The 70,834-nt window shown below is 50.8% G+C and overlaps 2 protein-coding genes across 2 annotated transcripts; both read right to left on the bottom strand.

The window, feature by feature from the left end:
- Positions 1 to 30,647: 30,647 nt before the first annotated feature.
- On the bottom strand, positions 30,648 to 65,825 carry LOC132593487 (sarcalumenin). The gene is made up of 6 exons (XM_060285033.2): positions 65,743 to 65,825; positions 40,555 to 40,656; positions 39,340 to 39,435; positions 36,806 to 36,922; positions 35,585 to 35,818; positions 30,648 to 33,693 (listed from the first exon to the last, which is right to left on the bottom strand). Exons 1-6 carry the CDS (start codon positions 65,801 to 65,803, stop codon positions 32,882 to 32,884), a joined length of 1,422 nt encoding a protein of 473 aa, XP_060141016.1. The 5' UTR covers positions 65,804 to 65,825; the 3' UTR covers positions 30,648 to 32,881.
- LOC138842325 (golgin subfamily A member 6-like protein 2) lies at positions 42,220 to 65,648 on the bottom strand. Its single transcript, XM_070043553.1, has 2 exons — positions 65,570 to 65,648; positions 42,220 to 43,316 (listed from the first exon to the last, which is right to left on the bottom strand). Exons 1-2 carry the CDS (start codon positions 65,646 to 65,648, stop codon positions 42,220 to 42,222), a joined length of 1,176 nt encoding a protein of 391 aa, XP_069899654.1.
- Positions 65,826 to 70,834: the final 5,009 nt, after the last annotated feature.

Below are 70,834 nucleotides of genomic sequence, written 5' to 3'. Positions count from 1 at the left end.
CTTGTATATTCCAGGGATATGGAAACCACAATCATGGTTGTACAGCTCCCATAAAGTTCTTTACCTTAAGCCGAAATATTTTCCTATAGCTTCTTCTCCTCCTCATATGGCATTGGGAACAAATGTGCTTCTTCAAGGCAGTCTTGCAAGCCCCCAAGTACCTCTCCTGAGAACCCCAGTTCTCCCAGCTCTTCCTTGTGGCGTAACTTTCAGGGTACCCCCTTTCCAGGACGCCTCCAATGGGCCCACTCCAAATTAGCAATAAGACCCCCGCCTGTGTGTGTAGAACTGCAGAGACAAAGTGTAGAATCCCAGTTATTTGTATACACACACACGTACACATACACACACTTACACAACCAAGGGAAAAGCAAAAGGCTCCAAATGGAGGTAACCCAATAGACCCCTGGGAAGCATCAGATGTGTTAGTTACTCCTGGATGCAAGAAGCAGCAACTCTCTCAAGTTAGTTCATGCAATACTGTTAGGACACTTGTAGAAATAAGGAATAGAGAAACCTTAGCAACAGACCCTTGGAGAAATCAAACACCTGAGCCTTGTGGGAAGAGCAGGAATCTCCAGGAGAGCAAGGCCGGCCAGGCATTGGAACTGGAAGGCCATTGGAAATCCAAGGCAGCTTGGGAAAGCAGGCCATCTCGTAGACCCGCAAGCAGTAGGCATTCTGAGGCTCATTCCAGTGCTCCGCCACTAGTCATTCAGCTCCCCTCTCACTCTGCTTCCTCTCATCCATCTCTTTTTTCTTCTCCTCTACCAAGTGTGTGGTTGATCCTGCCCCATTTCCCAGTTCACTAAGGCACAGCTCTCCGGGCCCCCACAGAGATCACTGGCCACTGCTGCTCAGGAACGAGCAGAGGAGGCTCATCAAGAGCTGGAGGCATCCCAGCTTCTCTCAAGAGGAGGACGGTGAGCAGGACCAGCCTGTGACTGACCTTTGTAGTACATCTGGTGCCCAGAAGGGAAGACTAAGAAGGTGTTCATTTCAGGGCACACAGGAAATAAGCAAACACAGACTTCTTGGTTATCAGGTCCCCAGAGAGAGAATCGACTTGATTCTGACATACAGATGGAAGGAACTCAGGAGAATCACCCCACGTGACCAGCTGCTTCTTGTTGATGATCATTTGGGGCTCTGAATAGTTCCCAAGCCCAAACATCAGGCCCATCATCTGTCCATGTACCACTTCACTTTCAACCCTCTGTGGCTTCCACGTTCCTCTATTAAAATAAAAATGCAGGACTTCCTTGGTGGCACAGTGGTTAAGAATCCACCTGCCAATGCAGGGGACACGGGTTCGAACCCTGGTCTGGGAAGATCCCACATGCCACAGAGCAACTAAGCCTGTACACCACAACTACTGAGCCTGTGCTCTAGAGCCTATAAGCCACAACCACTGAGCCCATGTGCCACAACTACTGAAGGCCGCGCGTCTAGACCCAGTGCTCCACAACAAGAGAAGCCACCACAATGAGAAGCCCGCGCCCCACAAGGAAGAGTAGCCCCCGCTCACCGCAACTAGAGAAAGCCCACGCGCAGCAATAAAGACCCAACGCAGCTAAAAATAAATAAATATAAATAAATAAATAAATTTATTTTTTAAACTATTAAAAAATAAAATAAAAATGCTGCTTAGGAATAAATTTAATGAAAGATGTGCAAGGTTTTTATATTGAAGACTACCAAACACTGTTGAGAGAAATGAAAGACCTAAATGAAGAAAGACATGTACCATGTTCATGGATTAGAACAGTGGTCCCCAACCTTTTTGGCACCAGGGACTGGTTTCATGGAAGACAATTTTTCCACAGACGGTGGGGGGCGGGGGGTAGGGGGATCATTCAGGCGGTAATACAAACAATGGGGAGCAATGTGGACCAGCAGATGAAGCTTCACTCTCTTGCCTGCCACTCACCTCCTGCTGTGCGGCCCAGTTCCTTACAGTCTGTAGACTGGTACTGGTCCATGGCCCGGGGGTTGGGGACCCCTAGGTTAGAAAACTCAATATTGCTAAGATGTCAATTCTCCCCAAATTTATCTACAGATTCAATATAAACCCAATCAAAATTCCAGAAGGCTTTTTTTTTAGAAATTGACAAGCAGATTCTAAAATTTAAGTGGAAATGAGGACCTAGAATAGTCAAAATAATTTTAATAAAGAATGAAGTTGGTGGACTTACAGTAGCTGATTTTAAGACTTACTATAAACGACAGTAATTAAGACGCTTGGTATTAGAGGATACACAAATAGATCAATGGAACAGAAAACAGAGTCCAGAAATAGACCTACATATATATGGCCAATTGATTTTCAGCAAAAGTACCAAGATAATTCAATGGGGAAAGAAAAATATTTTCAACAAGTGGGCTAGAGGGCTTCCCTAGTGGCGCAGTAGTTAAGAATCCGCATGCCAATGCAGGGGACACGGGTTCCAGCCCCGGTCTGGGAAGAGCTCACACGCCGTGGAGCAACTAAGCCCGTGAGCCACAACTACTGAGCCTACGCTCTAGAGCCCGCAAGCCACAACTACTGAAGCCCGTGTGCCACAACTACTGAAGCCTGCGCGCCTAGAGCCTGTGCTCCACAACAAGAGAAGCCACTGCAGTGAGAAGCCCTTGCACCACAAGGAAGAGTAGCCCCTGCTCGCCACAACTAGAGAAAGCTCACACACAGCAACGGAAGACCCAACACAGCCAATAAATAAATATAAATAAATAAATAAAATATATTTAAAGAAAAAAAAAACAAGTGGGCTAGAATAACTGTTGGGAAAAAAGAAATGAACCACAACTTATTACATTACACCAAAAAATTACGTTGAAATAAATCCTAGACCTAAATGAAAAACTAAAACCATACAGCATCTAAGAGAAAACATAAGAATATCTTCATGACCTTGAAGTAGGCAAATATTTCTTGGGCAAAACACAAAAAGCACTAGCCACAAAAAAATGAGTAAACTGGAATTCATAAAAATGTTTAATTTCCAACACACCAACCCAAATTGCTACAATTAAACAGACTGACAGCACCAAATATTAGTGAGGATATGGAGCAACCAAAACTCTAAAATGTTGTTGATAGGAGTGTAAAACGGTAAAACCACTTTGGAAAAAAGTCTTCCAGTTTCTTATAAAACGAAAAATAGGGCTTCCCTGGTGGCGCAGTGTTTGGGGGTCCGCCTGCTGATGCAGGGGACGCGGGTTCATGCCCGGTCCGAGAGGATCCCGCATGCCGCGGAGCGGCTGGGCCCGTGAGCCATGGCTGCTGGGCCTGCGCGTCCGGAGCCTGTGCTCCGCAACGGGAGAGGCCACAACAGTGAGAGGCCCACGTACAGCAAAAAAAAAAAAAAAGAAAAAGAAAACCATAGACTCAGCAACTCCATTTCTAGGTATTTACCTAAGAAAGAGGTAAACATGTGTCCATGAGAAGACTTTTACAAGAATATCCATAGCAGTTTTATCCATAATGCCCAAACTTGGAAATGTCCCAGATGTCCATCTATAAGAAACTATGGGGACTTCCCTGGTGGTGCAGTGATTAAGAATCTGCCTGCCAATGCAGGGGACACGGGTTCAAGCCCTGGTCCAGGAAGATCTCACATGCCACGGAGCAACTAAGCCCATATGCCACAACTACTGAGCCTGTGCTCTAGAGCCCGTGCGCCACAACTACTGAGCCTGCGTGCCACAACTACTAAAGGCCACGCACCTAGAGCCTGTGCTCCACAAGAGAAGCCACCGCAATGAGAAGCCTGCACACCACAATAAAGAGTAACCCCCGCTCGCTGCAACTAGAGAAAGCCCACACGCAGCAACGAAGACCCAACACAGCCAAAAATAAATAAATAAATATATTTTAAAAAAGAAAAGAAAAAAGAAACTATGGTAAAGTTGCACTACTCAGGAAAAAAAAAAGGCATAATGCACAGCCACAACAATATGGGCAAATCTCAGAAACATTATGCTGAGTGAAAGAAATGGGTACCTAATATATGATTCCAATTATATGAAGTTCTAGAACAGACACAATTAATCTATGTTAGAGAAAAACACAACTGTGGTTGCTTCTGGGGGGCTAATGTAGGAATTAACCAGGAAGTGGCATGAAGATACTTTCTGAGGTGATGGGAATGTTCCATATCTTTTTTTTTAATAACAGCTTTATTGACATATATTTCATATGCTATATAGCTTACCTTTTTAAAGTGTACAATGCAGTAGTTTTCAGCATATTCACAGTTATGCAACTGTCACTACTAACTCCAGAAGAAACCTGATATCCATTAGCACCCCTCCACCCCTAGCCCACCCCTGAACAATGCATCTACTTTCTCTCTCCATGATTTGCCTATTCTAGACATTTTGTATAAATGGAATCTTACAATACGTGGCCTTTTGACCTTCCTTCCTTCACTCAGCATCACATTTTTAAAGTTCATCCACATTGCAGCATGAATCAGAACGTCCTTCCTTTTCATGGCTGAGTAATATTCTGTTGTGCGGATGGGCAACATTGTGCTTATCCACTCCTTTATCGTTTCAGGTGATGGACATTTGGGGAAGAGCTTGACTGGAAAAGGCACAAGGGAACTTTCCAGGGTGACATAGTACTTACCTGAGTATATATATTTGTCAAAACTTATTGAACTGCGCACTTAAAATACGTGCATTTTATTGTAAATAAACTATAATTCAAAGAAGAAGGCCCCAGAGAGAAAAGAATAAAGAAAGACAGAAAGAAAGAAAACTGGGAAGGAAGGAGGCAGGAAGAGAGGGAGGAAGAAAGGAAAAAGAAAATATATTCTGGGAGGTAATTCCTCCTTGTTTTAGCCACGACCCTCATGGGTTATTTGAAGGGTGGGAAATCACTGATGTCAACCCCCACTCCCTGCCAGCTTCCCCAGTAGGCTGTAGCAAACTGTGTTCAGTGGGAATCAAGCTGTGCTTGGGATCCCCCCAACGACCCTGTGATTATCTGAGCGTGCTCACCAATCAACTCTTGTTGCCTTCACGGGGCACATTCTACTGCAGAGAAAACCCGCCTTTACTGCACCCAATTTGCAGAGTCTGCTTTGGGCTGGCCCACCCCCGCACAGGCCCCCGCACCCTCTCAATCCCTATTGAGATCATCTGAGTTCTCTGCTCACCAGGCAACTTTGTGAAGCCAAGTCGTCCTCCCAGGGAGATTTTCCTGCTGCAACGGGGAGATGTAACTGGTTAGCCCGGCAGTTCTAGCTCTAATTTAAGTCAATAAATTGACATGAATTTGACATTTTTTAAATATTTTTTTTACACCTGAAAGAAAGCCTGGCAGGCAGGGAAGGTGCCAAGGACTTAGTCACAAATTGCATCAGGACACCCGGGGCAATGAATATTTTGTCTCCTCGTCAAAGGACACTTAGGATTCCGCAGGTTAAAAAAACAGTCAAGCAGTGGGATTTTCTTTAGCTCAACCTGTAGAGCATCTAGCGGTTGCAATGAGACAGGCTGGGACCTGGGACCCTTTGCTGCAGTGCTTGCACCTGGACAAATGTCTCCTGGAGCAACAAAATACAAAGAAACCATAAGACTAAAAATAACTGCGTGCTTGGCAGTTAGGGCAAATTATGGACAAAAGATACACAGAGAAAAAGCCCAACTGCCACTTCTGAAGAGCCAGGAGCAAAAGCAGGGAGTTGGGAGAGAAAGCAGGGTCCTGCACACGCCCCCTGCACACATCACCAAAGGGGTGGGCAAATCACCTAAGCCTCCCCTCCAGCGGGACCCCTGGACACACCCCACCTTCACTCCATATAAAGAACCAGCTCACGCCACCTCAGGGAGGGAGGGAGCAAGGAAACTTGTTTTTGTTCTTGCTCCCCCGCACGTGCCCCCCCAGCCCCCTGCAGCAGGGGCCCCAATAAAGCCTTGCCTGAATTTCTTGTCTGGCCTCTGATCAACTTCTGTTGATTAAGGAGCCAAGAACCCTGGTCAGTAATAGCAAGACTCTGCCTGCAGGGCTGGACACCTCTGTCCTAATTGTGTTTGGGGGTGCAGGGGTGGGCAGCAGTGTATATGCAGGAAAAAACAACTAGTAAGATGATGCCAAGTGCTGTACCAGTGCAGTGCCGTGAAGTTCAAGTAGCAGAGAGGCCACTTCACACTGTTCTGTCGGCACATGCCATGCACCCAGGCTTGGGATGCGATGGCTAATCAGTGTAGCCCCACCTCCAAGATACTCCCTCCCGTGTTGTCTAGGGGCATAGACTGCCTGGCAAACAAAGAGTTGGGATGCTCTGTGGGAGTCATTACAACAGAGTTATACAATGGAGTTCATCTAGGGCTTCTGCCTGAGAGTGGGGTGACATTAATGGAAGACAGGCTGGGTCCACGGAGGACGTTCCAGAGAAGCAAGGCTCTTGGAGTAAAGGCGCAGAGGTGGAAACACACAGAGACTGCAGGATGCATTGCTTCCCGGTTACACCCTGCATCAAGAGGCCACAAAATCTCCCCAGGGCTTACCTCCAGGAGTGAAACAGAAAGGAAGAGATTCCCGCCCTGAAAACAGCCTGGCTTCTCAAACTGGTTTCTGGCCTGAGCCATTCCCCGATGGTTGATATCACAAATGACAATGAATGAGCCAACCACACTATCATATCCATATGCAAAAACAGCCACATCACTGAGACAGCACTACACACCAGTAGTAACTGGATGACGTTTGGTCCCAAGGGTGAGAAAGTCTGGAGATGAAAAGAAGACAAAGAAGAGAGAAAGGGAAGGAGAGAGGGATGAAGGAAGAAAGAGAGGGGAAAAGGAGACAGAGCTGGAGCAGAGGAGGAATGGGCATCCCCGCTTTGCCCAAGGAGTGCAGGCCAGACTTTCCAAGACACGGAGAGCTTCCTAGGACTCCTGACCCCAGAGAACATGATCTGGGCCACAGCAGTGGAACAGGCTGTGAGGCCTAGGGGATGGAATAGCCCTTCCTGGCCTGGGTATCTAACCCCTCTAAGCCACAGACCTTATCCTGGATACATATCAGAGCAGGAGAGCATGAGGAACTATAATAAACACCAAGGGGAAGATTTTGCAAATAATTGTTTTCAATTGTCACTACTTAAGGCCTAAGACTCTGAAGTCTGAGAAGCAACATTTTATTCTCCCTAAGCAATCAGAAACAAATAAGAGGAGAACTCTCTGTACTTGGTAAATCCACGTGGGTGTGGGCCCACAGGCAGCAGAACATGGCAGAGGGGGTGGGCAAAGGTGCGGGGATCCTCAGCAGAGCTGCAATTCCAGATGGTCCAGGCGTGGGGACTGAGGGGGGCTGCAGCAGAGAAGGCAGAAGGCAAACCAGGAGAGGATCCCGCTCCAAAGAAAGCCACCGGGGCCACACATGGGAAGGGGCACACATATGCAGCCCAGGTGGACAGAAGCCCTTGGGAGAGGCTCCTCCTTAGCAATGAACACCCCGGCTCTTGGCTAGGCTAGATCAGCCATGTGGCGTGTGAGTGGACTGCACAGGCTGGGGAGCTGGGGCCTCTGGCTCTGCTATGAACTGGCCAGGCAACCCTAGGCCAGGCATTTCCTCTCTCAGGACCCGTTTCCTCATTCTGAACAGAATGGCAGGTGGAGGGGTAACAGGCTTTTCTGCTGATGTCTAAGACCTACAGAAGCATCACTGTAGGAAGAGAGAGGCTCGACAGCCCTCTACCCCAAACTCTACCAAAATATGTCTCTAGCACTTTCCTCCTTCAACTATTTGCCATTCTCCTCCAGCTTTCTTAGTCCCTTATCTTTCTTCCTGGGCAAGAAAGTAAGCTTGCAAGGGGGCACCCTCCACATTTACCAGGGAAGACCTGTGGAGTTGGATACATGCAGAGCCATGCCTAGAAAGCTCCTCGTACACATGCAGGTCTGTGACTCATGCCCAAAGGCACTCAGCCTGAGAAAGCCAGGGTCTTGGTGGGCTTTGCTGGCTGCCTGGGGGCTGGCCTCATGCCACGGTGACATGCCCAGGGCTGCCCACCACTTCGGGTGTCTTCTCCTCCAAGGCACCTAAACCTTGACTCTTACCCTCAAAGCCTTGCTCCAGTTAGACTTGCAGGACAAATAGGACGAACCAATGGCATGACTTCAGGCCTCTGAAGACATGTGGGAATCAGGAGGGCACTTTTCCAGGCCCTGTGTAACACAGCTGAGGCCTCTGCCTACCCCATTCTTAAAGAGACTCTCCCCCTCAAACCAGGACATTCTCCCGGGCTGGGGTGTGAGACCCAGAGATATCCCAGGCTGGCTGACTTCTCCCTAACTTTCTATTTCTGCCAGACGTGCAGGCCTGTTTGCCCCTGCAGATGAAATGAAGACGTTTCCCAGGTTGTTGGGTCTTCCTTGGCGGTCCAGTCGTTAAGACTCTGTGCGTGTACTGCAGGGGGCACAAGTTCAATCCCTGGTTAGGGAACTAAGATCCCGCACCACGCGGTGCTGCCAAAAAAATAAAAAGGAAGTTTCCTGGGTTAGAAAAACCTAAGGAAGACTCATAAGACAGAATCAGAAGGAAGGAAGGAAAGGAACTGATTTGGGAAAGTGGAGGGAGGGAGAGGGTGACTGAAATTCTGGGTAGGAATGTAAATTCACCCAAAATTTGTAACATTCACTCTCACTCAGTAGAGTGATGAAGTAGTGACATTTGTTATTATCACCATTACTGTTTTTTTTCCTTTTTTTAATTGAAGTACAGTTGATTTACAACATTGTGTTAATTTCTGCTGTACAGCAAAGTGATTCAGTTATACATCCATTCTTTTTTATATTTTTTTCTATTATGGTTTATCACAGGATATTGAATATAGTTCCCTGCGCTATAGAGTAGGAGCTTGTTGTTTACCCAACCTATATATAATAGTTTGCATCTGCTAACCCCAAACTCCCACTCCATCCCTCCCCCACACACTCCCCTCACTGTTACTGCTTTAGTTCTACTTTCAAAAGGCAACTTTTTAAAAACAGCTTTATTGAGATATACTAGTATGCACAAGATTCACCCATTTAAATTGCACAATTCCATGGTTTTTAGTAGGGTCACAGAGTTGTGAAACCATTACCACTATCTAATTTTAGAATATTTCATCACCCCAAAAAAGAAACCCCATACCCATCACCAGTCACTCCCCATTCTGCCCCTCCCCACTTCCTAGGTTCAGGCAACCACTAATCTACTTTCTGTCTCTGTAGATTTAAAAGCTTGCATTTTGCCCCCTTAGGTACTTTTCCTACAGTCAGGATATGGCATACAACAGATGGCAGTGTTGTCTTAATCAAGATCTCATGACTCATAAAAATGGCCAACAAAGAAAAGATGCTTAAAATCACTGATCGTTAGGGAAATGCAAATCAAAACCACGATGAGATATTACCTCACACCCATTAGGATGGCTACTACCAAAAAAACAGAAAATAACAAATGAGAATGTGGAAAAATTGGAACTCTTGTGCATTGCTGGTGGGAATGTAAAATGGGGCAGCCACTATGAAAAACAGTAAGGCAGTTCCTCAAAAACTTAAAAATAGAATTACCATACTATCCAGAAATTTCACTTCTGGATATATACTCAAAAAACTAAAAGTAGGGTCTTGGAGAGATAATTGCACACCCATGTTCCTAGCAGCATTATTCACAACAGCCAAGAGGTGGAGGCCAACCAAGCGTCCATTGACAGATGAATGGATAAGCAAGTGTGGTATATACATACAATGGAATACTAGTCAGCCTTAAAAAGGAAGGAAATTTTGGCATACACTACAACATGGATAAACCTTGAGGACATAATGCTCAGTGAAATAAGCCACTCACAAAAAGACAAATATATTGTATGATTCCACTTATATGACGTACCTAAAGGAGTCAAATTCATAGAGACAGAAAGAAGAAGGGTGGTTGCCAGGGGCTGGGCGAGGGGGAATGGGAGTTAGTATTTAATGGGGACAGAGTTTCAGTTTGGGAGGATGAAATCGTTCTGGGGATGGATAGTGGTGGTGGTTGCACAACAGTATGAATGTACTTGTTAACACTGAACTATACACTTAAAAATGGTTAAGATGGTAAATTTTATGTCATATATATTTTACAATTAAAAACAAAAAGATCTTATGACTATATTACTCAGCCATAAAAAAGAATGAAATAATGCCATTTGCAGCAACATGGCTGCACCTAGAGATGAACATACTAAGTAAGTCAGACAGAAAAAGACAAATACCATATATCACTTATATGTGGAATCTAAAATATGATACAAATGAACTTATTTACAAAACAGAAACAGACTCACAGGGCTTCCCTGGTGGCGCAGTGGTTAAGAATCTGCCTGCCAATGCAGGGGACACGGGTTCTAGCCCTGGTCTGGGAAGATCCCACATGCCACGGAGCAACTAAGCCCATGTGCCCCAACTACTGAGCCTGTGCTCTAGAGCCTGTGAGGCACAACTACTGAGCCCACAGGCCACAACTACTGAAGCCCGTGCGCCTAGAGCCCGTGCTCCGCAACAAGAGAGGCCACTGCAATGAGAAGCCCGCACACTGCAACTAAAGAGAGCCCACATGCAGCAAGAAGACCCAAAATGCAGCCAAAAATAAATAAAACAACAACAACAAAAAAAAACCCAATACAAAAAAAAAATAGACTCACAGACATAGAAAACAAACTTATGGTTACCAAAGGGGAAAGGTTGGGGGAGGGATAAATTGGGAATTTGGCATTAACAGACACACTACTATGTATGAAATAGATAAACAACAAGGACCTACTGTATATCACAGGGAACTATATTCAATATCCTGTAATAACCTATAATGGAAAAGAATCTGAAAAAATATATATATGGGGCTTGCCTGGTGGCGCAGTGGTTGAGAGTCCGCCTGCCAATGCAGGGGACACAGGTTCGTGCCCCGGTCCGGGAAGATCCCACATGCCGTGGAGCGGCTGGGCCCGTGAGCCATGGCCGCTGAGCCTGCGCGTCCGGAGCCTGTGCTCCGCATCGGGAGAGGCCACAACAGTGAGAGGCCCGCATACAGCAATAAATAAATAAATAAATAAAAACTCGCATGACTGATACCAAAAGCCTTAGGCCAGGGATGCCTTTCTTGTGACACACAAAAGCCTACTTTTCTTCCTTTTAAAAATAAAATATAACGTTTTATTACACAGCTAAACATAGGCAACGTTAGCAAACATTTTTAAAATGTTATTCACAGAGTGTGCTTTTTAAAAAACACTCAAGCACAATTTGTTCCTTTCTCATTAATCCTAAACTATTAGCACAGGCTTAATAATTTTGTAAGATTGCATTGACTGAATCCTTGTATACAAAGAAGGATGACAAGCACACACCACGCGTTAATTCATGTACGCTTCTTTCTGATACTAAGAAGCAGATCTGACTACTGATCCCATTTCACAGTAGCAAAACTGAGGCTCAGAGATACTAAAGAACTTGCCCAGAGACCCAATCGAGTCTTCTGTACCCAAGACGAGTACTAAGTGTTATTTCTATTAAAGGACAATCGTTCACAAGAAGCATGAAAACATCTACTCTCTCATCAGTTAGGAGCCTGTTTAAACAAATCCACCCCAAAAACCTTTTTCTTAGCAATTGTCTACCAATAGCTTACCAATTACCTTCCAAGAATATTTTTTTAAAAGCCTGCCTCCCTTACAAGAAAAACCTTCAAAACATTCAGTCAAGCATTCTTTTTTTTTTTAAATGGAATGAGGTTTGGGAGCAAATGCGTATGATGATGTCTTTGCTAAGTCCCACATCTTTCAAGTCCTCTACTGGGAAGTTGGCAGCCCATGAAGAGCTGAGGACTGAAAACAAGCCAGATTCAGGTCTTTTATGCAGTTCCTTCCGTCACTCAGTCTCCATCACCTCCACCGTCTCTACACAATGTCTCTAGTTCATTGTGAAACATGAAAACCATTCCGGTAAAAACGAAATGTTGACCATCTGTCTGGTTTGGCAGGAGAGACATTCGGAGGAAGCCCCTTTTGATGAAGCTGGCCCCTTCCATAGGCCAGGCTTCCAACATCAGGGGTTTGTGTACTGTGAACCCAACTGGTCTCTGTTGTTTGGACTAAGGGCGGTTCTCCAGAACGTATTTGGAATTAGGAGGAACAGATCCTCATTGAGTCTTGGCTGGCCTCTTGAGTGGAGGGAACTATATTTGAACAGATCGGGATGGCCCTTTTCTGCCTCACGCATGGGTTGGAGGCAGGGACAGCCAACCTGCCACCTTGCACACCGAGATGCTGCCTCGCTTCTTGATGGCCAGCCAGCCCCTGGGTCAAGTCCCTTCCTGAGACCCAGTCTGCTCCTGTCCTTCAATCTCATGTGATATCTCTGAATCTTTCAAAGAAATTCTACTCTTTGCTGTAAACTAACTCCAGCTGATTTCCGTGCATGTGATAACAGAAACCTAATATGATAGTAGACTCATTTCCTCACAATTTGTATCATCACTGGGCTTAGTTTTTCCTACATTGTCAGATTCAAAGAAGAGAAAGGCATCTCCAGCCCAGAGTTACTTACCTGCCTGAAGAGGAAAGCTCTGCACACCATGAGGACCAAAAACAGGCCCCCATCTTCCTAGGCGCCGCTAGAAAACATGCAATAACTGAACATGAAACAGAGTCGTGGTTGCCAGAAAGAGGTAAAATAATGTTAGATAAACTACACAATGACATTTAAATGCATTCAACTTTAATACTGCGGTTATCTGCAAAAACGAAAACAAAGCAAGTCAAGTTCCTTGGTAAAAAAACAAAAACAGGACTTTTTAAAGAAAAGTTAGGGTGGGGCCAAGGAAAGGACACCAACTGGGAGGCAGAAGAAACCTAAGGGGAAAACTATCCTGCACACATGCCCCTGAGACTGGGCAGGAAGGGACGGCCCCTATCCATCCATCCATACGCCTAGGGCAGGGAAGGAAAGCTAAAAAATCCTTAGTCTTGGGACTTCCCTGGTGGCGCAGTGGTTAAGAATCCGCCTGCCAGGGCTTCCCTGGTGGCGCAGTGGTTGAGAGTCCGCCTGCCGATGCAGGGGACATGGGTTCGTGCCCCGGTCCGGGAAGATCCCACATGCCACAGAGCAACTAAGCTGGTGCGCCACAACTACTGAGCCCGCGTGCCTAGAGCCTGTGCTCCACAACAAAGAGAAGCCACCTCAATGAGAAGCCTGCACATCACAATGAAGAATAGCCCCCGCTCACTATCAACTAGAGAAAGCCCGTACACAGCAATGAAGACTATCAACTAGAGAAAGCCTGTGCACAGCAATGAAGACCCAACGCAGCCAAAAATAAATTTTTTTTTAATCCTTAGTCTTTTTTTTAATTGAAGTATAGTTGATTTACAGTGTTGTGTTAGTTTCAGGTGTACAGCAAAGTGACTCAGTTATACTATGTAACTTTTTTCAGATTCTTTTCCATTATTGGTTATTACAAGATATTGAATATAGTTCCCTGTGCTATACAGTAGGTCCTTGTTGTTTATCTATTTTATATATAGTAGTACCTGTTAATCCCAAAGTCCTAATTTATCCCTCCCCCACCCCCTTTATACTTTGGTAACTGTAAGTTCGTTTTCTCTGTCTGTGAGTCTGTTTCTATTTTGTAAATAAGTTCATTTGTATCACTATTTTAGGTTCCACATATAAGTGATAACCTGTGATATTTGTCTTTCTCTGTCTGACTTACTTCACATAGGATGATCACCTCATAGTCTTAATTAGAGAGGGAAGAGGACAGAGAGTCATGCTCTCAGATGAAGGTAGCACTCCCTCCCTCGGTTCAGACCAGAGGGCTCACGTCCATGAACAAACCAGGCTCGTTCAGACCTCCACATCTGTGCTTAGCTCTCTCCCTGCCCAGGAGGCCTTCCCTTCTCCTGTCTACTTAACCCAACCCTGGTCATCCTCGAATGCCCTGAAGTAGAGGCCCCTCCTCCCCGTCACCTGCCGTGTCACCGCCAGCCCTTCCAGATGTCCCCCTTGACCAAACTCCCAGGGCACAGAACCATGGCTGGCACAGCCCTCAGAGAAAACATCCGACTTAGTCACACCTTCCATTAAAGTTCTTAATTACAAGCATTTCTTTGAGTGTGTTAGTACTGTTGAGATTGTAAGTCTCCCAAAACAGGGCAAGGACAAAACCACAGAGAAGTCTCATCCTGCTGTGAGTGGTAGAGTCCCAGCAGTGTGGAGAAAGCCGGGTGAAGAGGCAACTCAGCAGCACTGACATATGCACGACCTAATACTCCAGGCCACGTTCACAGAGAGGGGTCTTACACAGATCCCGTATTTTCCATCAAAGTGCCTTTGTAATCATCTTCCATTGGAAACAGAATGGGGAAAGAAAGACAGGGAAGCAAAAATATGAGTTACCATGATCTAATTTATCAGAAATGGTCCAGAGGAGTACCAGGGGCAGGCACTGTGATTTCCCCCAGTCAGTGTACCAATTTCACAGCAGGACCCATCTGTGTGATCTCTGCGTCAGAGCCCAAAAGAGTCAGGCCAGCCTGAACACCAAGGCTGCCCAGACACTTGGCAAAGAAGGGTTCCTGTAATCAGCACTGATGTTACCATTGGCTGGTGGTGATTCCTACCCCCTCTCCCTCCCCTGCTTGAACCTCACACCTGCAGGGTTCTCAGCTATTTATAGGCCTTAAAACAGTTACCACGCATCAAGACTGGTGGCCCTGCACCCTCCTTATTGAAAGAACCAGCTTCTCTGAAGGCAAGTGGTATGGATTTACAGAGCCTGGGGATCCTGAATATTTGAAATCCACACAGAAATCAGTGTCGTTCCTCCACACCACTGAATTAGCCCTTAGGTATACTTCTATTAATGATGCCACCATCCTCCCCACTCCCCTAAACTCAGATTCTTCTCTTTCTTTTGCCCCACAGCAAATCAGATGCCAAGAGCTTTGCACTTTATCTCCCCAAAATCTGTTGCATTACCCTCCTCCTCTTTCTCAAGATGGTAGAGTGGGAAGAGGAGGCTTTGGAATTAGACGGAGCTGCCATTGAGTAGCTGTGCCTTTTTTTTTTTTTTTTAAGCTTCAGCGTTCCCACTAATAAAATGAGGATAATGGTAACAATGCCTACTATACAGCTGTGATATGAGGAGGGGGATGACACTTGTGACAATGCCTGGTACACCATTTGCCAAAGAACAAGTTCTTCCCACACCTTAGCTTCCTTCATCTCTTCCATCACTACCACCAAGGCCTGAGGTCAGCCCCTCAGTACTTCCTTTCTACTAACATATCTGTGGTTGGCAGAATCTTAAAATCCCCTGCTCCCACATTATTTCCCACATTAATCCTCAGGATGGTGATTATGTTAGCACATGACAAGGGGCATTCTGCAGATGTAATTACGGTTACTAATCAGTTGACTTTGAACTAATCCAAAGGAAACTATCCAAGTGGGCCTGACCCAATCACATGAGTCCTTTAAAAGCACAGGGTTTTCTCCAGCTGGTAGCAGAAGAGGAAGTCACAGATTCCTAACACCAGGGGGATTTGAGGCACTGCTGCTAGACTGAAGACGGGAGGGAGAGGGTCACATGGAAGAGGTAAGAGGGTGGCCTCTAGGAGCTGAGAGTGACCCCCAGCTGACAGCCAGCAAGTCCTGCCTGGACTTGTAGGCACTGTTTTAAGTTGCGACGTTTGTGGTTTTTTTGTTAGGCAGAAACAGAAAACTTATACAATCACCTAATTGGAGCCAGAAAAGGAGAGAAGACATTTTGAGGGGAGAAATGAATCTCAGTGATCGACTTTGTCGTCTTTGAGGACCCCCCACTCTGCCCTCCCATGTCAGAGACTGTCCACCACACCCTGGCCCCGGGCACACACTGCCTGCCAGTGGGGAGCCTCTGCTCCTCTCAGGCTATCTCATCTTCTCAACTGTAGGCTGAGTGCTTCCAACACAGAAGCCACAACCAGACCTTTTTCATATTCCCCGAAGCACCCAGTACAGGGCCAAGCATACAATAAATACTCACAAATATGTTTGGATTAAGCCGATTTCTTTCAGCTCCAGTGACCAGCAGGGCCGACGAAGGGATCCAAAACCTAGCCAGCCACAGGTACCCAGAGAGTCCCTCCCAGGAGACTCTGGTCTCACAGCCTCCTGGGATTAACAAAGCGCCAAGATGGGGATACCCGTTTCTGCACCTTGACCTTTCAGTATCACTGGCCAGTCACATTTTCAGGCATGAGTCAGGCTACCATTTCTCTGAATCATAGTCTGGTGTGTGTGTTTGTGTGTGTGTGTGTGTGTGTGTGTGTGTGTGTGTGTGTGTGTGTGTGTGTGTGTGTGTGTGTGTGTGTGTGTGTGTGTGTGTTTTCATGTTTACCTACACCTGGAATTTGCAAACACAAAGGAAGTGAGAATAAAGAGGGTGAGAGATCTCACAAAATGCACTGCCTGTATCTTGTTCAACAACAGGTTTATTCTAGATGCCCACCATGTCTGGGCAAAACGGTGCACCTCAGATCGGGACTTGAACCCACGGTCTTTTAATCAGAATCACTCATCTGGTATCTGGACTTACTGAGGCTCAGGTTCTTTGTGTCTCAGCGCAGAGGGAATTCAGCAAGAGGCAAAGTGATAAGCAAGAAGTAGATCTATTAATATAGGACGCTTGTAAGAGATGCAAGTGGGGAGGTGAGGGAGCTCTGCCCTGAGGATTCAGTGGGCTACAATTTTATAGTCAAGGGAAAGAGGGTGGAGAAAAGACCACCTTCCTTTGGGTAGACATGAGGCTTACATCACTAGTTCCTCCTCTGTATCAGGCAGGAGGGTGTCTGATCCTATAAGGTCAAACTAGGATTATTATTATTATAGCACTTATTCAAATCAGTAGAAGGATGGTGACATTTTTCTTCCACTTAATGGCCTAGGACAATCTCGTGCTTTTATTTATGGCTTTATAGTTAAGCAAGCCTGCCTGTTCCACGATGTTCCAATAGCTTTCTTGAGTGATCATTAACTTACAGTGGTCTTCCAAAGTTTCCTAGGTTCCCCTCTCTATCTATAGTCCCCTACTGGGACTTCTACAACTACCTGTAAACTCTCCTATTCTATCCTTATCACTGGTACCAAGCTAAGAAAGACCCTGGAGACAGAGAACCAAATCAGAGTGGCCCCAACCCTTGAACTTGAATCCAAGTCTCCCCTGAACACAGTGGTCACGGCAGAGTCTTTGACAGTTTGGAAACCAGGAGACTGAATTTCTTCACGTCATTAAAACGAGTGACAGCAGACTCGACTCAGGTCTTCTCCAGGCAGGCAGTGGGTGGGGTCCCTGCTGCATTCTACCCGCCCCTGTGACTCTGGGCCCGCCTTCTCTGCCCCACCCTGGACTCCAATCACAGGCCAGTATGATGTCACTGTCTAAACTTACAACCGTCTTGGCAAATTTTATCTAGGGCCCTCAAGCACAGATTAAAAAGTAAATCCATAGCATTTGAACAGACCTTTACAGTTTACAAGGCACTGTCATGTTCATTGTCTCATTTGACCCTCCCAGGAGCCCTAGAAAGTGGGTGGGGTAAAGATTATTATCTCCACTTTATAGATGAGGAAACCGAGGCTCAGAGAGTTGAAGTAATTTACCCAAGGTCACCTGGTTTAGAAGACAAAAAAACATGTTCTTCCCTCTCTCCCACCTTGGATCTAGTCTTTGGGCCTAAATGGGAACTCAAAGGGAGACTGCCTAAGCTCTTCCCAGCTGGCCTTAGTGGCTGCTGATTTGAGAATTTTGTTACCGAAAGAATGAAAGAGAAGTTAGGGTCAGGAGTAAGAGGAGAATACAAGGATGCCTGATATTCCAGTAGCACTTTATATTTTTCAAAGAACTCACATATTTCTTACCTCACTTGGATCAAAGAAAAATCCCATAAAGGTTAATAAAACAAGTATATTGTCACCAGAGGTTGGCTCAGAACTAATCCCTAACACTTCTGATTCCAAGACTCTTTCCATAACCTAAGGGAGGGCATTCTTGACACTCATACCCTGCTTTTGTCCCTTTGGTCCTGAGGGTCAAGACTGAGAGACAATTGGACACCCTTCTCTTGTATATCCACACAAGTCCAACCTATAATGACCTTTCTTTCTTTCTCTTTTTTTTTTTTTTTTTGGCCATGCCCACACATTTTGCGGGATCTTAGTTCCCTGACCAGGGATCAAACCCAGGCCCGCTGCAGTGGAAGCATGGAGTCCTAACCACTGGGAATTCCCTATAATGACCTTCCATCTCGCTGTTCCTCTGCCAGAAGTTGTCCTCGGAAAGCAGGCACCTCCCCATACTGGTTTTAGGATGACTTTTACACAACTGATTTTATATAACTGATACACCAGGAAGAACGTTACCTATCAAACTGCTGTCCATTCATTGAACAGATGTTTTTGAGCAGGGCACCACTCTGGGCTAGTCCCTGGCAGTTAAGAGAAATGAACCAGACATGTACCCTGCTAATGAGAAGCTCACAACCTAGTGGAAGTGAAGAAAACACAAATATGTGACCAGATACGTGACATTCACAAACATATAAAAAGACGGAGTAAATGTCACAACAGAATTATCAGCAAAGGGCTGTGGAGGATCAGCGACAATTCCGACTGTTAAGAAGGAAAGTGTCTTGGGACTTCCCTGGTGCCACAGTGGATAAGACTCCATGCTCCCAACGCAGGGGGCCCGGGTTCAATCCCTGGGCAGAGAACTACATCCTACATGCACGCCACAACGAAGAGTTCGCATGCCACCACTAAGGAGCCCAGGTGCTGCAACTAAGGAGCCCGCCTGCCGCAACTAAGACCCGGTGCAACCAAATAAATAAATTTTTTTTTTTAAAAAAAGGAAAGTGTCTTCCTGAAAAAGAAAAAAAAAAAAAACAGCATTTGGGCTGGGCCTTGAAGGGTCAATGGAGAATGTGGAGAAGCAGACAGGTGCAGACTACAGAAACATTGTAAACATTTGGAAAACAGGGACGAAGCCCGTGTAAGAGCACCTTGAAGTCTGCTCGGCCCCCAATCTTACCCTGAGGCTGGTTGCGATCCAGCTTAGGCCTTCAGCTAGATCTAGGCTGGATCTTGCCCCCAATTTGAGAGAACCCAAGAGACCCAGACCATCCGCTTCTTACTTTCTCAGGTTCTATGGTATCTGTGGCACGTCCCACCCAATCTTAACCGCCCTCTTAACCACTCATCTTTTCTGTCTGTTTTGTCTGTTTTGCTTTCCCAACTCGACTAAAACACCAGATTCCTTGGGAACACAGTCAGGGGGCGTCTGTATCCTATCCCAGCCAGCGTGAGGCTGGGCACACAGTAAGTACCAGAAACCTCTTTGTTGACTGGTTGCTGTAGGCCCAAGAATCATGAGATGACAGTTTCACAGATAAGGCGAACAAGAAAGGGTAGCAATGTGTAACCCTCCCCTGGGATAACAGTGAAGCAATTAGGAGAAGACATGTACCTCTGGTTTTAGGGTTACCTTTTATAGAACTGAGCTGAATTTAAATCAAGGGGTTCAGACTTGCTGGGTCATTCTGTGGGACTGCCCTGCATTTCCTGTATTTCACTTCTGCTCTCTGACCAAGTCCCAAGGTTCCTTTAATCTGTTTTTCTAGTTCCTGCTTGTCAACATCTTCCAATGAGACATTGTGTCTCATCCTTCCTCTTGGAAAGAATAATGGGAAGGACAGCAGAGTTGTCACTGCCAGTCTGGAGACCCATGGTCCAAAGCCAGAGGAGAGAGCACAGTCAGGGCCGGATGGAGGTGGGAGTGGAAAGGACCCCAAGACAGAGTACAGCTTTCTACTGGGTGGACAAAACTGACAAGCAGGCACACTGGATAGGGTCAAAATCCAAACAGGTCCCCATGGGGGAATGGGGCAGCTCATGCTCCAACTCCCTAGGAGATGGTCAATCAAGGTAACCAAGTAGGAACAGGGTGGGAGGGGCAGGTGCAAAAAGGACCAAAGGCCCAGGTGGTGAGTTTAGGGATTATCTAGTCCAACCTTCTTCTCTAATCCCACAGTTGAGGTCCTCAAACATTCCCTCCTGTGACAGTCTAACCCATTTCCACCCAGTGTCTCTCTTCATCTTTGATGCTTCCAATCCATCCTCCACATTGCTGCCAGAGTGGTCTTTCTGCAACACAGTCGGTTCAAGTTGTCCCTCTATCTTCAGAATAAGGTCCAAAGTCCGTACAGCCTAAGAAGGCCCTTCTCTGCTAAACACAGACCTTCACGTATAATCTCCTGTCTTTATCCTACTCCTCTCCACCTTCCACTGACCTCATTCCACAGACAAAATACTGCACGACATTCCCCAAAGATGCAGTAGACTTACTCCCATCTGCCAGGAGAATTCCAATTTCAAGTGTCACCTCTTCAGTTAAATCTCCCCTCATGTCCCCTAGGAAGGATGAGTAAGTTTCTCTTCTGTGCTCCAAAAACACCTCTGTATAGCATTTATTACCGTGATTTGTACTGATTTACAGAGACAGAGACCATCCGGGTAGGGATGGGTTTTGACTTCTCACAGCCCTCCTTGCCCTTAGTTAGCATGATAGGAGCAGGTGGTCAAAAAAATGTTGACTTATAAAGAATGAACCCCTTTCCTTTATAAACACACAGTGAGCTCCTGGCAGAGCCCAATTAAAATCTAGGTTGTTGATGCCTAGATCAGGCCTCTCCTTCCTAGGTTGCCTCTTCTACCTGTTTTCCATGCCTATCTCATTGGATGCTCCTCACTGACCTGGACTTTGAAGCACTGGGACAGTGACAGACATTGGCAGAAGCAGGGACCCAAGCTGTCATCTTAAGGAGAGCCTTCTGTGCTCCTCCTAGGGAACTGTTTTGATGCCGAGGGGCTTTGAACCAAGCTGTAGGTGGTGACAGAGCAGGTTAGTCATCCCAGCCCATGCCCGTTCTCTGCTCAAGGGCCCCAGCACCTGTCACTTGTCTGTCTTGGGTGATACGGGAAATGGTGCTCTGAGCCAACTCTGGTCCCAGGGAGGGAGGGCTGTCACTGTGGCCAAGGTCTCCCCCACCCCTGGTGGTGAAAGCGGGAGTGATGGCCTCTACCTATCGGAGCAAACATAAAGGGACTCAGGGAGCACAGGGAATGGCCTCAGAAAAGCTGCAACCCGTGATAAAGGTCAAGGGACTCAGTTCACCACTCTTTGGGCCCCATCTGGAGAGACAGATGTGTAGGGCTTTCCACCTAAGCAGCTTGTCCTCCACTGCCTGCCCTCATTGGTGTGTCTTCATTTCCCCAAATTCAAGGCTCCCCGAGGAAAACACAAGGCATCCTCCACCACCCATCCCCCAGACTCATTTATTTTATAGCTGAATCTTGTTTCAAGCAAACTTAGCATGTAAAGTAGTGGGATAAACCTTCACTTAACTCTTTTCACCACAAAAAGCTCCTCAGATGCATTCGTTCACTGGTGGCTTACTGCATATAAGGATAATCTCTGCCCCCAGCAAAGAAAATAAATTGCATATCCAAATTAGGGCACATACAGGAAACAATGCGATAAATCCTCTAGGGGAGGCTCACCAAGGTGAGTTTGGGAATCTGGAGGTGAATGAGTTTGAAGGAGTGGCATATGAGCTGGGCTTTAGAGAACAGGTTGGATGTGCCATTCAGAAATAGGTAGAACGGCCCTCCAGACGGAGGAGGTATCATCAGCAAAGGACTGGAGGGGGATCCACGGACTATGGATGGAATCAAATGTGAGGCAGATCCACGCGGAAACCCACAAGGGTGGGCTGAAACAGTGCATTCAACATGCCCAAGCCCCAGGGTCGCAGGCTATGGCACCCAGAGAAGGCTCTGGACAGCCAAAGTGCAAGAGGAACGCAAATACTGCAGCAGCAGGGTTTATCCTGGGTGAGGAGTGGGCCAGGATGAGCCTGGGAATTAGACCACAGTTCAAATGCCAGCTCTACCCTTAAGAGCTGTGTGTTCTTGGACACGTTACCTAACCAAAGTCTTGCTTTTGTGCAAGGTCCCTCCTTAATACTTCCTACCGAGTAGATCACGGTGAAATAAAATGAGATCATGGCTAGGAAGCACCTGGCAGCGTCAGGCACACAGCAGGTGCTCAATATAGGTCAGGTTCCGTCTCCATGCTTGAGGTGTTGGGAAGATGAACAGCAAATGAAAGACTCTGGGGGACCCTTGAGGAAGGAAGAGGCCAATAAAAGAGGATTCTGAAGGAAGGGGGTGCTGAAGGAAGAGGAAGCAGGGAGGAAAGAGCCCAGTGCCTCTGAGCTGAGGTTTCTGCTCCATAGCAGGCCATTTTAGGGGTGCGGTAAAATGCTCCCGGCCACACTGGTCTTTGGTTCATCCCCAAAGAACCCTGTGTTCCAGGAACAGCACAGCGATGCAGTGAGCAGAACGGAGCTTGTGGGTGGAGCGCAGGAGTTGAGCAGGGAAGAGAGGCAGCACCTGGGCCCCTGCCCAGATGGTGGGGGGACCAGAAATCAGGAGGTGGGGAAGGCTGGCTGCAGAAAGAGAAATGTTTTTAACTCCAAAGATATCCTCTACTAGGAAAGGCAAAATGTCCAAGGTTTTGGGGTGGTTTTTTTTTCAGATCTATATACCTACTCTTTTAACTTGAATAACCTGGCTTATCACAAAGCGGCAGGAGAGACACCAACAGGCTCGGGACTCACCTCTGCAGACAGCCTCCAGTCCCTCCAGCTGCACCCCAGCCCCAGAGAGGAGAGGCACAGCTAAGGATCTTCAGGGTGATTCTCCATAGAATCCAGTCTCTATGTGCTCCTCTTTCATCTATTCATCCCACCAACATCCACAGAGGGACTACTATACACAAGATAAGATCCTGGAGAGGCAGATGTCAGCTTAGTTGTCCACATCTCCATCCCTCGAGTTGTTTCTCTAGTCAGTTTCTTTATCTGTCAAATGGAGAAAATGGATTTATGGCAAGATGCAATGAGATAATGAACATACCTGGCATAGAGTAAGTGCTCAAGAAATGTAAACTATTGTTATACTGGTAGAAGCAAGATTGCATGTTATGCTGGTTATCTTTCATTTGTTTCCCCCCACCTCAGCCCTGTACATTCTACATCTTTTTCCACCCTGTGCAGTGCCCTAGAATTGCTCTGTATGGACTAATCAAGACTCCCTTGCCCCTGACTTCCCATTGGGTTTGGTGCATGGGGAGCGAGATTAGAGGGAGGGAGAAATTGAAGACAAGGCTTTTATTCCCCCAACTCCCTTCCTGAGCCCCTTGACCCAAAGTCCCAGCTCTAGGAAAATGACCTTCCACACAGCCTCCCTGCCTCCAGGCATACAGGTGGTAAGATCCCACTGTGACTAGCCCCAGAATATTTCACTCTCCATAGTTGTTTCCCTACACTCTGCCTCAAATTATGCAATTGAAATATGCCGTCTGTTTCCTACTGGCCCCTGACATACAGGGTGAAGGAGTGTGGGAAAAGGCCTGGGGATCAGGAGACCTAGATTTGAGTCCCATCTCTCCTCCTCACTGGCTCTGTGACCCTAAGCCAGTTTCTCCTTCCCTAGGCCTCAGCTTCCTTATTTGTAAAAAGAATAGCTCTTTTGTCCTACAGTTCCCCGCCACCACTGGGCATTCTGTGAAGTTAAACCCAGGAAAGGGATGCATATAAGGAAGTAGAGCTGCCTTGGGCAGAGGGCAGGTGAGGCAGCTAAGCCACACACCAACGCATTCTTCCCCAGGAATCACCTAACCCCTTTCCAAGGACTTTCCTTTTCCTCTCAGGCCACCAGGGTACCAGATACCCAGATGATCTCCGCTCCAAAGCAACAGCAAAGAAAACTCAGGGAATTAAAAGAAATTCCCTTTACTTTCAGTAAGCAGCTGGCCAACCCTGGTTTAGCCACAGAGGTCCCTTCCCAATTTCTAGTGTGCACAGGGGTCCAAGCACAGAAGCCAGTAAACACTTGATGCCTACAGGGCTGCAAAAGAAGGGGCATCTGGGGCAGAGGGACCTAAATCAGCATCCTGTCTGAAGACCCTAGATAGAGATCCCTGTCGCTGGGCATGCATCAAGTAAAGGCTAATGACCACTTGATGAGGTATTACAGAATCTCTGAAGTCCTTTTTAGCTCCTGAAATTAGTGACTCAGGAAAACCCAGGAGCCACAAGAAAGACATTCTAATAATATCACCCTCCATGGCCCCCTAATCTGAAGTTTCATTTGCCCTAAGTGCTTTCCCACCTGCGGTCACCCAGAAATAGAAGAAAGTGAGCAAGGTAAGGCTGGGTTTCTGTCCTAAAGGACAGGAAGAGAGGGCAATGTGGATTCTAGCTTTACAAGCTTCTCTGAATTTCTGGCGGGGGGAGGGAAGTGGAATAACCTCCTAAAATTATCAGTTCCTGTTTTACCTGAGGTTTGACCGCAGGTGAAAACCACAACATAGTAACTGCCAGCACCAATTTGCCTTTGACGTTCTTCACGTCCCCCAAATGCCTCCAGAAATCTGTGGCTTCACCCCATAACTCTGAGCAAGTTCAAGGCCTTTCCCGACCCCAAATGAAAACTTCTGAGCCCCTCTGGGCTTCCAGCGGTCGGACCGCGCAGAGACGGCTGGGTGGACGAGCCTACACCGCAGCCAGGCCCAAGGTCGGCCTCCGCTCAAAAGACAGTAAAGGCCGACAGAGCGAAGCTCCTGCGCCCCGCGGGGAGGAGACCCCGCTGCCCACCCCGCTCCGCCACCGGCGCTGAGTCACCGCCCGCCCCGACTCAGCCGAGCCCGCGTCCCCAGGAAGCGCCGCCGAGCGCCTGCGCATGCGTGATCCCGGGAGCGTTATCGGGAGCTCGCAGCCCTGGAGGAGGCGGGGCCCGACCGCGGGCACGAGCGGAGGCGCGTGCGCAGGGCGCGCTCCCGTGAGCGAGGCTCAGCCGGAGCGAGGTTCAGCCGGAGCCGGGCTTCGTGGCCGGGGGTAGTACTTCCGTAGGGTCGCGGTGAGGAGCCTTTCGGGGATAACAATTTGCGAGTCAAGAGCCGGGCTTGAGGGGCGAGGCCAAGTTCTGGCTCCGGGAAACGGATTCCCCCACCCTCACGACCCTGGTCCAGAAATGCCCTGCTCTGGGCCTCGGTTTCCCCTGGAAGGCGGGGGTGGGGGTCGTGCACCGACGAAGGTTGAGGCCCTGCGGCCGCGGCGTTCACCTCGGACTGGACCGGGCCGCGGTGAGGATTCGGACCACAGCGCCCGAGGCCCCCAAACGCGTTGGTCGCTGGTCGGGGAGACCCGTCCCCGCGCAGGAAGCCGCCCCCGACCCCCTCAGGAGCCCGTCTCGCTGGATGATCTGAGACCAGAGGCCGCGGGCCAGGAGCACCCATGTCCTCGTCTGGCCCGGGTCACACAGACCTGCGTGTCCTCTTGTCTGCTGGCCCTGGTCACCTGGGCTGGAGTGACCGAAACGTCACGAGGTCCAGAGAAGGAACACAGATTTGCTTCTGCCCCGGGGCTGGTAGGGGCCCAGGGCCCAACAGGGGCTCCTAAGTAGGGCCAGAATGTTGGGGTGGGCTCCTTCCCGCCGCCTCCTTACCAGGCTCCAGCTCCTAGTTCCCAGATCCTAGGAGTGGGTCAGCGTCGAGGGAGGACAGAAACCTGGTACCCCCCACCCATCAGGCCATGGATCACTGTCAGAGGAGCATTGCCCGTGGGACACTATCTGAGTAGCTGAAACAGGCTCCTTGGTGCTAAGCTCTCTCACCTCTCCAGTCAGCCCCAGTGCTGCTGCCTGCAGAGACTTCCCTGCTTCTTTTGGCCTTCTCTGTTCAGAAATGGAGTGGCCTCGAACCCAGGTTCCTTGGGCTTCCATTTAAGTGCTAGTTTTCCCTAATTCACCTCATTTCACCTTGATTCCTCACTGGCCACACAGATGTCTTCCTTTTTGTGGGTTTGGGCCCTTGATGTTCCCCCAGAATCCACCCCGCTGGCCTCTGACCTTCCAAACCCACCCATCCCTCAAAGTGTAGCTAGGGGCTTCCCTGGTGGCGCAGTGGTTGAGAGTCCGCCTGCCGATGCAGGGGACACGGGTTCGTGCCCTGGTCCGGGAAGATCCCACATGCCGCGGAGCGGCTGGGCCCGTGAGCCATGGCCGCTGAGCCTGCGCGTCCGGAGCCTGTGTTCCGCAATGGGAGAGGCCACAACAGTGAGAGGCCAGCGTACCAGGAAAAAAAAAAAAAGTGTAACTAGCGTTCTACTCCCTTCCCAAGCTCCATAACCCACTGGCTGTCTCAGTATTCTCAGGAGATGAATTCTCAACAAAGGAAATCTATTAAATGCTTAAGTAAATTACACAGTCTATATGTATTGGTCAGACTTTTCAAATAATTACATTTGCAAATGAAAAAAAAAAATCCTCTGCCAGACCATGTATCCCCATGTATGATTTAGAAATTGTGGTCACTTCATCCCAGAGGTCTTCCCTGGTCACTTGGGTTCCATGACTGTATCCCTAATTGGATTGTTAGCTCCCCAGGGCAGAGACTATGCCTGAATAAATATGTAAGAATTCCTAGGCTTTTGAAGTTGCGGTGGAAAAAAATCCAGAAGTCTGGAGAAAATGGAAGTAGAACAAATAAAATTTTTTGCACTCTTCACAAAGACAAAATCACTCTTTTTAACGTGTCAAAAAAATGTACTATCATAACTTGGCCTATGCTCCAGATTAGCACAAGTCAGTGTGATAGAATATAGTAGAAAGAATAATGGGACGGACAGAAAACTGGCCTTTTAGTTTGGTTTGTCATGTTTTAACAGGGTGAACTTGGACTTAACTTCTCTGGATATGCAGTTTCCCCATGCTGGATTTGGATTTAAGGATAAAAAATATACCTGCCCCATCTACTTTACAAGATGATCATGGTAGAGATCAAATTGAAATGGAATTAAGGGTTTGGTTTTTTTCTTTTAATATTTTTTTGTTGTTGCTCAGGAAATAATCCTCAATAATCTTTTTAATGAAAATTACTTTTAAATGATAATTTTTTTGTTGTTGTTGTTATTAACAAGCTTCAAGGTACTGACCGAACATTAAAAAAATCAGACAATGCTCAGTTTTTGCCAGTTTGTAAAGAGGAGGGAAAGGGATCAGAAAGAACAGTGTCACCAAATGTGACCCTGGGCAAGTAACCTAACATGACCTGTAGGGTAAGTCAGACTTCAGATAGAATTCTGGCCCTCCCAAATACACAGGGCCATCATCCCAACCGCTCTGACCATCAGTCTCCTCATTAGTAAAGTATGATTAATAATAGTAATAACATTTACTGAATGCTTTCTGTGGGCTCTGTACTATTTCAAACATGTTGCATTATTAAGTCATTTAATCCCCTCAACAGCCCCATGAGAGAGGGACTATTAATATCTCCATTTTGTGGGTGAGGAAACTGAAGCACAGAGAAGTTAAGTCATTTGCCTAGGGCTGCCCAGCTACTAAGTGGTGGAGCCCAAGACGAATCCCAAGCACTCTGACTCCAGAGCCTGTGCTCGTGTCTGTGCTGGACGGCTCCTTCCCTGTGGGGTTATTTTGAGGATTAAATGAAATAAGGCAGGGAGTTCCCTGGCAGTCCAGTGGTTAGAACTTGGCACTGTCACTGCCGTGGCCTGGGTTGGGGAACTAAGATCCCGCAAGCCGAAGAGCTGGCCAAAAAAAAAAAAAAAAGGAAACAAATGAAGTACATACAGCATTCAGTGTGGCCTGGCACACAGCTGTTAGAATTACTGCATTATCTTAAGGTATAAGAGTGGTAATGTCTATAGGTCTATAGACCAGTTCCTGGCGCAAAGGAGTGCTCTAGAAGTTGTTTCCCTTCCCCACTGACTTTATGGGAAAACAGAGAACAGTTTCCAAAGTGCAAGCACACACAGAATATGCTCATTTATGCATGTCATTTTTGTATGCTTTGGATAAGAGGTTGGCGCAGGGGATACCTCAGAACCTGTTGAATCCACCTTCGCTGCATTGCTCTACTCTCATTTTTTTGTCTTTCTTATGGTTCTTTTTTATTGCCTTTATGGTCTTCTAAGGAAAAATTCAAGTTTCCCTGGATTGGGAAAAGATTGAGCCGAATGTCACAGAAAGTGGAATTGGCTTGTAATGTTGTCTGAAGGCTCAGACTTTGGGGGACACATGAAAAGCCCAGGGACCATTGGGATGTCCTCCTCGGGTGAAATCTTCCTGGGTCTCCACCCTGGGCTGGGCACCCCCTACACACATCTGCCTGCACACATGCTCCCATGATCTGAAATCCACACACTGTTCATACAGTTACTTCACAGCCATGCCCACCTCCCCACCTCAGACGTCCCCATTGCCCATGGACCTTCTCTACACAACACACAATGCACACGCTCTCGACATCTGCATCTGCTGCCCGACACACACCCACACACAGACTTTACACGCATGCGTTTGCATGCTCCTTACAGATCCCCCTGTAACCCCCAGATCTTCAGGGGACACATACACATAGCTGTAGACTCTCCATCCACGACATCCCTCATATCATCAGGCTATGTTTAGAATGGTCTTTGATTTTGCTTTCTGCATTTTGCCCTTCTGTTTCTCTATCATCCTAATGACAGACTTAACATAAATGTAGTAGGATGAGGCTTGTGAAACAGCACAATTTTGAACATGTCAGCAGGGTCTGTTGTGTTTTATTTATCTTCAGAACAGACCTCACCTACCTTGCCTTTTCCTGGGAAAAGCTCCATGTTCTTCCATTCGTGGGAAAACGATGGTTGCAGTTACGGGCAGGGCCAGTGACTTTGTGGGGTGGGTGGCAGCAGCAGCCTTAGTTAGAGCAGCTTGCTCAGCTGATCAGTCTGTGGAATGTGGGCCCCCTAATCGGAAGGAGGCCAAGGGGAGGAGGGCATTGCCTTAAGATCAGCCCCCACCTCAGGAGAAGCCAGAGCAGACGGCCTCGCGCTGAATTCGCTGAGTCCAGCATCCTCTCCGGTGTGAGCCCATCAGTGCTGGCGTGGGTTAGCTCTCACACTCCCCTTTTGCTTATCCCCAACCTCCCACCAACACCCCAGGGCCCGGTTCTTTTCCTTTTGGGAACATGCTCACGCCAGGACAGTAAGGTGTGGCGGGAAGGGCACAGCCCGGGGAGGCAAGGACCGGCTTGGGTTTCCGTAAAGGCAGGTACCAGCAGGAGTGTGACATGCTGTGGGGGAGGCACCATCCTTACGTTCAGGCCTGACCTCTAGCATCTCCACCTGAGCCTCAGGTGCCAGGTGGGCAGCCACGTGGTTGAGGGCATGGACCAAATGCTGTGACCGCCTGGGCCAGCTCTGTGGGACAGAAGCTTCAATAACTCCTATTAATGGGCTACTGCTACAGAGGCCAGGGAAAATGACAAATTCAAGGTGATGAGGAGAGAGTATTACTTCAAGTTTCCAATTGTACAACAGCCTTAGTTTCAGAGCCAGCTGAAGGAACGAGTCACCTTTGACACCAGGAGGCTAGAAGCAGGAGGGAGGTTCCAGAAAATGCTGGGAGGGCGTCCCAATCAAGGGTGGGCAACTTATACATTTTCAGTCTATCCCCAAGAAACTTAGAAATTAGTATACAGGGGACTTCCCTGGTGGCTCAGTGGTTAAGAATCCGCCTGCCAACGCAGGTGACATGGGTTTGAGCCCTGGTCTGGGAAGATCCCACATGCCGCGGAGCAACTAAGCCCACGCAACGCAACTACTGAACCTGGCATGCTCTAGGGCCCACGTGCCGCAACTACTGAAGCCTGTGTGCTAGAGCCCACGCTCCGCTACAAGAGAAGCCACCGCAATAAGAAGCCCGCGCACCGCAACGAAGAGTAGCCCCCACTCGCCACAACTAGAGAAAGCGCACGTGCAGTAATGAAGACCCAATGTAGCCAAAAATTAAATTAAATTTTTTAAAAAAACGAAATTAGTACAAGGGGTGAGAGGCGACGGGAGGAACGAATAGGTGGAGCACAGAGGATTTCTAGGGCAGTGAAACTACTCCGTAGGATGCTACAGAGATGGACACATATTGTACATTTGTCCAAACCCATAGAAGGTACAACACCAAGAGGGACCCTAATGTCAACTCTGGACTCGGGGTCACTATGACGTGTCAATGTAGGTTCATCAGTTGTAACAAATGTACCCTCTGGTGGGGCGTTGATATTGGGGGAGGCTGTGTGGAGAGGGGGTATGTAGGAAATCTCTGCCTTCCTCTCAATTTTGCCGTGAATCTAAAACTGCTCTTTAAAAAACTTAAAGTCAATAAAAATCAGTACACTCCACTAGATAAAAGGAATAAAAAGAGATTACACTGGTTGGAGGCAACGAGAAAGCACGAGGCATTAAAGAGAGATTGGAACTTTATTATTGAGACTTTCTCCCTGATGAACTCAGAACGGAAAGAGCACTGGAAAGGTTCTGCTTCGGAGAGAAACAGCAACTGTTCAGGCACAAACGTTCATAGATACTCCTCCTGGGGGAATCTCTGGATTCCGAATCCCCCCCAGTTCCCCACTACCCCCCACCCTCACCCAAAGAGTCAGAATTCTGCTCGACATCCACCTCCACAGAGCAGGGCACAAAACAGCACTTAAAGCCCCAGCTGGTTGACAAGCCTGCGGGAAGTCAGAAAGAAGGGAAGTCAAGGGGTGAACAGAGGAACAGAAGGAGTAAGAAAAGTTAGCTGGATGGAGAAAAGAAAAGGGAGGAAAGATCGCTGATGATGTCGCCCTCCCCCCCAGAAAATATAAATATTGTATGAATGTGTTCGTCTCATTTCAGCTGCTTCCCCCAAAGCAGTGGTGACCGCAGCAGCTATGACAATGCCCAGTTCTCCACTTTTTATTCCCCTTCTTCACTGGGAAAAACAGATATGCCAAGAGTAGCCGAGGGCAGGAAGGGGCATTAAGGAGCAAAGTGGGAGGGCAGCCCCTTGAGAGTGCAAAGGATGGGAGATGAAGCCAGGGCTGTTTGTTAATGAGAAGGAAGCAGCTCCCCAGGTGCTGGTCACCAGGCTCCTTGGATGCCCCTGGCAGACTTTGCTTCTCTGGTTGCCTCTGTCCTTAGAGACAACATCCTGATGGCGGTGGGGCCTCTGGTCTTCTTGTGGGAGGTCCCGGGTCCTCCAAAAAGCCAAAAGAGGCAGCCTCTGATGCAGCACTCGCTGGAGTGCTAATCATTCTGAGAAACAGGAATTCTGGGATTGCAGTTCTCCATGTGGGCCTAATCTGATCACCAATTTGCCAATTTGCCTCCACTGCCTAATCCTCAGGGCGCCTCTCCCTCTGCTTCGTCTTCACTGTCCTTCTGGTCCTGGTGACCCCCTGGTGCTGGTGGGTCCTCCTGGTGAAGACAGGTCACTCCCAGGAGGGGCCGGCTCAGTTGTCACTCGGCAGGAGGAGGCCCTCGGGGCAGCCGGGCCGGGCCGGGCCGGGTCTCCTGGACTTAGACTCTTCACCCACCCACTTCCCATCAAGAGGCTTGTCCCCTCCAGGCTCTTCCTTCCGTCCCCCATCCCCATTGCCCTCCGTCAGGCAGGCATGACTCTCATAGCTAGCTCCTCCTCTGTGCCCTCAGGCATCTGTTATCTCCCTAATCTCTCTTGGACAACATAATACACACACATTCACACTCATTGGTATTTGAAGGCCAGGCTCCCCTACCATGTGCGCTCGGTGGGTATCGGCATCAAGTTCAGGTGGGAAACTGAAGGTCAGGCCTAGGTTGCCACCAGCACCAAGCGGCTGGTGCTGGTTCTGACTCCTGGGAAATTGCTCCGAGTTTTGAGTGTCAGCGCATCAGGGAATGGAGAAGAAGGGAAAGGAAAAGCCATGTGATGAAAACCAGGAAGGAACGAATCTTCTGCCAAGTGTCTCCACGGAGAAGCTGTGGCAACAGCAAGAAGCTCTCCACTGTCCCCTCTGAAACCCAAAGCCTCTGGGGTCTGAGTTTTCCAAGACATGCAATAGACACAGACACACTGCAAACCAATTAACCCTCTGAGCCCTGCCGGGACTTTCACTGAAGTCACTTCCAACAAGTAAATTACCTGAATGCATGGAACAGTCACCCTCCTCTTGGGGCCAAGGAAGGGACTGAGCTTCCTGGCTGGCTTAGAAAACAATGCCAGAGAAATGGCCTGGGGGAGGCAGATCCTTCTAGCCAGGAACTCTTGTTCTCTCTTAGCATTCTGGTATCCTGAATCGTTCCACACCCCTTGGGGAGAGGGGAGAGGCCTGGGGGTAGGCTCAACACCCAGGTTGATTCAGACCCTGAGAGACTGTCTCCTGTTGAAGCCAACCCAAGCTCAAGAGGCAGCCGAGGGCTGGGACAAACAGAAGACTGTGTGGAAGGCAGCCACGTGGACAGAGCAGACAGCCCTACGGAACTCAAATCTCCTCTAGTTTCCCAGCTTACCGGGGGAAAAAGGAATTTCAGCTGCTTTTAGCTCATGTGATGCTTGTTAATCCAGTTTACACTAGAATTTAGCTGCTCTCTGTCCCTCCAAGAGGGGATCCAGGAAAAGCAGGTGTGGCCTGACGTGCCTCAGTCAGGCCCCTAATTGAAGCAACAAGACAAGCATGCCACAATTCACAGTTTCCACTCTCCCACCTCGACCCACCCCTTACCCCACCAACTGGCCTCAATTAACTCCCAAATCTCCAACGCGTAACGGTTCCTGCCAGTGTGGCTCAAAGGGTTAATAAACCAGGACTTCTCAGACAGTTAGGACACAAGCTCATTCACCAACAGGAGCCCGAGAATGGTGACACAGCAACCTAGGGTTTCCTATAGCGATTCTTTGGGGTTTCACCACACCCTGTTTTGTCACAGTTGAGAGCACCTGGATTCTTCCCCAGCCCAAGGCTTCCCAGGAGGCTGGGGAGCTCCTGGGTGATGGCCCGCTCAATCTTATCCAGAAAGCAACCTCCCATGTAGGAACACTGCTGGGACAGGAGCTTGAAACTGGAGATAGGGTTGATGCCAAAGAAGTCCTTATAGGCCTCGCGGTTGGGAAGGTCAAATTTGCTGACGTTGGTCTTTGCCAGGATGGTCTTGAAGATGTAGAATTTATCAGGGTCTTCCACGATGTCCTTAAAGACCAGTTCCCCATCACTGAAGAAGGTCATTTTGTCCTTGTATGTCTGCAGGTAGCGGTCGACCAGGAGGGCGTGAATGCGGACCCGGATGGCATGCTGGCGGATGAAGGCAATCTTGTTCTCCAGCCTGTTCTCAATCACCTGATTCAGGTCTTCCAGGAGGGAGATCTCTTCCCTGAGAAACAGGTCCCAGTGGGTGTCAGGCTTGTAGTCATATGGCCAGAAGGAGCTGACGTACACCCTTGGGGGCTCCGTGACGTTGATGAGCGGGGCCAGGCTCCAGAAGAGGGCCCCATAGACCCTCATGAGCATCTGCATGGCCAGGTTGTCAGCTTTGTTCAGGATGATCCTTATTTGGGACTCGCGCCCCTTCAGCTGGCGGAAGAGCATCTCCAGCTCCAGACCCACGTCCAGCTTGGTTGGGTCAAAGACAACAAAGATGAGGTCCGCTCTGTCGATGAACCACTGGCACACGTCGTTGAACGGGTAACCTTGGGGACAGGAAGCGAGAAGTCAGGCTGGGCAGGCACCACCTCAAGCCCCTCGCCCCTCTTTCCAGAACCAGACCACTCCGTGGCTCAAAGGGAGTAACGGCATCAGGGAGTTTCTGGGTTTCTAAAGACTTTTAAAGAATTAATTACATATCTCCTGTCCCTTGTCAACCCTCAATCAAGAATGGCCTGGTGGGGGGACTTTCCTGGTGACGCAGTGGTTAAGAATCTGCCTGCCAATGCAGAGGACACAGGTTTGAGCCCTGGTCTAAGAAGATCCCACATGCCACAGAGCAACAATGCCTGTGCACCACAACTACTGATCCTGCGCTCTAGAGCCCGTGAGCCACAACTACTGAGCCCACGTGCCACAACTACTGAAGCCCATGCGCCTAGAGCCTGTGCTCCGCAACAAAAAGGAGCCACCTCAATGAGAAGCCAGTGCACCACAAGGAAGAGTAGCCCCCGCTCACTGCAATTGGAGAAAGCCTGCTGGCAGCAATGAAGACCCAACGCAGCCAAAAATAAATAAATAAATAAATAAATTTATTTTTATTAAAAAAAAGGATGGCCTGGGGAATTCCCTGGCAGTCCAGTGGTTAGTACTCCGTGCTTTCACTGCTGAGGCTGAGGGTTCAATCCCTGGATGGGGAAATAAGATCCCACAAGCCGCATGGCAAGGCAGGGGAAAAAAAAAAGAACGGCCTGATCCTTGTTTTAATCCACAATGGAATCCAAGACTCCAGGAAAGCAAAACACTTTTTCCAAATGGAGATTTTCCCACTGTCTGCAAAGATCTGGGCAGTGGCAAAGATGCTGAAGGAAAAATGTCAGGGAATTAGAAGGAATAAAAGAGAAGGTGCCTTACTTAGGGGAAAGAAACATGGACCTGCCATCAAGACCTGGACTAGAACTTGGGCCCTGCCACTGGCCAGCTGAATATTAAATGCTTCTAAGCCTTAGCATTTTAGCTGCAAAATGACAAGAAGAACAATAACACCTAAGATGATATAAAGATTACGATGTTGCTATAAATTTAGCAAAGCACCAAACTAAAACTGCCAGCCTGTCACACAGCCAGCTCAATACATCCTTTAATTTACTTCCACAATGAGAGGACTAGGAATACCTGTCTTGAAATGTTTCTACAATGATCAATCAGTAATGCATAAAATTATCCTATGCATTATAGGAGTGCAATAAAGATTAATTTATTATTATAATTATTAGTGATAATATTATTACTAGCCATAAAACAGGGTTCTGGTTATAACCAAAATGAGAGTTATAACCATAAACTGAGATCCACCATCTGGTCATATATTCCTACAAATGCCCCGTTATGACTCATCTCTGCAGACGGCCCTGCATCATAGTGACACTAAGTGGCACTCCCCTGCCACCTGAAGGCAAGCAGAGCTTTGGAAAGTCTGAGACAGGCTTCTATTGAAGCAGGCCTGGTAAAGCAGGTACTGGGACTAGGGAGAGTTGAAAGTCAGGTTTAACTCAGATCCAAGTTAGCCAGAGGTCAAGTACATGTGGACTGGGATCCAACGAGTCCAGGCTCTCGATCACCCGGACACCATGGGCCTCCCAAAGACAGCTCAGCCCCAGCACAGACCTCAAGGAGCTCCTGACAGAGAAGACCAGGCTTCCCCTTGGGAAAATGCTGATGGCCTCCAAACCTGATCAGTCCTTGGGAAGGGAAAAGGATGAGGTACCCCACACCTAAGAGGCACCACAGTGACAACAAGGGGCTGGAAGCAAAGAATGCATCCCCTGGTCTTGGACAACACTAGCCTCTCCCACGTCTGCCTACCATCCACTGTCTAAAATATTAACAGTTTTCTAAGACAGCGCTCATGCTGTTCAGAAATGATTGTTAAATTACCTCTTTCTTGTTGCTTGCGGTTCTCGATGATGCCTGGCGTATCCACAAATGTGACCCGCTCCAGAAGTTTGTGGGGAACCTCAATGCCGATCAGCTTCTCCAGGAAATTCTGGCCAAACTTCTCAAGGGGCGAGAATGACCGGGCACTGTCAGCAGCCATGACGATACCCTCGATGGTCTTCAACTTGGGCCCGTGCATGAGGACCGTGAACTCGGAGGTGGTGGGCTCGGCGCCTGCACACACAGGCATGGGGTTAAAGGGAACACAGTCATCTCTGGGGAAGCAATCCACCACCAAGGACATGGACAAGCAAGATGTTGCACGGAGGGCTTGCCACAGGCGTTGGATACTATGTTTGCTAACCTAGTGGCTTCTTTTATTTTAATTGTGATAAAATACACATAACATAAAATGTACCATTTTAACCATTTTTAAGTATACAGTTCAGTGGGATTAAGAACATTCACATTGTTGTGCAACCATCACCACCATCCATCTCCAGAATATTTTCATCTTGACAAACTGAAACTCTGTCCCCATCAAACACTAACTCCCATTCCCCCACCCCCCGCCCCTAGAATCTCTCCTGCACTTTCTGTCTCTATGAATTTGACTACTCTGGGACCTCATATAAGTGAACTCATACAATATTTGTCCTTTTGTGTCTAGCTTATTTCACTTAGCATAATGTCTTCAAGGTTTATCCATGCTGTGGCATGTATTAGAAATTCATTCCTTTTCAAGGTTGAATAATATTCCACTGCATGGATGGAACACGTTTTTTTATCCACCATCCATTGATGGATGTTTGGGTTGTTTATAGCTCTTGGCCTTGTGAATAATGCTCTGTGAACATGGGCGTAACTGCTGGTGTCTTGCATGTAATCTTCATTATTATATTGAAGACACGTATGAATATTTTAATTTTTCTTTTTTCTTTTTTTAATGTCATATTTTATTTTTTTAATTGAAGTATAATTGACTTACAATATTATGTTAGATTCAGGTATATGACAGAGTGATTCAATAGTTTCATACATTACGAAATTATCTCCACAATAAGTCTAGTTACCATCAGTCACCACACAAAGTTATTACACTGTTGTTGCCTATATTCCCTGTGCTGTACATTACGTCCCCTGAATGTTTTCATTCTTCAAAATGCTTTTTACATATGACACTAAAATACCAACAATCACACAAGAAAGTCTCACTGTTACCTGTATAGAGCTGGTAGCGAGTGTTTTCCAGCCCAAGGAGATAGTTTATCATGGTGGATTTGCCAACACTCCACGGTCCCAGGAACAGCACCATTGGCTTGGATGTGATTTCCCCATCTGTGGGCAGCAGGGATGAGACATGGAGGTGAACTCACAAAGCTCCTTACTGAGGAGGGACAGGGTTCTTCACTCTGCGTCCCAGACAGTCCATCTTGAGTTGTGGGATTCTACCCTGGACCAGAGAGCGTGTCACCATCAGGGGCACATCTCATGCTATGTTAGTGCAATGACCCAGTTAGAGGACATGGGAAGACAGCATTTGGGCCATGCACAGATCCGCAGCACACCGGCCCCAGAGTGGAAGGGATCAATTGAAGTCAACTCCTCCTGGTTCAGATCTGGGGGCGAACGGTTCATAAAAGGGGCAGGAGAGAGCAGCCATGCAGGGAGAGGCTGAAATGCCGCTATCTGGATTGGTAACCAAACAAAGGACACAGAAGAGGCTTATACACCCTTGGATGGTCTGGACTCGGGCGCTGCCTGTCCCCTGCCTGCCTCCCCTTAACTGCACCTCTCGACACCCCTCCTCAGGCTCAGCCCAAGCCAGGCTCCAGGGCCGGTCTCAAATATTAGTCTCCAAAGTCCACAGCACATTTGCCCGTCTCCGAGACCAAGCGCTGACTCGGCAATTCTCGGGTTCTTGTCCCATGTTGGGGAGAACACCCTGCCTGGGCTTCCCCAGTTGGGGTCCCTGAGCAGGAAAAGCAGAATTCTCCAGGGCTCAGGGAAGGGGCAGTGAGAGGCTTCTTCCTGCTGACTTACAGCCCCTCCTTGAGCCCTGAGACCAAGATGGTGTCTTGTGAGGGGAGAGCACATATTTATTACCTGAAATTGGTACCAGGCCATGCCCCTTCCTCCCTGCTGGTAAAGACACTCAGTGAGTCCTTTGCACTGCTGGGTGTCAACCCCTGGCTCGGGGACAGGAAGGGACTGGCGGGCTGGGGGTTGGGGGTGGCAGGAGTCCCCAGTTACAGCCACAGAGTTCCTACAAGAAGCCTTTTTCCCCAGGCCCAGGCCACGCCAAGGGGAACTGGGCCTTCCAGCTCTCCCCCGAGACCACTCCAGCAGGCTTTGCTGGCTGCTGTTCCCGCTCTCTGCAGCAGGGGGCGGCACTGGCACACGCAGGAGGCTGCAAGTGAGGGACCCAGCAGGGAGGTCACACAGGAGGCTGCCCAGGGGCACAGAGGAGCCCTGGCACTGGCGAGAGACGAAGGGAGAGGAGGGAGCCTGGAAAGTGAGATCAGGACACTGGGATGCTCTCCCTACAGAGAAACCATCCCCCTGGGTCGCCTGTCGAAGAAGATTGCAAGGGAATTGTGAAAAAGGAAGAAGGAGAAAGTTACCACTCCTAATTCCAGCTGTGTGGTCTGAGTAGCCCAGCATCTCTCAGGGCCTCCGGTCCACCTTCTGTAAAGCAGGAATAATGTAGGCCCTACAACACCGCATCCGCTGTAGAGCCATTGGGAACATCACGGAGATGATACAGAAACAGCCAACTAACCCAGGAAGAGACGTGCAAACCACTAGCCATTAAATGGCAATTAGACGCCATTGTTAACAGGTTTCCAAGACAAGCGACACTTAAAAATGGCCTTGCTGTGGGGCAACAAGAACACTATCCTGTTGTTGTGGGTACACAGGGGACAACCTAAGGCAACTGAGCAACAACTATCAAAATACTGAATTCCAGCATTTCTTTAAAAAATGTATCCCTCAAATATACTTCCATGAAATACATAACACTTATAGCAGTGTTTGTAACGCTTTAAAAACAAAACATGGCAAACACCCCGTGTTCCATAAGCAGGGTATGTTATTTAGGGTGGTGGGTTCACAAGGACCAGAAAGAGCAGCTCTGTGGTGTCATCCCATCTTTGTAAAACAAACGAAAAGACACCCTTGGATATGCTCATGTAAGCAGAGCGCTATCTGGAAGTATTCATGAGAAACCATAGCAGCAGCTGTCTCTGGGAGTGGAATTAGAGAGGCTGGAAATCAAGAAAGAGATTTTTATTTTTCAATCTATATTATTTTGCACAGAACTTTTTTGGCAACAAGTATATCTTATATTTATGATTTTGAAAATCAATTTCTGAAAGAATCCAGACCCAAGGGAAGTTGAGTTGAGAAGCCATTAGGAGGAGGGAAGGATTCTAGGCCAATCAGGGGACTGAAGACACCACCTGTATGTGAATGGGGAGCCCTTCGTGGCTCTTGAGCACAGGAGGGATGGAAGTTGGCATCTCCATCCTTGGAAACCAAAACTGCCTGCATGAATGCTCACAGATGAAACACTTGCTCTCCCATAAAGCCCTGTGCAAATTAAGGGGCACACCTGCTGGGAAAGGATGGTTCGTGCCATTGAGGTCTCTGCCCCTCCCTGATAACTCAGGAGAACTCCCCTTGAGGGCTCAGGGAAGTGTGGACAGTCAGAGGTATAGGCCCGACCTCCGACCTCCGGACACTAGAGGTACCTGTGATCTCGTGCTGCCGAAGCTCATTGTATTTGTAAGACTGCTCCAGGGGCTTGATGGATGAGTGGTAGATCTTTCGAAGCCGCTGCAGCACCACTGGGGGCAGAGAAGGGCAAGGGTCAGGCAGGGGCCTCACCGGGCGGCTTCACCGCTGTGGATCCGTCTCACTCCCCAGGGCGGCTCTGGCCCCGCCTGGTGGGGAGCAGGGGCCGTGCAGTACATCAGTGTTCCTGGGGGGAGCTGGTGCACATTCCAACCCTCAGAAATCTTTAAACCGAAAGGCATCCCCCCAACCCCTGAAAGTCTCCAGAGCTTTTTTTTAACCTAACCCTCTTCTCCTTCCCCTCAACAGTGTGTCCAGAAGCACCACTTCAGCCTGCAGCTACCTGAAGGCCCTTTCTATGGCAGATGGGAACCCCATCTCCTTCTCTCTGCCCCCGCAAACTGTACTCATGCTTGCCTTAGGTTTAGAGGGCAAGGAGGCATGGCCGCCCCAGCCCTGCACCCTTCACCGCATCCTCGGTGCCCCTGGGAGGATTCAAACATCCCAAGTATCTTCTTGAGAAGAGTGTGGCTCCAGAGAGAAGGGGCTCGTGGCGTGAGGCACAGGGAGGGAAGAACATGGGGCCACCGAGGGTCAGTCTTTCCAGCCCCTGCCCGTGAGCTGCCCGTCTCCAGCTGTGTGCCAGAGCAAAGCCCTGCCCTGCTCTGAGCTTTCACCAGCTCATCGATTAAGAGGAGACAGTAAGCCCTGCTGAAAGCCTTGGGTTATTACAAGAATGAAATGAAATACTGGACACCAAAGGGCTTTATCAACTGAAAAAATCAAAGCCAAAGTGATGAACAACCCTCCCTGGCCATGACTTGGAGGCTGCACCATCCCCAGGCAGCAGCACTGAGATTTGCCTCCCACCCTTTCGCTGGTCCCTCTGCTTGGATCGCCTTTCCTCCTCCCCACCAACCCAGAGCCCCCCAGCCTTGGATGCTGCGCACAGAGCCTTCTCCATGAAGCCCCCCATCTCCAGGGCACTCCTCCTCCCTGGGGTGCCTGCTGGTCTCAGAGCTGCAGCCATGCCCCGCCAGGTGCTCTGTGGCCGCTGGCCACAGGGCTCTCCCAGCCCAGCCCAGGTCCTCACCAACACACCACACAGCCCACCCCCCGCCCCACCCCTACCACCCCAGCCCCCCCACCTCCCAGCTCCTGCCCCTGGTTACCAGAGTAATCATCAGTTGGCTTGTCCTCATTCAGCATCAGAGTTTTCTCAATGTGGGAGCGGTCCCTCAGCGGGGTTTCCTCACTCACATCTTCCGCCTCTTCTGGGGAGAGAAGCAGAGAGCAGGGTTAGGGCAGAACTAGGAGCCAGTGGCTCTAGGTTCCCTCCAGTCAGGCAAGGGTGGGGCTGTGAGCAAGTGCTGACCAAGGCTTGCCAGCTTCAACTGCAAGGAGCCCTGTTTCTAGGAGGGAGTTTTAAAATTCAAACTCAACTTGTTAAGCTCCTCGATCCATTTTAGGTATTCAACAACTGTTGATTGAGCACCTACTACATACACCAAGCACGGAGCACGGCGTTGTGAATGCCGTGGTGCCCAAAACCAACCCAGCTCTGCCCTTGTGGAGTTTTCTACAGTCTGGAGGGGAGAGGGGGTGAAATAACCTGGAAAGTAATATAATTACAGACAGCGATGTGTGTACGTACGGAAGGAAAGATTCCAGAAGCTAGGAGGGCCTAAGAAGTGTGCCTACGAAGTCTTAGCAGGGGGAGTTAGAAAACTTCCTGAGAGGAGTGGTTTATAGGAGTCTGCATTTGGGGTTCTAAGAGAACCATTGGCCTGGTCAGGTGTGCATTTTATCAGGAAGAGCTGCTACAGGGAGTCTTGGGGAGCGGGGTGGGGAGGGGGGAGGGAGAGGCGGGACCACTGCTGCTTCTGACCCAGCAAGAGATGTCCCTGACCACCTGAGGCTCCAGGGAGGGGTGCTCACATTCCTGGGCCTCTAACATCACAGCTGTTTCTACGGGGGCTGATTGCACAAAGGATTTTCGGTGATAGAAGGAGGATAGACTTGGCCTGTGGGGCAGAGGGAGACCAGTTCCAGGAGGGAGGTGAGAAGAGAAGAATCAATGTGCCTCATGCAGCACCTCAAAAGAGTGATTCTTTCTGAGATCAGATCCAGAACTGGGAGGCCAGGGAAAGGGGAGGGGCTTGCTCCCCCAGCGCGAGTACCTGACAGGTGTGGAAACTAAACTCTGCAAGAAAACCTGTGTTGGAAAGTGAAGATTGACCCCAGTGCCTCCATCCTACAAGCCAGTTCTTGGTCCCGGTCAGTGTACTTGGTGGATGAGGCCACACCTCCCTAGGATGCTACAGCCTCCAATGTTGCCCAGCAGCTTTGGCCCTGCCCCCCCACCCCCCCCCCACCCCGTTCCCCAGCACTGAGAGCAAGCAGGTGGACGGACATCTGTGGGACATCAGTGTCACAGACAGCCCGAGGTTTCTTATCACCATCCTGACATGGCCTAGTCTTCAAGGGGAGATCCCAGGAGCTAGCCCACCAACATGGTCCCGCAGTGCCCCCTCACACCCACCAGCCTGCCTCTGGGCCTGAAATCCTGCCACTATGCCCCCCACCGCCACCCCGTCCTTTGGGTTAAGGCACCGGTCTGTGTTAAAGTGCATTGAGGGACCTTAACCGGTAAGTTTCTGATGGCCTATAACGTGATCAGGTTCCTCTGGGCTCTCCAGGGTCCCTCCGAAGTGGGGATAAGTGGCTAATGAACAGCCCGAAGGCACCCCAAGGGCCGGGCAACCCCCATGGGGCCTCCACCCCACGAACCCGGGGCTGGCTGGGGGCTCTCCCGCCCTGTGGGACCCTGCCTGCCCCTAAACACAAGACCTCCGGGAAGACCGCAGCCGTCCCAATTCCCAGAGCAGCCGCCACGCCCCCGCCAGCCCTCCTCCCCCGCGGAGGTGCCCGGAGCAGCCCTGGGATCCCCTACCCTGAGGCCCCTCCTCCTTGGGCTCCTGCGCCTCGGCCCCCTCGGGCCCCGCGTGCAACTCCTCAGCGCTCGGTCGGGCCCCCTCCTCCCCGCTGCTCGCGCTTCCCGCCGCTTCCTGGGCTCCTTCCACGACTTCCTCCCCGGCTTCTTCCTCTTCCGAGGAGCCCCCTTTTTCTTCCGAACTAGCCCCGTCGCCGCTGTCCTCTTCGGATTCTTCGCCCCCCTCTTCTTCGTAGGAGGCCGCGTCCTCATGGTCCTCGGGCATCCCCTCTGCGGGGCGGTCCTCCTGCGCACCCCCCACCTCTGCGCGCGTGTCCGACGCTGGGCTGGGGCTGGGCTCCCCCTGGTCCTCCGCCCCCTCCGCGGCTTCTGCGTCCAAGTCCGCGACTCCATCTGGCAATTCTGACTCCTGACCGGGCCCTGGGCTGCCCTCCCTTCCTGTCTCGACCTCCTTGCTGAGAGAGTCCCCTGAGTCTTCAGGCTCTGGGGGCCCTGCTGCTGCTTCCTGCGCGGGGTCGTCCCCTAGCGCCTCCGCGGCTTCCTCGGAGACCTCGCCACTCCCAGCTTGTCCCTCCGCCTCCAGTCCTGGGCCCTCTCCTGAGCTGAGCTCTGGCGCCCCCTCCTCCCCGGGCGCCCCCTCCACTCCTGGGGGAAGGGCGCTTGCTCCAGGTGGGCCCGTATCTTCCTCCCCAGACCCCGCAGGTTCCCCGGGGGGAGCTGACTCGGAGGCTGAGGCTTTGGAGAGGCTGGCTTCAGGATCAGAGCCCAGGCGGTTGGTGGCGGGGGCCCCGGCGGCTGTCTTCTCCGAGCCCCCAGCCTCCCTGCCATCTGTGGGGTGAAGGAGCGGGTTCGTCTCTCCAGGGGACGCTTCTGCCTGAAGCGCCCTTTCCTTCTCCTCTAGACTTGGGTCTCCAGCAGAGAAATGATTCTCCAACAAACTGCCAACATCTTCTGTGCCACCCGAAGCGGAAACTTGCAGTTCTAGATGATTAGAACACGATTGGTAAATGTCAAGGGGTTGGCACACGCTTTGCTTCTCAAAAGTCTAACTCAGCCTAGCTCCTGTCTGCAGGAGAGCGGTGCGGACCAGCGGGACTGTGGGGCTCCTCCCTCCCTGGTCTTCATTACCGCCCTGCGTGGCCGGCAGAGCCTCCCTCTTGATGGGAGCCGTGGCTCAGAGCGAACAGCTGACCCACCCCGAGCCCCGCCCCTGACCCTGCCTCTCCAGCCTCCCCGTGGGGATGGAAGTTGGGCGAGCCCTTCCAGCCCTTCCTCAGCCTTGCGGGCAGACACGTGCAGCCTGGCTTACCCGGAGATCTTTCCAGGATAGGACAGATGCATGTCCACCCCACCCCTTATCAGTTCCTAGAGTCATTAACCAGCGTGCTTTTTATATTGCTACCAGCAAAGTAGTGAAAACAGGTGTGTGCTGGCCAGATCCTCTTAGCTTAAGGAGCAGAGCACTTAGGGGATTACTTGTGGCTCTCAACCTTAAGTCACACATCCAATTCTGTCCCCTTAAGGGCAGGCATTTGCTGGCCTCTCTACCTAAGATTAGAGGGGACATGGCCTGAGGAGGAAGAGATACACAAAACGGGCAGGCCTGGGCTTCCTGGTGGCCTTAGCAAACCCCTCCTGAGGGGATCCCCTTCTAAGGGCCCAGAGCTTTACGGGGAGAGCCAAGGGCACTGGGAGAGCAAAGCAGAAGGCAGGAAGGGGCCCAATCTGTGTCAGATGCCTCTGTCAAGGGACAAGTGTGATTTATTTGGACAATGGGGTCAAAAGAGAGGGTGGGGCCTAACCCTTCTGCCCCCTCCCACCCAGATTGGGACCTGTTTAAGGAGGAGACCCACAGAGGGGGAACATTGCCGACACATGGGGATGAGGGGACGGGACCGTGGGTGCCCTGCCTCAGGGTAGCTGAGACATCCCCAGGTCTCCCTTGATTCACAGGACTCTTTCTGAGGAAGCAGCATCCCTCCTCCCTGCTAGGTACAGCGCCTCCTCTCTCAGGCCCAGCTCTGCCTCCCACAAAGAAAAGCCACTTCTTGGAGGTACCTACCCCTTCTGCCTCGGGGTACCCACCCCCTTGTTCCCTGAAAGCTGGGGAAGCCTCCAGAGGCCAGGAACAAATATTTTCTCATTAACCCTCACAGATACAACCTGCTGTCAAATTCAGAAGGATGGGAAGTTTGAGTGCCTTTTATTATAAAGGAGCCCACATGTTGATATAACACTTCCCCCAACAACCTTCACATTTGTGACCACATTCACCTCCCTTATTACTGTCAGCCAGGTTTCAGAAGTGAAGGTCTAGAGAAAGTCTTTGATTTGCCCAAGACACCAGGTGGCTAGAGGGCAAGTGGAACCCAGAACTGCCTGCTCCTTGTCCAGGCCTTCCATGCTACACTGTGTTGAGGGGAGCATAGAGGAACCCCTTCCCGCTGGTACCTCGCCCCTCCCTGCATGCGCCCTCTCTGACCCCTGGACTGCAGGAACCAAGGCTTAATCCTCCCTCTGTTCCCAGAGCTGGGACACTGCCTGACCCCCAGAAAGTGCTATGAAGAGGTCCATGGGGAGATTTGGGTACAATAGGAATTCCTGGTCTCTTAGTGGGGGGAGCTGGAGGTTACTCATTAAAATTTTCTTTCATTACCACCTGAATACCTGTAAGTCCTGATTCCTTTGCTTGCATCTCTATCTCCCCCCCACCCCCACCCTCCCACCCCTGAGAACCTCTGGAAAAAAATCTTATGGCAGGAATTTGGTTTAATCCAAGAGATTGACAGGCCTCTGAGCAGCAAAATATATGTGAGATACATTTGTACAATTATTCAGTGTGCCAGGCAATGCTTGAGCACTTTATGTATAAAACATGAACTTACTTGATCTTACTCAACTTGCTTACTTCTGTAAAACAAGTCTTACTCATCCCCATTTTACAGATGAGAGGACTGGAATTAGAGGCACTGAATGCCTTGCCCAACATCACACAGCTAGCAACTGGCTGAGGCCATTTAACTCCAGAGCTGCCGAGGAGATTGCCTGACCCTACAGAAGGGTTCTACCCTGCCCCCTACCCCATCCTACCCCCCCCCCGTGCTACTCAGCATGTGGTCCAGGCCCCTGCAGCATCAGCATCACCTGGGAACCTGGTAGAGACGCAGACTCTCAGGCCCCAGCCTAGAACCACTGAATCAGAATCTGCATTTTAACAATTCATTTGTTGCATATTACAGTTTGAGAAGCACAGTCTACATGAGCTCAGAAAACTGCCTCTGAACCAGTGGTTCTTGACACTGGCTGTGTATTGATCCCACTCCTCTCCCCCTCCTCAGAGGCTCTGATTGAATCAGTCCAGGGTGTAGCCCCAGAATCAGAATTTACCACCCCCCAAAAAAATAATTGGGGAGCAATTCTAACATGCAGCCAAAGCTGCAAACCTCTGCTCAGTCAAATCATCCTGACCTCAAGGCTTCTGCTCTTGGCCCCTCCCCGCTCGCGTGCCCACTGGAGGCTCCCAAATTAGATGGGTCAACAGGCCTTTGCATTTGACCTTGAAATAGCAGTGGTCAAGGATTCTCCTCTAGGGAATCCAGCCCTTTCCAACAGGCCTTGTCACCCTCTACTATTAATGTTGTTGATGATGATGGTGATGATGATGGTGGTGATAGTGATTTTGATGGTGTTGTTGATGGTGATGATACCGGGCTGAAGAGACTGTGGGTCCTAATGCCTGTGGCATTTCTAATATTGTCAAAACACCATCTGTCCTGGTGGGGGTGAGAGAGCTGCATCCTCTGTAGGGAGATAAGGACCCCAGACTTTGGAGGTATACGTGACCTTCTCACTGTTGTGTATTTCCACGCCTGGACCCTGGACAGGAAGTCAAGTGGGTACATGTGTGTATACACATTCACATCCATACTCTTCCCTGGTTTTTATGACTTAGTGCCAAGCTGCCCTTGCCCTTTCGCTAAGCAATTTGGAGTGAAAAAAAAACCCAGGGTGATGGTTTCATGCCCTGTGACCTTCCTTCCCAGGCTAAAAATAACTTCTCTGACAGAAAGTCTCTCAATGGAACAAGCCATGCCATTGGGTCCCCAGAGCTCAATCCCCAGGAAGCAGCTGTGCCATTGGGCCCAATCTCTCCTCCAGGAGGCAGTCAGAGGCTTCAAGAGCCTCCAGTTAAACTCAGTTCAATTCTGTGAAATCAAACCCAGTGTCTTACCACCCACCCTGGCCTCCCTAGGGTCTTGCTGAAGCCCCCTAGCGGCCCTGGAGGAGGGGTGGGGGACGCAGAGGACCCAGGACATGCTGGCCAGTGTGAGAGCCTGGTAAGATGAGTCTCAGTCTACCCCAGGACACGTGGTACCGCACTGTATGTGCTAATGTCAAGGCAGCCGCCCGGGCCCTGGACAGGGTACGTGAATAGCAAGTCCCCAGCTCAGCCTGGGCGATCATGGGAAGGCCCCTGAGCCTGACAGGCTGGTGCCCCAGGCAAAAAACAGCATAAACTGGCTCTGCTTTCTCTCCTGACGCCCCCTCTGCCGTCAGCCGTTCTCTGGGGGATGGGGGGGGCAACCATTCAGCTGCTCCCCCCCCCACAGCCTTAGTGGGAACCCCAGGCTCAGTTCCTCTCTCCTCTCTCCACCACCAAACACTGGACTTTTTTCCAGCTCCTAACTCTTCCCAAACACTTTTGTGCAGACTCAGGTTACTGTGGAGTTGCCAGGGGACTTGGTGAGTCCACTGCAGAGGAGGAAGCTCTGGCTGGAGAGCTTTAGAGACTTGCCCAAGATCAGGGGTAAAGTTGGGACAGAGCCCAAGTTCATGGCCCTCAGTCTAGAGTTCTTTCTGCTCCCACATGGTTTGCAAACCATGTCGCATGAGATGCTTGGGTTCCATGGAAGGGCCTAGTGGGTGAGGGGAGATGAAGGAGCTGGGGTTCAGCCACTGCCTTGGTACTTCCTGCCCAGCAGCTCTCCTTGGGTCTGTCTGTCCCACTGCCTAAGTCAGGTGGGGTGGGGTGGTTGACAACCACTCTCCTGCCTCCCCTGCCTTCTCCCTAAAAATTCCTCCTCTTGATCATTTTCTCCAGCAGCCCAAGAAGCCCCCTGTCACAGCATCTTTTCACTTTGCTGATCAACATGCACCCGGCACAGAGCTAGATGACATCTGACCTTCACACAGAACTTCATACTTCCCCAAGTAACTTCATGTTCTTCATCCCCCCCAGCAGTCCTCTGAAGCAGGGAAAGCAAGGATTATTAACTTCTCTTGAAATGAGAAAGCAGACACAGCAAAGTCAAGTGTTGGCTCAACAGGCCATCCAGGGCTGGGCTAGCACTCGGGCCAAGAAACAAAGCTGAGCTCTCTGGACCACAGCGAGTGGCATCCAAGCCCTTTCCAAGGGCTTTCTCGGCACAGATGCCCCATCTCCAGGGTTGGGTCAGTGTGAATCTGGGTGTTTCACAAGGTGATTTTAATGAACACCAAAGTTTGAGAATCCCTGCTCTGGGTCACCCTCAGTACCAAGTGTCAGGGAGTCTGTCTCGAGTTTGGAACTGGACCTCGGGAAAAGGGAGGTCAACGCCCAAGATCTTTTGTTTGGTTGACCTGCTTTGGCCGACCTCTTCACGGACCAGAATGTAGGCTCAGTTCCAACCTTCCAAGTCTCCTTAGCACATGTTTCCAAGCATCTGTCGACGTGACTTCTCATCCGTTTGAAGTGAAACCATTGAGTGCAAAGTCACACACAGGTAGAATACACCATTACTCATACATGATTATGCAGATGCGTCATCAGTAAAAAAAAAAAAAAAAAAAAGAGTCCTGGTGGTACAATCACTTTCCTCTTCTACCTCTGGACACACCTGTCCCTGGGAGTCAGGAATAGTGGTCTGGTCGTCCAGGGAGTCCCCCGTCTTTCACCAGGCTGTCCTCTGCCCAGACACTTGGACGTCTCATCTGCGGTGCCTGAGGTGCAGCGGAGGGCACTTCAGAATCAAAGTTCACGAGGCCAGAGCGGCAGCCCAACCCTTCCGTGTTCTAGATCCTGTCCCTGAGCACTCCTGGACTGAGCCAATGGCAGCAACCCCTCTGGCATCACATTTTTTCTTGGCCTTTTTTTTTTTTTTTTTTTTTTGCGGTACGTGGGCCTCTCACTGTTGTGGCCTCTCCCGTTGCGGAGCACAGGCTCCGGAGGCGCAGACTCAGCGGCCATGGCTCACGGGCCCAGCCTCTCGGCGGCATGTGGGATCCTCCCGGACCGGGGTATGAACCTGCGTCCCCTGCATCGGCAGGCGGACTCTCAACCACTGCGCCACCAGGGAAGCCCTTTCTTGGCCTTATTTATAGAGTGAATGTTCACTGCTCAGGGCCCCTTGTTTCTTCACCTCTTGGATGAGTCTTCAGATGGCTTTACAGACGCTGATGCTGAAAAGGAACTTAGGAGGGAAGTGGGACCTCCTGGGACCCTGAGACCCTCTCCCTCACCATCCTGTGGGCCCCTCTCTCCTCCCCCCAGATAAGGAGACCAGGCAGCCATTCACGGAAGGTTCTTTGACTTCCTGGCCAAGTTCCTAAAGTCAAGGCTAATCCCACCAGGACAGCTTGTCCCGGGCTGGACTCTAGCCCCAAAATAATTCACCCAAGGGATAGGACACAATGATGTGGCAGCAGTCAGTGGGAACCATGGGATGGGGGTCAAAAGGGACCTCCTCACAGACGAACTGGTTTGATTTCACTGATCAGGATCCTAAAACTCTGATAAGTGATTTTCCCAAGACCACAGGGCTAGTTAGGCTAGTTAGCAGTGGGCTGGTTCTGGAACCCAGCTCTCCACCAATTCCAGGTCTCTTGAGTTGTCCCAGCATCTGGCCACTCCCCCGCCCACCCCGAAATGAGAGGGGGTGAGTCAGCCTCAGACGGACAGCGACTTCTCTGCCTACCCTCTTCTTCCTCCCTTTGAAAAGGATGTTCAAGACTTCAAGACAATTGTTTTTAACCCATAAAGTCCAGAGATTGACAGAATAACTCCATCCCTCTTCCCCACCCCTAATTCCTGGGAATTCTTGGTTTGGGAGGTACACAGAGAAATCGCCCGGGACCCCACAGCCATGGTGTACACACGTGCTCAGCACTGACGCCTGGAGGATTCATGAATATGGGTGAGTACTCACTTTCAAAAGGCAAGTACCTTTGGAAGAAGCAAAACATTAAGCCCTAAGCCCTGGGTGTGACTCGATCATTAAAGGGATGCTCAGCTTTCCCTGCCTGAAGTGAGCACAGATCCTTGCAGGAGTCATTGGCAATACTTCCTCCATTCAGAGGGGCCAAGGTGGGTGGGAAGGAAAAGGAAGGAGGGAGGGGTGCAAGTTGGATTCTGAGGCAGGCGGGTGGTTTCCCCCACCTCCACCTCCTCACCCGAGAGCTCGAAGACCACCTCTGGGAGGGCTGATGGTCTAACTTTGGGGTACCAGGTAGGGAGCAACCCACTGGGGGCTAAAGGAGTGTGGCTCCCCAAGGTCGCCGTCAGATAAACGCCTTGGGTTCAGGTCGGAGCCGTCATGGGCTTGGCGGGTGTGGGGGAGCAATGACACAGACCCACCTCCTCCCCGAGCCAGGGAAGTGGGAGGAAGCTAGCTTGGTTCTCGAGCTCAGGAACCAGATCTGACACCTTCCTGGGCCAGGCCCACATCTCAGGGCTTTCCTTTGCCACGAGACCCAGAGCCAGACTGGTCTCTCTGGACACCGTTAGAAGCCAGGAGAGCTGGGCTCTGCTCCCTGGAGCCTTCCTCACTGCCATGCAGGTTAGTATATGGGCTGCCCCTCACTCCCCACACCCAGCTCCATTCACCCATAAAACGCAGAGAATGATACCTGCTTTGCCAACCCCTTTGGAGTATTTTAAACATCAGATGATGTTTAAAAACATTCTATGGGGAATTTCCCAGTGGTCCAGTGGTTAGGACTCAGCACTTTCAGTGCCGGGATCTGGGTTCAATCCCTGGTCGGGGAACTAAGATTCTGCAAGTCGTATGGCCAAAAAAAAAAAAAAAAAAAAAGCATTCTATGAATGTCAGGTATGATAATAATAATTTCCTAGAAGAGCAAAGATGCCAGGACAAAAACAGAACGAGCTTTGGACAGAAACCAAGCTGGCTCACCTGCACCCTACTCCACTCAACCCCCTGTTTCTGGGGGTCGGTCAGTGGGCCAGGAGAGGTCTTTCTGCCCGGGGTCCTTCTCCCCTTCTTCCAACTGGAAGCAGCTCAGACAAGGAGCTGTGGGCGCCTGGGGGTGACCCAGCTCTCCATGGTTCCCGCTGGCCTGGGTCGGGAACAGACCTGAGCTACCAACACTCCCGGGCCCAGTCCTCGGCCTCCTCAGCCCCAGGCTAATTCCTGCGGCCACTGACTCCCACTTCCAGGCAGCCCTGACTCACCCAGAAACTTCCGCGACCACACTTGCCTCCCCCTCTGTTTTCTGCCTCCCAGGCCCCTCCCATCCAGCTGTTGAAGTGAGGTGACCCTGCACTTTGCCCCAATGCAAAGGCATATCAGGGCCACATCTGTGTGAGAACGGGTGAGGGCCCTTCCCCGCTCTGGGAACTGGCAGCACGATAGGAGATAGGCCACTCGAGTTGCCCACATGGCCTCATCGCCGTCCTTAAGACCAGTGAGCGCAAGGAGCAAAACAGTACGCCCTTCAGGAGCGACTCAGGCTTCCAGGACACTGCTATGGCCATCCCAGAGACAAGGGAGAGCAGCTCCATCTCCCCCTCAGCGGCATTTTGCTTGTCCAGCAATCAGAGCTAATGTTTCCATGGCTTGGAAGGGCCTCACACACCAGCCTGCATGCCCCGACTACCGCAGCCCCTTCACCTTGGCACCGCCAGCAGCTCTGCCCACCTCCACAGCTCTCCCCCCACCATGCCAGCTCAGGGGTGAGGCGTCATCCTTAGCAAATCTCACCCCCAGGAGCCCCCGCCACCAGGTCCGCTCAGAGGAGTTTAGGCAGGAAGTTCAAGCCAAGGGGAGAGGGTAGGGCAGCAATAACACATGACTATTCCGCCCTGTGTGCCTGGCCCACAGAGCCTTCCAGAAAAACTGCCACCGAGACGCCAAGATGCCAGATCTTTCCACCTTCTCTCACAAAGGGCTTCCCCAAATTTGAGACAGACAGGCTCCCCAAACCTCATCTTTTTTAAAAAAAAAAAAGTATTTATTTATTTGGCTGCGTTGGGTCTTCATCGCTGTGCACAGGCTTTCTCTAGTTGTGGCGAGCGGGGGCTACTCTTCATTGTGGTGCTCGGGCTTCTCATTGCAGTGGCTTCTCTTGTTGTGGAGCACGGAGTCTAGGCGCGCAGGCTCAGTAGTTGTGGCACATGGGCTTAGTTGCTCCGCGGCACGTGGGATCTTCCCAATGCAGGGCTCAAACCTGTGTCCCCTGCATTGGCAGGCGGATTCTTAACCACTGTGCCACCAGGGAAATCCTCATCTTTTTTTTTATGCTTTTTTTTTAAATATAAATTTATTTATTTTTGGCAGCATTGGATCTTCATTGCTGCACGCGGGTTTTCTCTAGTTGCAGCGAGCAGGGGCTACTCTTCGTTGTGGTGCGCGAGCTTCTCATTGCAGTGACTTCTCTTGTTGCGAAGCTGCGTGAGACCAGCTTTTAGTTCTCTGAGTTCAGGACAGCAGAGGTCACAAGACTGGACCAGAGGAGTCTTCCAGCGTCCAGGTCACAGAGAAAGGGCAGAAGACCACCTCCCACATGCTGCTCCTTGAGCAGTACAAACTTCCAAAGCCTCCGGAGCAAATCCATCCGTTACCCTCAGTTATGGCTCCAGAGCTTGGACACCACAGACAAAGATGGCTAGAACACCCAGGCTGCTCTCTGGTGGAATGTCCTAGAGAGCTCACATCTCCACTGGAAGCAGACTGGTTTCCGGTTTGTATCCCCAATACACCTGAACCCCAGACATGTGGGCCCCACTTTCCTGGAGAGCCCGGGCTCCATCTCTCCCGCAGGCCAGGACTCTCAGCCCTCCAGGGGGGCTCCCTCTCGGGACATCCCATCCGGGGAGGAATCATTAAAGCAGTTAAACCCGAGAGCAGCTTCCTTCTCGGGTGGGCTCAGCGTCACCAAGGCCCTGGGTTCTCCATCTCGTCTCTTCAAATACTGAAACCAGACAAGGCTCTCACCACGCATGAGCCTTCTCTTCCTCCGGCACCTGGTGGCCATGCAGACGGGCCATCTACTCCTTAGTTCTTGTGGCTCCTCTGGAGAGAGGAAGGTTAAAGCGAAGGGCAGGATGGAGAGCGGGGCAAGAGCGAGTGGACATTCCGCACATGCTGTCCCCAGGGTGACCCTTCCTGGTCATTACCATGGGCCCCATGCAGGCTCTGCCAGGTCGCACCTGAGGATCCAGCAGGCTGCCTGCCCAAAGGGCCTCCCACCCTTGCCGGATAGGAGTCCCAAATCCCTGCACTGAAGCCTGAGCCTGGTCTTGTATTCCTTTCCCAAAGCTGCTATAACAAAGTGCCACAACCTGGTGGCTTAAAGCAATAGAAATGTATTTTCTCCTGGTTCTGGGGCCAGAAGTCCAATATCAATGTGTCACAGGGCGCTGTTTCCCCCAAAGGCTCTAGGGGAGGTGCCTTCCTGTCTCCTCCAGCTCTGGTGGCTCCCAGCAACCCTTGGCTTGTTAACGGGTGTCTCCAGTCTCTGCCTCCATCACACGTGGCCTTCTCCCTGTACCTCTATTCTGTGTCTCTTATCCTTTTCCTCTAAGGACACCAGTCAGACTAACTAACTACATCTGCAACAACCCTATTTCCAAAACAGGTTGCATTCTGAGATGCTGAAGTTAGGACTTCAGCATATGTTCTCGGGAGACACAATCCAACCTGTAACAGGTCTGCTGACGGCCACATCACCACATGCCTGGGTCGCCCTCTTCTTCCTGTGGATCCAGCCGCACCCAGTCCCTCAAACCAGCTATGTTCCACCGCCCCACGACACCTCCCGGGCCTCACTACCCCAGGCTACACGGGGCCCCCTGACCTCAGCTGACTCAGTGTCCACGACTGTCCACACTGAGCCAGGTAACGCAGCCCCTGCCCTGTGTGGCTGTGACCTGTGTGTGTTGGCGGGGCAGAGGAGGGTGTCATTCCTTCCCTTCTAGTTTGTCATCCCCTCCAGCGCAGAAGGTAGGCCCATTATCTCTTTACACCCCACAGAAGAGCCTGAGAAAGCTCTGAGCACCAAGACTCACACAACAGACGCCTGCGGCATTCTTTAAGAAATCATGCTCAGGACTTCCCTGGTGGCGCAGTGGAGCCTCCCTGCAGGAGGCTGTAGCAGGCTTGACCCTGGCTCACCATCCCAGGCAACGGCCCATCTCCAAGGCCACAGGCGGCCAGCAGGGCTGATGCCCATGAGCTCCAAGAACATTGTGGGTCTGGGGTCTAACTGGCCTTGCTACCCTTCCAGGGGATATTTCTGGAAGGAGAGCACAAAAGGGTGGGAAGTCCTTACCCCTGGGATGGAACCCCAGTGGCCAGGCAGAGCTGCAGGTTCGGGGGGGAAGCCCTGGAAACTCTGTGACTCTGGGGAGGAAGAAGAAAAGAGAAGGACAGAGTCAGGACTCGAATTTGCTCCCGTAATCAGCAGGTGGGCCTCGAACAAGTATTTTAGTTTTCTGTCCCCGTTTCATCAGTAATAAGACAGAAGAGAAAAATATGCACCCTCCCCACCTCCAGATTCGTTCCACCTTCATTCCACTGCTACTGATGGAGCACCTGTTGCGTGTCAGAGGGTGGGAGGCTTAAATGACATGTGATGGAATTCTGAAAGCCGATACTACTAGAAAAGTATACGGAACTTCTACTGGTAGGATAAACTCTCACCCAAACACATCTCCACACAAGAACATATACGCCGATGTTCACAGCAGCATTATTCACAATAACCAAAAAGTGGAAACAACCCAAATGTTCATCAATGGATGAATGGATAAACAAAATGTGGTCCATCCATACAGTGGAATATTATCAGCCATAAAAAGAAATGAAGCACTGACACAGGCTACACGGTGGATGAAGCTTGAAGACATGATGCTCGGTGAATGAAGCCAGACACAAAACACCATATATTGCATGATTCCATTTACATGAAATGTCCAGAACAGGGAAACCCAGAGAGGCAGAAAGCAGATTAGTGGCAGCCAGGGGATGGGAGGCTGGGCAGGGGTGGAACAGGGCAGGGGGTGGGGTGACTGCTGATGGACACGGGGGTTTCTCTTTGAGGTGAAGAAAAATATTCTAGAATTGACTGTGCTGATAGTTACACATTTCTGTGAATATACTAAAAACTATTGAATTGTACACTTTAAATGGGCAAATTGTAGAGTATATTAATTATATCTCAATAAAGCTGTTCCAAAAATGGGGCTTCCCTGGTGGCGCAGTGGTTAAGAATCCACCTGCCAATGCAGGGGACACGGGTTCGAGCCCTGGTCCAGGAAGATCCCACATGCCGTGGAGCAACTAAACCTGTGCGCCACAACTACTGTGCCTGCGCTCTAAAGCCTGCGAGCCACAACTACTGAGCCCATGTGCTGCATATACTGAAGCCCTCACTCTCTAGAGCCCGTGCTCCGCAACAAGAGAGGCCACCGCAATAAGCCCGTGCACCACAACGAAGAGTAGCCCCCGCTCACTGCAACTAGAGAAAGCCCGCACGCAGCAACGAAGACCCAACAAAGCCAAGAATAATAAATTAATAAAAATAAATAAATTTTAAAAAAAAAAGCATTAGGACATCCCTGGAGGTCCAGTGGTTAAGATGTGGCACTTTCACTGCGGGAAACTAAGATCCCAGGGCTTGGCCAAAAAAAAAAAAAGCACATAAAGCATCTACACTTCTTTTCTTTCTCCAAAACCTTAGTTGAACCTGTTGTCTACCTTCAAAATCTATCCTCAATTTAACTGTTTCTCCCCCGCCCCCACCAGCCCTGGCCCCAGGTGCTGTTGTCTCTCACCTGGACTGTGGAACAGCCCCTTCCTGAGCCCCTTGCCCCCCTCTGCACTCACCCTCCAACGCTGCCCACCCCCACCCGTCTCTGTCTCTTTGCTTCGCTCTTCCGGGGAGCGTGAGGCCCCCCTTCCTCCCTGTGCTGTGCTTTCTGCTGGGAATGCTCCCCACATAACTGCCTAGTTCTCTCCGCTCCTTCCCTGAGTCTTGGCTTCTGGTCAGCTTCTCTGCCAGGCCTCCCGGCCACCCTGGTGAGGCTACCTCCCAACCCACCTTCCCCTCTTTCCATCCTAGTCTCTTTCTCAGCTGCACCTATAAATATCTAATGAACTAGATAACTTACTTATCTGGTTTCCTGTCTATCAGAGATTTTTGTATCCCAGCACCTGAACAGCCATTGGATGGATGGATGGATGGTGGCAAAACATGAGGCCTTCCCTTAACTCAGAAAGTTCAAAGTTCCAGAAGACAGGAGATTCAGGACCAGGATTCAGAGCCAGAGAAGTACCCACGGGCGAGGTCACTTTACCTGCGCAGTCCTATTATTCTGTGATCAAGGGTCCTAGGAGGATCTGCCTTACCAGCTCAGGAGGTTGCTGTGATAACCACGATCTGGATTCCTAAATATAAAGATCCTCCCCTTAAAGAAATAGCAGCTAATTGGAGCGGCGGCGGGCAGACAGGAAGAGAGAACTTGCTTCCTGGCTGCAGAGTTTCAGTGCCAGGCAGGGATGTGGACCCCGGGGGCTCATCGTAGGAGCTCCTGGGGTAGGAGGGATAGGGTATTTTGGGTGCAAAATGACCAGCAAAATGCTGGTGAGCATTTCTGGAAAGACGAGGGGCCCCTGGAGAACTGCCCCCACCCCTGCGCTCCTCCAGAGCCAGGACAAACCACAGAGAGCGCCACAGAGCCACAGTCACCAGCTCCCAGAGCTGGCCGACACCCCAGTCTCTGGGTTGGGGACCCCTAACTCCGCTGTGAGGAGACCCAGACACCTTCCAGCTAGGGGCTCCTGCCGGCAAGGAGAGCGTAGGAAGGCAGAAGCTGAGAGGTGGACCCCTCGTGGATGGCGGCAGAGGGTCACCGGGAAGTTCTTTCTCCAAGTGGCGTCTGCAGAGTAGTAGGAGGGGCCTGCATCCTCCTCCTCCCCTGCCAAGCACGTAGGAGACAGTGCAGGGGTGGGTGCTGGTGCTCACTCCCCAGGAGAGTTTCTGGGTTCTCAGCTCACCACTCTCCCCATCACACGACCAGCCGGAAACCAGACCCCCTGCCCTCAGCACATGTCTATTCCTGGAAAATTCTCCCCACTGTCCTCCCCAGCACCACCGCTAGGCTAGGTGCTGCTCCTGGAATCCCCTGCCCCTGGCCAGCTGTCCATCCATTCATTCAACACACTTGTCCAGGGAATGTCAGCAGAGCTCCAGGTTAGCCGCTAGTGCAATCGCGTAGGCAGTGGGGCCCGAGAGAGGACCAAGGAAACAGGTGCGACCACCTGGGAGAGAGACGAGAACAATCTGTTCACAGCCAGCAACTGCTCAGCAGCCTGGGTCCAGAGCTAAGGAACCATAGTGGTTGAAGAGCGTCCCATCTGGAACCTCAGGATGTGATATGATTTGGAAATAGGGTCTGTGCGGAGGTAATTAGTCAAGATGAGGTCATATTGGATTAGGGTGGGCCCTGAATCCAATGACTGGTGCTCTTATAAGAGGAGGAGAGGGCTTCCCTGGTGGCGCAGTGGTTAACAATCCGCCTGCCAATGCAGGGGACACGGGTTCAAGCCCTGGTCTGGGAAGATCTCACATGCTGAGGAGCAACTGAGCCCATGTGCCACAACTACTGAGCCTGCGCTCCTAGAGCCCGTACTTCGCAACAAGAGAAGCCACTGCAATGAGAAGCCCGCGCACCTCAACGAAGAGTAGCCCCTGCTCGCTGCAACTAGAGAAAGCCAGTGTGCAGCAACGAAGACCCAACGCAGCCAAAAATAAATAAATAAATAAAATTAATTTAAAATATATATATATATTAAAAAAAAAAAAAAGAGGAGGAGACACACAGAGAAGAGGCCATGTGAGGACAGAGGCACAGATTGGAGAGATGCAGCCACCAGCCAAGGAAGGCCTAGGCCTGCGGACCCACCAGAAGCTGGCAGGAAGGATCCTCCCCAGGAGCCTCCAGAGGGAGCGCGGCCCTGCCCACACCTTGATTTCAGACTTCTGGCCTCCAGACTGGGAGAGAATACATTTCTGTTGTTTGAAGCCACCCAGTTTGGAGTCATTTGTTATGGCAGCCCCAGGAAAATAATATAGGAACCAACACCTAACTCAGACCTACAAAAGCTTCCCGGTCCCTCTCTTGCTAACTTGGTCACGCTCACCAGCCCCAGGGCCCCGGCCCCATCCCCTGCTCCCCCTCTCCCGGCAAGCTCTGACTACTCCCCGAGGTGTCCAAGTTTCATGATATTTGAGGAAACCAGAGGCAGATGTCAAGCTACAGGAATACTGTCCGCAGCGAGACCCTGTACTCATTGTCACAGTCCTTTTAACCTTAAGAAGCGTCTAAGATCGAAAAACATCCTAAGCATCCAATAACCATTTTCTTATTTTAGTCAAATAACAACCCCAGGCTGTAAATAGGGCAAGTATTATTATCCTGTTTTACGGGCAAGCAAACAGGTGCAGAAATGGTAAGGGGCTTGGTGGCGAATTATGACAATGCCAGGGCTTGCTCTGTCCTCAAGTCCCAGAGTGCATGCCACCCCCACCCCAGGCACACGTGTGGGCAGCCCTGGGGAAGGGGGGTCTGGATGGAGAGGCCACTGGCCTAAACTATCCACTCAAAAACAAAACTGAGGCAGGAAAAGACAGGAGAAGGAGGTGGATTCGCCACAGGACTTCTGTTTCTGTCACAGCCGGGACCCAGGCTCTTTCTGCTGGGAGCCTGAGGCCAGGATGGGCTCCCCCAGGCCACAGCAAGGGCTGTGACCCCTCACCAGTTTGTCCAGACCCCTTCCCAGGTCCCAGGGAGCATTCCTGGTGTCTTCGCCTCCTGGGATAAGCTAGAGAAATAAGCGATCTTCTATTACCTGATCCTTGGAACAAAGGGCAGAAGGAAAGACCAAGTAACCAGCAGTGGCTGAAAGCCTCTCTGGTGAGTGCAGGTGTACAGGGCAGGCAGCTATGGAATCAGATGCACTTCAGAGACCTAGTGATCAAGGCGATGGCTTTGTCCTCACCTATTGCCATCTAGGGAAAATTCTATGGGAGGCAGATGAATGGCCACTTGGAGGAGAACCAGGAGCAGCAGTTTTGGCAGCGACCAGGTGCGGGAGGGAGGGTTTGCTCCCAAACCCCAGGGCTCTCCCCTGGCCTGGTTGTGGGCTGATCTCCCAGTGCAACCCAATTCCTGCAGGCCCAGAACTCCAGGCCAGACTTTGCCTGCACCTGTTTGAGCTCAAAATGCAGTCCCCACTCTAGAAGTATCCAAAAATATCCGAGAGGGAGGAGAAGGGGAGGGGCTCACTGGAAGGGGAGGAGGCTAGAGTATGCTGAGGGCTAGGGAGAGAGCCACTTGGCTTGGCATTCAAGGCCCTTCCAAATGGGCTCCAACCCATCAGGGTGGTCTGATCTCCCCAAACAGGAGCCCCACAATCTAGCCAGAGCCGGTGTCAGCCCGTCCCTGCCAGCGCAATGCTCCGAGCTCCCCCACTCCTGGCTTTGATCACCATCTTCAGATACTCCACTGTCTCTGCATCCTCATTCATCAGACATTGTCGAGTGCCTCCAGTGAGCCAGGTGCAGTGCTAAGTGTTGGTAATGGAGTGGTGAGCAAATTAAACAAATGCGCAGCCCTGTCCTCTTGCAGCTGGCAGTCCAGCAATGGTCCCCTTCCTCCCAGTGTAGCTGAAACCCTGCCCCTCCATGAGGCCAACCTTCCAGCCCTCCTCTGAACTCCAACCAGAGCTGCCAGGGGTGTTAGTTACACTTTTTTTCAGTGCGCGTCGTCTCCTTAAATAGAATGTGGCTCCTGGGGGCAGGGCCACAGCCCATTCCTGCCTGCACAGCGTGGCCAGCTGGGACCTCACAATGGGCCATAGCCCATTCCTGCCTGCACAGCGTGGCCAGCTGGGACCTCACAATGGGCACAGCCTGGCCTTGGGGCTGGAGAGCTGGGCCTTTCAGAGAAGGGCCCCCATCCGCCTCATCTTTCCGGCCTCTCCCATCAAGTGCCCACCTTGTGTGATTAACCAGCCCCACCCTTCCTCCCCTCTGTTCCTGCTGCGTCCAAATCCACATTGCACCCTCATGCCTCTTGCTGATCACGTACTGCCTGTCACCCCAAGTCACAAGTCCATCCTGGCTCCCAACCCAGGGTGGGCTCCCCAGGGATGGTCACATCACCCATTTCTTCAGGACCCTCTGCTTCTGAGGAGCTCTCCTCTCCCCAGGACTGGCCACACAGCCTGTGCTCATTCTGTGCCCTTGAGCACTCTCTCTGAGTTGACAGAGGGCTAGAGGTCAAGTGCTCTCCAGGTTGTGAAAGACAAGGACCCCTGGGGAAGGGCCCACCCAAGGGCCAGAGGAGAAAAGCCTCTTCTGATCACTTAACAGCCTTGAAATGAACCTGGGGAGCCTGCCCCAGCTGGGCCAACCTCCCACCCGAAATCCTTCTGGGTCCTGGACTGAGAGCTGGACAGAGCAAGAGCGACTGTGCCTTCCTGTCGTCCCGATGACACAATCCCAGGAAAGACAGGCTCCTGGGATGGGGCCAGGCAGCGGCTGCCAGCCAGCCCCATGGTCTCCTGGTCTTTCAGAAGCAGGCCTCTGGGCACACCCACAACCAGGCTCCCCTCCACACCAGCCCAGCCGGGGAAGAGCTGGAGGGTAGAGAGGTAGCTACTGTAGGCCCTGCCTGGGGCTGTGAACAGCTGACCTAACAGCTCAGGCATTTTAAAAGCAGATTCCACCAAACCCCTCATGCTGAGGATGGGCAGCTCAGGACAGGCTAATCTGGAGCTCTCTGAGAGGGAGGACAAGGAAGCAAAGAGTGCAGGCTTGTCCCCGGGGCAGAGGGGTACCTGGGACCTTGACTCTGAACAAATCCTCCTTTGGGGCTGGAGAGGGATGCGGCTGAAACCAAATGGAACAGGATGTCCCTGAACCCAGAGAAAGACACAGCACAGGTGACACAGACCAGGAAATGGATGTCTCCAGAAACTCAGCTAAAACTGACCCATCCCATTTGCCGAATTATGCTACCCGCTTCACCTCCAGCTGAGGTCACAAAGGCTGGGGGTGAGCAGAGAGGATGGGGCCTCCTGAGGACTGAGCAAGTTCTGCAGCTGTGGCCACCGTGGCTCCAGTCCACTCCCTGCCTCCCTCTTTCAGGGTCCAGTAGAGAAAGCCCCGCTCTACAGCTCACCCCTCGGCACTCAGAATCGATGGACTATCTATTGCCTCAATGCCGTGATTAGGGACTTTGGGTAAGACCTTGCCCACCAGAGCAATGAGAAATTCCATGTTAGAGATGCATTCCTTAAGGTAAAATCTTCTGACTCTTTTGAAACAAGTGGTTTGGGAAAGTGACAGTTTAAGTGTTGAGCCATTGACCCTTGTTGGAACAAGTTTCAGGGCATATATTATGGGGGGACAGAGCAGGGCCGGTGTTGGGGGAGAGAAGGGAATCACCAAGAGGGAGAAAAGGAACCCGACAGGGCAGAGGTAGGATTCTGAAGCCAGACTTCTACCTCCCGAGTCCAGATGGCCCCTGAGAAGGCAGGTGAGGCAGGTGAGTGGTCTTAGAGGGGCCTGGCCTCCCAGAGCAGATTGTGGGTCCCCTCAGCCCAAAATGAGTCCCGCCGATGGGCCAGGGAGCCACAGAGGGAGGCCTTGCAGCCACCGGGAAAACACCCTGGAGGAAACCTGAGCCCAGCTGCCTCTGGGCTGTGTGCCCCCCAGCGGCTTCCACTGAGGTAATCTAACCCGAGTCTGAACACAGCGCTTTCGGGTGCAGGCCCAGTGCACATCTGCGGAATGAACACCTCGGGTGTGGAGCCTGGGGTCGGATTTTGGGGCTGGTAAACCAACAGCAAGAGACCAACATCCACTGTGCCTAAAATGCTGATTCACTGGCCATCTCCTGGCCTCATCTCGGACGGGACTGGAGACCAGGCTCTGGTCTGGGCCCTGCTGTGCAAGTCCACACATCTTGGGACAACCAGCCTCCCTTTCCACCCCACAGGGTTCTTGGGCAGATCAGCTGGTTCCTTCCCCTCCATGGCCCTCCCCACTCCATAGCAATCCCCAGTATAGACCAGGATCCCCACTTCCTAGTGCAGCTCCCTGACGGGTACTAGGGCTACTGAGGGGACCTCGAGTGTATGGTGTCCCTCTGGGGTCTCCACGACATGTCTCCTCAGACCCACCTAGGACCTGTGCATCCCACTCAAGCTCTGACGTCCAGGCCACTCCATCCACTGTGTTCATCAGCCTTTCCTGCTCCTCTGAGCCCTCCTGCCAGCCCATAAACACACAGCCTCCTCTGGCAAACCCACCCACCGCCACCTCCTCTTAGGGTCATTTATCCTTCACAGACTTAATGTTAAAAGTCTCACTGGGTGAATGTGTTGCCTCCCTGTCCTCACTGAATAATATGAGCCGTTCGTTGACAGTTCTCGGCTTCCTGGTGTCCAAGCTAACACCTCACCTTCCATGGCTTCTCCGTGAGACTCACTGCCTCTCCAGGAAGCATCCTTCCGCTCCGCTGTCAGGTCCCACCTCTGCCTGGATCTCATTCCATCTTCCTGAAATCCATTTATCTTCTTCCTCTTCCCACTCCCCAGGGTCCGGTCCTTGAATCTCTTTCTCTGCGACAGCTTCCTTGGCAATCTCACAGCCTCACCCTCATCTTTACTCAAACAAATCTCATCTCTGGATCCCCAGACCTGACTTTCCTCCTAAGCTAACTATCTCCATCCAGATGTCCCCCAGAACCCAAAATTCATAAGGACCCCAGATGAACTTTTAAAATTGGTTCTTTTATGATCCTGGTCTTTTTTTTTTTCTGGCAAGGTCATACCAGCTGTGACCTACACTATCCTCGAGCAATATTTAAATGTAAGGGGTTGTGAGTCCAGCTTTAGATTGGATTTGGAGTAGGGGAGGGGCATCCCACAGCGGCAGACCCCACCCGTTCCCCCTGCCCCAGTCACCACCCTTGTTCCAGGCCAGAAGGCATCATATCTATGCCCTGTACTGGCCTCTCAGACCACGTTGAAGGAGGACCAGCCATCTTTCTCCTGTGTCCAAAGGGATTAGGCTCCTTCCCAGCCCACCACACCTAAGCGAGCACCAAAGGGCCAGGTGGATGCAACTGGCCTCGTCAGGGCCTCCTTCTGGTCCAGAATTCCAGCTCTGGCCCTTGAACTAGCTGTCTGAGCTTCACTGTCACACCCAGATGGGAGACAAAGCCAGCATTTCCCAAACTGTGGTTCCACAGGCCACCAGGCAAGGTGCCCACATCTGAGGGCTGCATCCATTGAGCAAATCCAGACTAGTGCCTCACACGGTGGACCACGTGCTCCCTATGGCTCATCCAGCTGCACTGAGCCAGGAGTCGGGGACCTTGCTGGGGACACAACTTGCAGGAGGGCTGGAGAGGCTTCTGGGGTCTGCTATCTCCCCAGGACCCCTGAGCACATGACCTTTTCTCAGAGCCCTCCCCACGGTGGATCGTGGTATCTGGGCTGCCGTGCAGAGGGTATATGAAAACCGCCTCCTTCCAGGTGGGTGAGGAAGGGTCACGAAGGAGTTCCTGAGAGACCCCCATCGCTCATGGAGGGCCTTTGGGAGCCCCAGTGTGAACCAACCTCTCTCCATTGGATGTCAGGGTGGGGCCAGAACAGGTGGGCAAGTCTGCAAACCAGGGCTGGGCTGGAGGAAACAGATGAGCAGACTCAGGACACCTGCCATCCCCCCATCTCTGCCTCAAGCAGGTAATGGGAAACAAGGATGTCCCAAATTCGGCCTAACAAATGCCAGCAGCTTAAGCCCAAAGCAATGTTTTCTCAGCCCCTCTCCCATCCCACCCCACATGCTCTCTGAGGAGTCAAAGTTCAAAGGCATCAGTCTTGACCTGTATCCCGAGGGAAGCTAGCCTCCTGTGGCCTCACGCCCACAGACAGAGGGACTGGGGCGTCCAAGGAGGCCTGTCAGAGAGAGAGCAGCTGAGGGAGGACAGAAACTCCCAGGTGGGCTAAGACTAGCCCTGGCTGGGTGTGCCTGCCACTGAATTGCTGTCTGACCTTGAACATGGCTCTCTTTCCTCTGGCTTTCGCTCCCTTACCTGGACAATGAGCAGACTGAGTAAACCCTCTTGGGGCTGTTCTCCTCTGTCCTTGAGCAGGCTTTTCCCCAGGCCAGGTCCCTGAGACAAAGAGGAGGACCCCGAGACCAAGGACTAGGGTGGATCAGGGTTCGGGGGGGAGGCTGTGGAGCCCATCACCCCAGATCAGAGGGCCACGGGAGCAACATGGGCACAAGAGAAGGAAGGGCAGCTCTGTACGGTCCCCCCAGGAAGCAGGAAGGGGAGTTAGAGAGAAGTTTGCCTGCCACAGGTGAGAGGCGAGTGACACGGGAATGGAAATGAGGATTCAGCAGTGGGGTGGGAAGTTCAGGACCAAAGCTGCTGCCTGTGGGCACGGTGGCATTTACCGGGTGGCATATTTTAGGGGAAAGTCAACCAGTAGGAAGGACTGTCATTATGCGGGTGGGGGGAAGCCACTCTTATGGCTGAAATCTCCCCCAGGTATCGCAGGAGGAAGCAGTCTTTGGGGTGTGCAATATGCATCTGGAGGGGTGAGAAAGCCCACCGCCGGGAAGAACGCACAGCCCAAGTCCTGAGCTGGGGTGAGGAGGGCGGGAACCTCGCACACTGGTGGACAACCCTTTCCCGGAAGCCAGGTCAGGGTCACACCGCAGAGTTTGCGAAGGAAAGGGCCTGCAAAGAGAGGATTTTTGCACAGAGCACCCACCCGCCTCCTTTCCCAACAGCAAGATCCCCCAATGAGGCCTGTGGAACATTCCAGATGTCCAGTTCCCTTCGTGGAAGGAAAGATAAAGGATGTCCCTAAAAGGCTAAAAGTTCCTGGGGCAGCGGCATGGAAGCAGAGCGAGGTGGCAGCTGGGGCCGGGCGGAGCTGGGGAGAGGGTGGCAGTGGATCCCGGGCTCAGGATCAAATGACACGACTGTTTCCATACTTAGCCGCCTGACAGCCGCTTGGAATCCTCGCCACCCCAGCCACTGCAGCCCCACGGAGCCCAAATTAACTCAAGGACAGACAAGGGCAGGGCCCAGCGGCACACGCGAGGCCAGAGCCCCCCACCTTGGTCTCTAACCCCCCAGGGAATGGCTGCTTCTCCTGCCTGCCACAGGCTCTCCTGCCTGGGTCTGGGACCTCAAGAAACAGAAGCTCCCAGGCCCCACGATCCCCAGCGCAGAGGAAGCCAGACGTCGCGAAAAGGCAAAGCAGGAGTTCCGGGTTCCTGGGGGTCCCCAGAGCACCCCTGGAGCATCCCTGAGAGGAACTCAGCCCCAGGAGTCTTGGGAACAAAGGTGGCAAAATGCTCGAGTACCCCTTCCATGCCTATAAATAACCCCCATGCCGTAACCAGAGCCACTGCCTCTGCCACACAAAGTGCTGAGATGTCAAAGGAAAACCACGGCACGCAGGCCCCAGCCCCCTTCCAATGAAGCCCCCAGCCTAGCCCAGCTTCACTCGAGTGGGTTCCATTCCTCCTCTGAACTGTGTCCAATTTGGTTTCCAGCCTGATCCCCAACTTTTATCTCCAATCCCGTCCCAAACTGACCCCCACTCTGTCCCATTGTTTCCAAGCTGTGCCCCCCCCACCCCGCCCTCACTCATGCAAAGCCAGGCCTCTGCGATCTCCACCAGGTGGGAGGGTCAACTCAACGACATCCAGGGGCCCCTCCACCTCCAAGATCGGGGTCTCTGTCCATCTAGGAGGCTCTAGTCTTGACTTTTGGGGTTCTCTTCCACAACATCTACTGGCCAGCCCTTGTCTCTGGCCCTGGCCCCCTGCTCCAGGCCTTGCACCTGCCTGCCCCTCTCGGGTCACGGCTTCCGCTCCCTCTGGCCTCCCCACAAGCCCCAAGTGCTCTCAGGTCTCCACACCCTGTGCCTTCTCGGTGAGACCGGCTGGGAGCAAAGGTCTGCCAGCAGCTCCAGGAATCACGGAGGCCTCATCCTCCATCTCCCGCCCGAGCCTCCCACCCCATGGTAAACATAAAACCTCGGGGGCTCGTGGGGGTCGCAGTCTGGCCTGGCTGACAGGGCAGGGGTCATACCTGCTTGTCCTGGGAGCAGAAGCGAGGCCACGAAGCAGCAGAGCAGGACCAGCGCCTTCATCGTGACTGCCAAGAGAGCCCAGCTGCTCCTCGCCTCTATTTATAGGGTGGGTGGCAGCGCGGGGCGGGGGAGAAGGGTCACACAGTCACTAGGGCAACTGGACGGACATGATGGGCAAGCAGCTCAGACCCCAGAGGCTGCAAGGAGGCTGCTGTGACCCTGCTGCGCCAGCTGCCGACCCCGGAAGGCAGGTCCCATCTGGATTCTCTCCCCTATCTGCCTGGGGTCACGTGACAGGGGTCACGGGGCGGGGTAGCAGAGAAAACGTGGGGCGTCCTTTGGGTCAGGTCTGGGACTCAGGAACCGAGTCTTCCCAGCATCTGCAGTAACTTGAGCTGAAGTCTGGGCAATCAGTGACCTTCACATGCTTCAGTTTTGTGAACGAAGGGCCTATTCGACAGCCACTGACACAGGTTTTAGCCCCTCCCCGAAGGTCAGGAGGGGAGAGCCTCGATGGTTAGTTAAGGAAACCCCACGACCCGACCTTTGAGGTCGATGGTGAGGAGCTTCACCTTCCCAGGCCTCTGGAAGCGACAGAATGCTGACGGGAGGGAAAAAAGGGGAGCGAGGAGGTGCGTTGGATGCTCTGAGTGTGGTCGGTCAGACAGTGGAGGGACAGATCCCTTTCCAGCGGTGCCTCTGCTATGTGCTACTTAATGCACTTTTCCTGAGGGCACATGATGGCCCCTGAAAGCCAGTTCTAGGAGGGGTAGCACTGGCTGGTCCTGCTGGGGAGGGGGGTCCCTGTGGGGGTGACAGTCGGCTGTGGAGGAAAGAGCGAAAGTCAGTTTGGCATCTTTCATGTGCTTCACATTTAAAATGGCTTTATTGAGGTACAACGGCCACACAGCAAACAGCGTATTAAAAGTGTGGAATTCGATACATTTTGACACACGTACAGAACCACCATCAAAATAACGAAGATTCCTCACTCCCGAATTTTCCTTATGTCCCTCCCTCCTACCCCTTCCCAGGCAACCACTGATCTGCTTCCTGTCACTACACGTTTGTTTGCATTTCCTAGATTTTGATATAAATGGAATCTCCCCATATGCGCTCTTTTTATCTGGCTTCTTTCACGTAGCATAATTACGCTGAGATTTCTTCACATTGCAGCGCGTATGGATAGTTCACTCCTTTTGATCCTGATTCCATGGCCTGGATGGACTACAGTTTGTTATCCATCATCTATTGAGAAACTTTTGGGTGGTTTCCAAGTTTTGGCTATTACCAATAAAGCTGCTATGAACGTTCGTGTACAATTCATTATGACATACGCTTTCATTTCTCTTGGGTAAATACCTAGGAGTGGATTGGCTGGTAGGTGTTTAAATTTTTTCTTTCTTTTATTAATTAATTTTTTAAAATTTTTATTGAAGTATAGTTGATTTACAATATTGTGTTTCAGGTGTACAGCAAAGTGATTCAGTTACATATATATATATTCTTTTTTATATTCTTTTCCATTCTAGGTTATTACAAGGTATTGAGTATAGTTCCTTGTGCTATACAGCAGGTCCTTGTTGTTTATCTATTTTATATATAGTAATGTGTATATGTTGATCCCAAACTCCTAATTTATCCCTCGCCCCCTTAAATTTTTTTCTAAGGTGACTGTACCGTTTTACATTCCCACCACCACTTCCTCCACATCCTTACCAGCACTTGGTCAGTCTTTCAAATTTTAGTCATCCTTACAGGTGTGTAGTGATATTGCATTGTAGGTTTAATTTGCATTTTCCTAACGACTAATGATATTAAGCATCTTCCCATGTGTATATCTGTCATCCACTTCTCTTTTGGTTTTTGGGGGGTTTTTTTGGCCACACCATGCGGCTTGCAGGTTCCCCAACCAGGGACTGAACCCGGGCTCCCAGCAGTGGAAGCATGGAGTCCTAACCACTGGACCATCAGGGAAGTCCCTGTCATCCACTTCTTCAGTGCATCTTCGATGAAGTGCCTGTTCAAATCTTTTGCCTATTTTTTTTTTTTTTTTTTTTTTTTTTTTGCCAGTGCGTGGGCCTCTCACTGTTGTGGCCTCTCCCGTTGCGGAGCACAGGCTCCGGACGCGCAGGCTCAGCGGCCATGGCTCACGGGCCTAGCCACTCCGCGGCATGTGGGATCTTCCCGGACCGGGGCACGAACCCGCGTCCCCTGAATTGGCAGGCAGACTCTCAACCACTGCGCCACCAGGGAAGCCCCTTTTGCCTCTTTTTTACCGGTTGTTTTCTTTTATTGAGTTTTTGTTTTGTTTTGTTTTGCGGTACGCGGGCCTCTCAGTGTTATGGCCTCTCCCGCCGCGGAGCACAGGCTGCGGACGCGCAGGCTCAGTGGCCATGGCGCACAGGTCCAGCCGCTCCGCGGCACGAGGAATCCTCCCGGACCGGGGCGCGAACCCGCGTCCCCTGCATCGGCAGGCGGACTCTCAACCACTGTGCCACCAGGGAAGACCCCTCTTTTATTGAGTTTTAAGAGTTCTTTACATACGCTGGAGACAAGCTGTTTATCAGAAACATCATTCATAAATAGTTTCTCCAAGTCTGTGGCTTAACTTTTCATTCACATGTGTCTTTCAAATGGCAGAAGTTCTTAATTTTTATCAAGTACAATTGATCAATTTGTTATTTTATGAATTACACCTTTGGTGTCATACTGAAGAACTCTTTGCCTAACCCAAGGTCACAAAGATTTTTTTCCTGTTTTCTTCTAGAAATGTAATAGTTTCAGGTTTTACATTTAGACCTATAATCCATTTTCTGCCATTTTTTTAATATGTTGCAAGATGTGGAGCAAGATTTAGATTTTTACAAATGGATGTCCAGTTGTTCCAGCACAACTGGCCATTTGTTAAAATGGCCACTGAATCACCTTTGCATCTTTTTTTGAAAATCAATTGACCATATATGTGTGAATCTATTTCTGGACTACGTTCTGTTCCATTGATCTATGTGTCTATCCCCTCACTAATACCTCACTATCTTGATCACCATAGCTTCCTAATAAATCTTGAAAACAGGTAGTGTGAAGTCTCCAACTTTGATCTTCTTTTTTAAAGTTGTTTTGACTATTCTCGTCCCTTTCATGCACTTCCACATGAATTTCGGAATCAGCCTGTCAATTGTTTTTTTAAAAGCCTTCTTGGAGTTTAATTGGATTAGGATGAATCTATAGATCAGTTTGAAGAGAACTGATGAGTTATCGATTGCAATGGTTAACTTTATGTGTCAACCTGACAAGGCCATGTGGCCCAGCTGTGTGGTCAAACATCAGTCTTGGTGCTGCTGTGTGGGTGTTTTTCAGACGTGCTTAACATTTAAATCCACAGCCTCTGACTCAAGCAGACCATCTTCCCTAATGTGGGTGGGCCTCACCCAATCAGTTGAAGGCCTTAAGAGAAAAGACTGAGGTCCCCCAAGGGGAAGAAGTTCTGCGTTTGGACTAGACAGCAACTTGGACTCATGGACTTGCCTGACTCTCCAGCTGCCACCTCCCCCGTGCATTTCCGACTTTCCGGTCCCCACAGCCTCCCTCTGTAAACACATGTCCCCTTGGCTGTTTCTCGGGAGACCCTGACTGACACACCAACACTGAGTCTTCCAACCCATGTGCACGCTGGGGGGCTGGGGGGGCGCTCCCCGTGAGGGAGGAGGCAGCGCTCGGTCACGGGAGAGAAAAGGACGTCCAAGCCAAGGAGGCGCCCGCCCCACCAGGGGCTTCAAGGGACAAGAGGCGGACGTCACCACCTCACAGTGGAGCCCGAGGCTCAGGGCTGAAGGGACTTGTTCAACGTCACCAACTCAGAACGGAGCTGCTGGACCTGAACCCGGATCTGCCCGACTCACAAACCCGGGGCTTCTCCCATCAATCAAGTGAATGTCATCCATGGGGGGGTAGGGAGAGGAATTAGCAGGGCAGGGAAGAGAGTGGAGGGCTGTGACAGGGGGCGGAGGGTGCAGGACAGAGAGAGGGTCAGAGAAACCACAGGAACCCAAGCCAGGCAGACGGGGAGGGTGAGCCCAGCACTGCTTAAAGGGTTGACTGCATTTAATTTAAACATGCCCTGTCTGAGCTCAAACAGATCCTTGTACAGCCAGCAATGATTCACAACAGCCAAAAGGTGAAAAAAAGCCGAGGCGTCCATCAGTAGATGAATGGATAAACAGAATGTGGTCCATCCATACGATGGGATATTACTCAGCCATTAAAAAAAAAAAACTAATACATGCTACAACATAGATAATCCTTGAAAATGCTATGCTAAGTTAAACAAAAGTCACAAAAGGACAGTATATTAGTTTGCTAGGGTTGCCATAACAAAATACCACAGACTGGGGACTTAAACAACAGAAATTTATTTTCTCATAGTTCTGGAGGCTGTTTAAGTCCAAAATCAAGGTGTCAGCAGATTTCATTTCTTCTGAAGTAGCCCTCACTGAGAGAACCTTTCCATTTACCTCAGGAATTAGAGGCTATCTACCTTAGAAGGACCCAAATTCATACCCAGTGCAGGAATCCCCCCCCCAATAGCTCTGACAGAGACCTCTGTTTGAATACCTCCAGTGACAGGGAACTCACTACCAGAGAGCATTAACTCTGCTGTTTTGAATACGAGGTGAGGCCCACAACCAGCCACAATGCTCCAGATCTCCTCCTCACCTGCCACCGCACCTTCCCGCAGGAAGCCAGGGACACGCACCACGAGAGTCCCCTAGAGAATGGAGACCGCCTCTCCCCTGATCTCAAACATGCAGCCCCCCACTAACCCTCTGCGCCCATCCACCCCAGACAATTCCTCCTCCCTACAAGGGAACAGATTTTCGTCAATTCTCTTTCCAAATTTTCAGAGCATCCTCTCTATCTCCCACAGGAGGGGAGGCAACAGTGAGGCAGACAACGAATCTCTGGAATGTGTACAGCACCACAGCCTTCTCCAATCACTTTGCCATTTCCTCTTGAACTTGATCCTGAGGCTGCCACGGAGACAGGCCGTACCAGCAGGAACCTGTGACCTAGGCCCCCTAATTCAGGAAA

The sequence above is a fragment of the Globicephala melas genome, chromosome 15 (assembly GCF_963455315.2).
Source record: "Globicephala melas chromosome 15, mGloMel1.2, whole genome shotgun sequence".
Lineage (NCBI taxonomy): Eukaryota > Metazoa > Chordata > Mammalia > Artiodactyla > Delphinidae > Globicephala > Globicephala melas.
The sequence above is the reverse complement of the archived record's forward strand: the minus strand, read 5'-3'. Positions and strand labels throughout refer to the sequence as shown.

What these genes read in the sequence shown, in the direction of transcription:
- LOC138842325 (XM_070043553.1), bottom strand. Translation starts at nt 65,648, where the DNA reads ATGGAGGATGAGGCCTCCGTGATTCCTGGAGCTGCTGGCAGACCTTTG. An exon ending in TCTCACCGAGAAGGCACAGG is followed by an intron (nt 43,317 to 65,569) that starts GTGTGGAGACCT and finishes CTAATCATCTAG; the next exon opens with AACTGCAAGTTTCCGCTTCG.
- LOC132593487 (XM_060285033.2), bottom strand. Translation starts at nt 65,803, where the DNA reads ATGAAGGCGCTGGTCCTGCTCTGCTGCTTCGTGGCCTCGCTTCTGCTC. An exon ending in TCTGCTCCCAGGACAAGCAG is followed by an intron (nt 40,657 to 65,742) that starts GTATGACCCCTG and finishes TTCTCTCCCCAG; the next exon opens with AAGAGGCGGAAGATGTGAGT. An exon ending in GCCAACTGATGATTACTCTG is followed by an intron (nt 39,436 to 40,554) that starts GTAACCAGGGGC and finishes CTCTGCCCCCAG; the next exon opens with TGGTGCTGCAGCGGCTTCGA.